This window comes from Rhipicephalus microplus, chromosome X (genome assembly GCF_043290135.1).
Source record: "Rhipicephalus microplus isolate Deutch F79 chromosome X, USDA_Rmic, whole genome shotgun sequence".
In the NCBI taxonomy this organism is placed as follows: domain Eukaryota; kingdom Metazoa; phylum Arthropoda; class Arachnida; order Ixodida; family Ixodidae; genus Rhipicephalus; species Rhipicephalus microplus.
The window spans coordinates 402,986,543-403,047,490 of record NC_134710.1 but is presented as its reverse complement, the minus strand read 5'-3'; the positions used below and the strand labels follow the sequence as shown (position 1 = coordinate 403,047,490).

At 45.2% G+C, this 60,948-nt stretch overlaps 1 protein-coding gene and 13 non-coding genes across 14 annotated transcripts; all 14 read right to left on the bottom strand.

Moving 5' to 3' along the window:
• Nucleotides 1–13,801: 13,801 nt before the first annotated feature.
• Nucleotides 13,802–13,873, bottom strand: TRNAA-CGC (transfer RNA alanine (anticodon CGC)). Its single transcript has one exon. It is a non-coding gene; the product is annotated as a tRNA-Ala (tRNA).
• An 828-nt stretch (nucleotides 13,874–14,701) lies between these two features.
• Nucleotides 14,702–14,773, bottom strand: TRNAA-CGC (transfer RNA alanine (anticodon CGC)). Its single transcript has one exon. It is a non-coding gene; the product is annotated as a tRNA-Ala (tRNA).
• Nucleotides 14,774–16,512: 1,739 nt separating this feature from the next.
• Nucleotides 16,513–16,584, bottom strand: TRNAA-CGC (transfer RNA alanine (anticodon CGC)). The gene has a single exon. It is a non-coding gene; the product is annotated as a tRNA-Ala (tRNA).
• Nucleotides 16,585–18,321: 1,737 nt separating this feature from the next.
• On the bottom strand, nucleotides 18,322–18,393 carry TRNAA-CGC (transfer RNA alanine (anticodon CGC)). The gene has a single exon. It is a non-coding gene; the product is annotated as a tRNA-Ala (tRNA).
• Nucleotides 18,394–19,222: 829 nt separating this feature from the next.
• Nucleotides 19,223–19,294, bottom strand: TRNAA-CGC (transfer RNA alanine (anticodon CGC)). Its single transcript has one exon. It is a non-coding gene; the product is annotated as a tRNA-Ala (tRNA).
• A 4,122-nt stretch (nucleotides 19,295–23,416) lies between these two features.
• Nucleotides 23,417–23,488, bottom strand: TRNAA-CGC (transfer RNA alanine (anticodon CGC)). Its single transcript has one exon. It is a non-coding gene; the product is annotated as a tRNA-Ala (tRNA).
• An 829-nt stretch (nucleotides 23,489–24,317) lies between these two features.
• Nucleotides 24,318–24,389, bottom strand: TRNAA-CGC (transfer RNA alanine (anticodon CGC)). The gene has a single exon. It is a non-coding gene; the product is annotated as a tRNA-Ala (tRNA).
• Nucleotides 24,390–27,924: 3,535 nt separating this feature from the next.
• Nucleotides 27,925–27,996, bottom strand: TRNAA-CGC (transfer RNA alanine (anticodon CGC)). Its single transcript has one exon. It is a non-coding gene; the product is annotated as a tRNA-Ala (tRNA).
• Nucleotides 27,997–35,162: 7,166 nt separating this feature from the next.
• TRNAA-CGC (transfer RNA alanine (anticodon CGC)) lies at nucleotides 35,163–35,234 on the bottom strand. Its single transcript has one exon. It is a non-coding gene; the product is annotated as a tRNA-Ala (tRNA).
• A 2,311-nt stretch (nucleotides 35,235–37,545) lies between these two features.
• Nucleotides 37,546–37,617, bottom strand: TRNAA-CGC (transfer RNA alanine (anticodon CGC)). The gene has a single exon. It is a non-coding gene; the product is annotated as a tRNA-Ala (tRNA).
• Nucleotides 37,618–46,682: 9,065 nt separating this feature from the next.
• On the bottom strand, nucleotides 46,683–47,885 carry LOC142775452 (uncharacterized). Its single transcript, XM_075876850.1, has one exon. The coding sequence runs from the start codon at nucleotides 47,883–47,885 to the stop codon at nucleotides 46,683–46,685; it is 1,203 nt and encodes a 400-aa protein (XP_075732965.1).
• Nucleotides 47,886–50,253: 2,368 nt separating this feature from the next.
• Nucleotides 50,254–50,325, bottom strand: TRNAA-CGC (transfer RNA alanine (anticodon CGC)). The gene has a single exon. It is a non-coding gene; the product is annotated as a tRNA-Ala (tRNA).
• A 1,410-nt stretch (nucleotides 50,326–51,735) lies between these two features.
• On the bottom strand, nucleotides 51,736–51,807 carry TRNAA-CGC (transfer RNA alanine (anticodon CGC)). The gene has a single exon. It is a non-coding gene; the product is annotated as a tRNA-Ala (tRNA).
• A 4,124-nt stretch (nucleotides 51,808–55,931) lies between these two features.
• Nucleotides 55,932–56,003, bottom strand: TRNAA-CGC (transfer RNA alanine (anticodon CGC)). The gene has a single exon. It is a non-coding gene; the product is annotated as a tRNA-Ala (tRNA).
• Between the last annotated feature and the right edge of the window lie 4,945 nt (nucleotides 56,004–60,948).

The window sequence follows — 60,948 nt, the reverse complement described above, 5'->3', positions numbered from 1 at the left end:
GTGGGGTTTCACGTCCTAAAACCACCATTTGATTATGAGAGACGCCGTAGTGGAGGGCTCCGGAAATTTCGACCACCTGGGGTTCTTTAACGTGCACGAAATACTGAGCACACGGGCCTACAACATTTCCGCCTCCTTCGGAAATGCAGCCGCCGCAGCCGGGAAACGAACCCGCGACGTGCGTGTCAGCAGCCGAGTACCTTAGCCACTAGACCACCGCGGAGGGGCCGCAAAAGTTCAGAGAGCTCCGGAGGCGCCACGGTTCGAACCAGGGACTTCTCACATGCGAAGCAAGCGCTCTACCTCTGAGTTGCACCCCTGTTATGTAGGGAGCACCTTTTTATGCGTTTGATGGTGCTCAACTGATTATTTTAACAACAAAATAAATTATTACTCGAAATGAACAAAATAATCTCGTCATTGCAACGTGACACAATTTTTTTGTCAACAAAGAAAGAAACATATTTCTATCATAAAAGAAAGGGCACCGATGTTTTAGTGGATTATCTCGTCGCATTTCATGATGCCGTAGTAGTACAACACAAAAAAGATAGCGCAAAAGTTCAAATTGATTGATTTGTGGGGTTTCACGTCCCAAAACCACCATATGATTATGAGAGACGCCGTAGTGGAGGGCTCCGGAAATTTTGACCACCTGGGGTTCTTTAACGTGCACCCAAATCTGAGCACACGGGCCTACAAAATTTCCGCCTCCATCGGAAATGCAGCCGCCGCAGCCGGGAAACGAACCCGCGACCTGCGAGTCAGAAGTCGAGTAGTTTCGCCACTAGACCACCACGGAGGGGCCGCAAAAGTTCAGAGAGCTCTGGGGGCGCCACGGTTCGAACCAGGGACTTCTCACATGCGAAGCATCGCTCTACCTCTGAGCTGCAGACCTGGTATGTCAGGAGCACTTATTTATGCATTTGATGGTGCTCAACAGATTATTTTAACAACAAAAAGAATTATTATTCGAAATAAACAAAATCATCTCGTCGTTGCAACGTGATACAATTTTTTGTCAACAAAGAAAGAAACATATTTCTATCATAAAAGAAAGGGCACCGATGTTTTAGTGGATTATCTCGTCGCATTTCATGGTGCCGTAGTAGTACAACACAATAAAGATAGCGCAAATGTTCAAATTGATTGATTTGTGGGGTTTCACGTCCCAAAACCACCATATGATTATGAGAGACGCCGTAGTGGAGGGCACCGGAAATTTCGACCACCTGAGGTTCTTCAACGTGCACCCAAATCTGAGCACACGGGCCTTCAACATTTCCGCCTTCATCGGAAATGCAGCCGCCGCAGCCGGGCAACGAAGCCGCGACCTGCGGGTCAGCAGCCGAGTACCTTAGCCACTAGACCACCGCGGAGGGGCCGCAAAAGTTCAGAGAGCTCTGGAGGCGCCACGGTTCGAACCAAGGACTTCTCACATGCTAAGCAAGCGCTATACCTCTGTGCTGCACCCCTGTTATGTCAGGAGCACTTATTTATGCGTTTGATGTTGCTCAACAGATTATTTTAACAACAAAATAAATTATTACTCGAAATAAACAAAATCATCTCGTCATTGCAACCGGATAAAATTTTTTTGTCAACAAAGATAGAAACACATTTCTATCATAAAGGAAACGGCACCGATGTTTTAGTAGATTATCTCGTCGCATTTCATGGTGCCCTAGTAGTACAATACAAAAAAGATAGCGCAAAAGTTCACATTGATTGATTTGTGGGATTTCACGTCCCAAAACCACCATATGATTATGAGAGACGCCGAAGTGGAGGGCTCCGGAAATTTCGACCACCTGGGGTTCTTCAACGTGCACCGAAATCTGAGCACATGGGCCTACAACATTTCCGCCTCCATCAGAAATGCAGCCGCCGAAGCCGGGCAACGAACCCGCAACCTGCGGGTGAGCAGCCGAGTACCTTAGCCACAAGACCACCGTGGAGGGGCCGCAGAATTTCAGAGAGCTCTGGAGGTGCCACGGTTCGAACCAGGGACTTCTCATATGCGAAGCAAGAACTCTACCTCTGAGCTGCACCCCTGTTATGTCAGGAGCACTTATTTATGCGTTTGGTGGTGCTCAACAGATTATTTTAACAACAAAATAAATTAGTATTCGAAATAAACAAAATCATCTCGTCATTGCAACGTGACACAATGTTTTTGTCGACAAAAAAAGAAACATAATTCTATCATAAAGGAAACGGAACCGATGTTTTAGTAGATTATCTCGTCGCATTTCCTGGTGCCCTAGTAGTACAACACAAAAAAGATAGCGCAAAAGTTCACATTGATTGATTTGTGGGATTTCACGTCCCAAAACAACCATATGAATATGAGAGACGCCATAGTAGAGGGCTCCGGAAATTTCGACCACCTGGGGTTCTTTAAAGTGCACCCAAATCTGAGCACACGGGCCTACAACATTTCCGCCTCCATCGGAAATGCACCCGCCGCTGCCGGGAAAAGAACCCGCGAACTGCAGGTCAGCAGCCGAGAACCTTACCTCTACACTAGACCACCGCGGAGGGGCCGCAAAAGTTCAGAGAGCTCTGGAGGTGCCACGGTTCGAACCAGAGACTTCTCGCATGCGAAGCAAGCGCTCTACCTCTGAGCTGCACCCCTGTTATGTCAGGAGCACTTATTTATGCGTTTGATGGTGCTCAACAGATTATTTTAACAACAAAATAAATTATTACTCGAAATAAACAAAATTATCTCGTCATTGCAACGTGATACAATTTTTTTGTCAACAAAGAAAGAAACATATTTTTATCATAAAAGAAAAGGGCAGCAACGTTATAGTAGAATCACTCGTCGCATTTTATGGTGCCGTAGTATCACAACACATAAAAAAGATAGCGATAAAGTCGAGAGCACTTTGGAGGTGCTGGGGTTCGCACCCGGGACTTCTCACATGCGAAGCAAGCGCTCTACCTCTGAGCTACACCCCCGTTATGTCAGGAGCACTAATGTATTCTATTGAAGGTGCTCAAGAAATTGTTTTAACAAAAAAATTAATTATTACTCGAAATAAACAAAATCATCTCGTCATTGCAACGCGATAAATTTTTGTCAACAAAGATAGAAACACATTTCTATCATAAAGGAAAGGGCACCGATGTTTTAGTACATTATCTCGTCGCATTTCAAGGTGCCGTAGTAGTACAACACAAAAAAGATAGCGCAAAAGTTCAAATTGATTGATTTGTTAGGTATCACGTCCCAAAACAACCATATGATTATGAGAGACGCCGTAGTGGAAAGATCCAGGAATTTCGACCACCTGGGGTTCTTCAACGTGCACCCAAATCTGAGCACACGGGCCTACAACATTTCCGCCTCCATCGGAAATGCAGCCGCCGCAGCCGGGAAAAGAACCTGCGACCTGCGGGTCAGCAGCCGAGTACCTTAGCCACTAGACCACCACGGAGGGGCCGCAAAAGTTCAGAAAGCTCTGGAGGCGCCACGGTTCGAACCAGGGACTTCTCACATGCGAAGCAAGCGCTCTACCTCTGAGCTGCACCCCTGTTATGCCAGAGCACTTATTTATGCATTTGATGGTGCTCAACAGATTATTTTAACAACAAAATAAATTATTACTTGAAATAAACAAAATCATCTCGTCATTGCAACGTGATACATTTTTTTTGTCAACAAAGAAAGAAAAATATTTCTATCCCAAGAGAAAAGGGCAGCAATGTTTTAGTAAAATCACTCGTCGCATTTCATGGTGCCGTAGTATTACAAGACGTAAAAAAGATAGCGCTAAAATCAAGAGCACTTTGGAGGTGCCAGGGTTCGAACCCAGGACTTCTCACATGCGAAGCAAGCGCTCTACCTCTGAGCTACACCCACGTTATGTCAGGAGCACTTATGTATGCTATTGATGGTGCTCAAGAAATTATTTTAACAAAAAATTAATTATTACTCGAAATAAAGAAAATCATCTCGTCATTGCAACGCGATAAATTTTTTGTCAACAAAAATAAAAACACATTTCTATCATAAAGGAAAGGACACCGATGTTTTAGTAGATTATCTCGTCGCATTTCAAGGTGCTGTAGTAGTACAACACGAAAAAGATAGCGCAAAAGTTCAAATTGATTGATTTGTGGGGTTTCACGTCCCAAAACCACCATATGATTATGAGAGACGCTGTGGTTGAGGGCTTCGAAAATTTCGACCACCTGGGGTTCTTTAACGTGCACCCAAATCTGAGCACACGGGCCTACAACATTTCCGCCTCCATCGGAAATGCAGCCGCCGCAGCCGGGAAAAGAACCCGCGACCTGCAGGTCAGCGATTACCTTAGCTTTACACTAGACCACCGCGGAGGGGCCGCAAAAGCTCAGAGAGCTCTGGAGGCGCCACGGTTCGAACCAGAGACTTCTCACATGCGAAGCAAGCGCTCTACCTCTGAGCTGCACCCGTGTTATGTCAGGAGCACTTATTTATGCGTTTGATGGTGCTCAACAGATTATTTTAACAACAAAATAAATTATTACTCGAAATAAACAAAATCATCCCGTCATTGCAACGTGATACATTTTTTTTGTCAACAAAGAAAGAAACATATTTCTATCATAAAAGAAAGGGCAGCAATGTTTAATAGAATCACTCGTCGCATTTCATGGTGCCGTAGTATTACAACACATAAAAAGATAGCGCTAAAGTCGAGAGCACTTTGGAGGTGCCGGGGTTCGAACCCGGGACTTCTCACATGCGAAGCAAGCGATCTACCTCTGAGCTACACCCCTGTTATGTCAGGAGCACTTATGTATGCTATTGATGGTGCTCAAGAAATTTTTAACAAAAAATATTTATTACTCGAAATAAACAAAATAATCTTGTCATTATAACGCGATAAATTTTTTGTCAACAAAGCTAGAAAGACATTTCTATCATAAAGGAAAGGGCACCGATGTTTTAGTAGATTATCTCGTCGCATTTCTTGGTGCCGTAGTAGTACAACACAAAAAAGATAGCGCAAAAGTTCAAATTGATTGATTTGTTAGGTTCCACGTCCCAAAACCACCATATGATTATGAGAGACGCCGTAGTGGAAAGCTCCGGAAATTTCGACCACCTGGGGTTCTTCAACGTGCACCCAAATCTGAGCACATGGGCCTACAACATTTCCGCCTCCATCGGAAATGCAGCCGCCGCAGCCGGGAAACGAACCCGCGACCTGCGGGTCAGCAGCCGAGTACCTTAGCCACTAGACCACCGCAGAGGGGCCACGAAAGTTCAGAGAGCTCTAGAGGCACCTTGGTTCGAACCAGGCACTTCTCACTTGCGAAGCAAGCGCTCTACCTCTGAGCTGCACCGCTTTTTTTTTTTTTTTTTTTTTTTATTTATTGCCTGGCATGGACATTGTACAGGGCAATCATTGCACACACATATATTACAATACAAAGAAAAAGAAAAGGAAAAAAAAAACAAGCATTGCCATCAGTCCCATTTGTACTGATGTTCTCCTCTTAAAAATACTTAAGGTTTGCCAGGGGTTCAACCCTTGACAACCATTCTGGCTCGATATCCTCTATTTTGCTACACTCAATGAATGCAGACATGCTTTGCCTGAAATAAATTACTGCTGGTTTTGCGTCCGGGTCGAAATGGTATCCGGCCATTCGTGCACGCCATATACAGTGGAGACCGGTCAACATCACTACATCGAATGGGACCCCATCATCATTTGTTACTGCGAGGTACCTTATTCCGTGTGGGTCTAGTGGAAAATCCTTCTTTATTGTCCTCTGTAATATGTCCCAAAAATGTACCCCTTCCCAACAATGCAAAAAAACATGGTCTATTGTTTCTGGTTTCTTACATATCAAGCAGTGTGACCCCCATAGTGTAAAAAAACCCCGTTCCTCTGTGAAAGTCTTTACTGATAGTGTTCCTGTGTGTAACTTGAAGAAAAAAGTTTTCACCCCTGTAGGTACCTGCATGTTTCTCACCCGCTTCAGTACGTTTTGTCCCGGTCTTCCACTGTATATGGCCCTGTACAATGGTACTGGCAAAACCATAGCACATACATCTCTGTACAATTCTTTTCTTCTAACACTTGCTAGATAATCTATCGAAAAGCGTACAGATAAAAAACGTACACTGTCTACCACTTCCTTGAGATACCCACGCAACGTCACGGGCCGGCTATCCGTAGTAACAACAAAATCTGGTAAGGCACTGCCTAACCTGAGCTGGCATACCGTACGTAAAAACGGATCCCTGACGTCACGGAAAAACAAAAATCTATTTACTACTTGTCTCACAAATAGGTGCGCCAAACCAAGACCTCCGTCCTTCACGCGCCTGAACAAGTTGGTCTGTCTGCACCTTTCCCATTTCGAGCCCCATATAAAAACTGCGAACACTCTGTGCAGCCTTTGCACGTTGATCCTTGAACAATGTAACACCTGCATCACATACCACAGTTTAGCGATAAAAAACATGTTGCACACAGTAGCCCTAGCGAAAACAGACAGGTTCATGCCTTTCCACCTGTCTGCTTTTTCCTTCGTCTCTTTTGTTTGACGCGACCAATACTCCTCGCTGCCGTTATAACATTCCAGGGGAACACCGAGGTACCTTGTCGGTGTTTCCGTCCAGTGCACATTCGCAAAAAGGTCCGGCTTTGAAGGCCACCTTCCGTGCCAAAGCCCAAGAGATTTCGCCCAGTTTACGCGGCTTCCTGTGACGCTACAAAAATGTTTCACAACACTTATCGTTTCCTCTACACTTTCTTTGTTCGTACAACACACCGCAATGTCGTCTGCATATGCCAGCAGCTTAACTTCCACTGCCGCCAAGCTGAAGCCACGAATTTTTTCATTTTCATTTATCGCTAAGCACATCGCTTCGATGTAAATACAAAACAAAAGTGGACTGAGGGGGCAGCCCTGACGCACAGAACGCATTACGTGAATGGGGGCCCCCAAAGACTTGTTAACAATTAAACGTGTTGTGCAGTTCTGGTACGCCAAGGCCACTCCCTCCTTGATGATGGAACCGACATTAATATGATCTAAGATGACAAACAAAATATCATGCGCAACACAATCAAAAGCTTTCTCCAGGTCTATCTGGAGCACAGCAACGCCAAGTGAATCTTCGTCACAACACTCTAGCACACACCGCATCTTGTGAATGTTTGAGCTAATGGTTCTGCCTTTGATTCCACAAGTTTGGTGCTCTCCAACAATTTCTTTAATGACACCTTGAAGTCGCGCTGCCAGAACCTTCATAAAAATCTTGTAGTCGACATTGGTCAGCGATATGGGCCTATACGATGTCACCAGTTTAAGTTTTTCCCCTTCGTCCGTTTTAGGAATTAATATCGTATGCGCTTTGCTGAAGGAGGGCGGCAGAGTTTTCCGTTCGTACGCCTCATTGAACAGCTCAGCTAACCCCGGGGACAGTTCTATTCTAAACGTCTTATACCATGCTGCGGTTAGGCCATCGGGTCCCGGTGACTTTCCGGGGTTCAGATGACCAATCGCGCGTTCCACTTCACCTTCCGTTATTCTGCCTTCTAAAAGCTTTTTTGTGTCGTCACTAAGCCGCGGCAAGCGCTTGAGAAACTCTTCTTTAAAACCATGTACATTCGCTTTTCGAATTGCAAAAAGTGACTGATAATACGCAACAAAGGCCCGTTCGATGCTTTCATTGTCGCTCGCGAGAGTCCCGTTGCAATAGACCTTATCGATGTGGTTTCGGCGTCCTTGCGCTTTTTCGAGACCAAGCGCCCTTTTTGTGGGCGTCTCACCCGCGGCAAGATCATTTGCGCGCGCGCGAACCCAGGCGCCTCGATAACGCTCTCTGTCATGCAGTTCTAATTTTTCCTTGACACTGCGCACCTCGTCTTTGCAAGTCCCAGGCTCCCGACTTTCTAGGGCTATCAGCTGCTGCAGTGTTTTCTTAAGACTTCTTTCTTTTATTTGCGCTTCGAATTTTAGCGTGCTCGATCTGTCAAGCGCTTTCATTTTCACCTTCTGCTTTAAACACTCCCATTTCTCTGCTACTGTTTCCGTTTTTTCCATAAGCACTTCATTAATGGTCTCGTGCACTGCTTCTAAAAATGGTTCATCTTTTAGTAACAATGCGTTCAGTTTCCATAAATCCCAGTTGAAAACCTTACGCTGTTTCTTCATGCCTATGCGACACACAACCAAACAGTGATCTGAAAACGACACTGGCTCAACCGAAAAATCGTGACACATAGGCAATACATCTAGGGATAGGTATATGCGGTCTAAACGTGCATGGCTATTGCCATGAAATCGCGTGTAGATCACTTCGCGATTTGCTGCCACACATTCATACACGTCTTCCAAGTCATTTTCGGTTATTAATTTGCCTAGCACGTCACTGCTTTTGTCACGAACGCCAGTGCTATTGACTCTATCGCGAGCCCTTAAAACACAGTTAAAATCACCTAACAAAAACACCCTCTTATTACACTTTGTCCACTGAAACAGGTTAGAAAAAAACTGAGCACGCTCTTCTACACTATTCGGTGCGTATACGCATATAACTCTGAATTCAGTGGCACCATAAACAAAGTCACAATAAACAATTCTGCCCGACTGACATGAAAAAACACTTTGCACAAGAAGGCTTTGCAATTTTTTTACAAAAAGAACACAACCCGCGGACGTTCCTATCGAGTGGCTTACGACCGCGTAATATCGGTCAGTGAAACGGCGCACCATGCTCCCGGTCTCCTCCTCTCCGTCTACCTTAGTTTCCTGGACGGCTAGGACGTCTATGTCTTGGTCTGTGAGCAACCGATAGAGCTGACTTTGCCTACGCCTAGCCGCCAACCCTCTGACGTTAAGCGTAGCTATACTGAATGGCGGAGTTAATTCCATAGTGACTTGTTCGCTAAAGGAGTAGGCCCGGAGCATGGCGCTTACCCTTCACGACCAGCCCTCGGCTAGCCGCCTCCAGGACCATCCTGCTTCCCAGCGCTGTTTTCTTTTGCCTTGTCCTCCAGTCTCCGGTCGGTAGGGACTTTCGGCTTAGGTTTGAGACTACGCCGCCTCCCTTGCGGCGCCTTCGCAGGCGGCTCCTGGCTGCTGGTGGACGACGCCCCGTCCTGCTCTACCGAGTCGTCGAGTGGACGCTTTAGCGTGGCGCTGGTCACGCACGTCTCGTCGTCGCTGTCCGCCGCCGTCTCTCCCTGACCCTCCGTTGTATCAGCTGTCCCCACTGGAACCACGTCCGTCTCGACCCGCTCAGGCTCGGCCGCTGACGGGGCGCTGGCCGGTGTAGTCGAAAGCTGGCGAGTCTCCGGAAACTTGGGTGTGTCTGCCTGCGCCGCCCCTCCAGTAGTCACAGGGACCACTGGGCTTCCGACCCCTTTGGCGGCGTCCTCTGCCTCGGCCGCGTCCATGACGTGATCAGCCATCGCCTCGTTCTTCGCTGGCCCCATTGCACTGGCGTACGTTCGAACGCAATCCGCCTCGACGTGTCCGAAGCGTTTGCACCGCGAGCAACGGGGAACCTTGCACTCTCGGCGGACGTGCCCTTTGCCTTGGCAGCGCAAGCATTGCATCGGCCGACCAGGCACAACCAGCAAGGCCAGCTCTCCATCGATCCTGATCTGGTGCGGAAGGTCTTCGACCCTGACGCCGCTTTTCAGCTTCAGGAGAGCTGTTCTCGTGGTCGAACACTTGTCGGCCATGCCCGGGACACGCCACCACTCACGGCTCACCTCCACGACCTTGCCGAAAGCCGACAGCGCCGTCCGTACTTCTTCGTCGCTCACACCGTGAAGCAGCCAGTGAATTCGTGACCGCACCTGCTGGTCCTGTGGGTCGACGACGACGCAGCGCCGCCCCTTCACCTGCAGCTCCTTCAAGGCGAGCAGGCGTTTTGTGGGAGCGGCATCATTGAATGTCACCGCCCACAAGTGGTTAACCTGGTATGCACCGAGGCTTACCACATCCGGCAGCAGGCCCGTTGGCGTCAATGCGTCCCTGAAATCTTCGACCTTGTATGGCCTCGCTCGTACATCACCGTGTAAAAACACGGTGTTGATAACAAGTCGTCCTTTTGGCATTTGCGGCAAAATAAACTGGTATTCGCTATCTCCGTTCCTGTTTCCGCGGCTAAGATTGGCCGCTGTCGCCGCTCCGCTGGAGCTCATGATCCTGCGATCCGTTCAGCACGACTGCCGGAAGCAGAATGTCTGAGCTGCACCCCTGTTATGTCAAGAGCACTTATTTATGCGTTTGATGGTGCTCAACAGATTATTTTAACAACAAAATAAATTATTACTCGAAATAAACAAAATCATCTTGTCATTGCGACGTGATACAATTTTTTTGTTAACAAAGAAAGAAACATATTTCTATCATAAAAGAAAAGGGCAGCAATGTTTTAGTAGAATCACTTGCCGAATTTCAAGCTGCCGTAGTATTACAACACATAAAAAAGATAGCGCTAAAATTAAGAGCACTTTGGAGGTGCTGGGGTTCGAACCCGGGACTTCTCACATGCGAAGCAAGCGCTCTACCTCTGAGCTACACCCTTTTCTTTCTTTATTGACCTCTGAGCTACACCCCCGTTATGTCAGGAGCACTTATGTATGCTATTGATGGTGCTCAAGAAATTATTTTAACAAAAAAATAATTATTACTCGAAATTAACAAAGTCATCTCGTCATTGCAACGCGATAAATTTTTTGTCGACAAAGATAGAAACACATTTCTATCATAAAGAAAAGGGCACCGATGTTTAAGTAGATTATCTCGTCGCATTTCAAGGTGCTGTAGTAGTACAACACGAAAAAGATAGCGCAAAAGTTCAAATTGATTGATTTGTGGGGTTTCACGTCCCAAAACCACCATATGATTATGAGAGACGCCGAAGCGGAGGGCTCCGGAAATTTCGACCACCTAGGGTTCTTTAACGTGCACCCAAATCTGAGCACACGGGCCTACAAAATTTCCGCCTCCATCGGAAATGCAGCCGCCGCAGCCGGGAAAAGAACCCGCGACCTGCGGGTCAGCAGCCGAGTACCTTAGCCACTAGACCACCACGGAGGGGCCGCAAAATTTCCGAGAGCTCTGGAGGCGCCACGGTTCGAACCAGGGACTTCGCACATGCGAAGCAAGCACTCTACCTCTGAGCTGCACCCCTGTTATGTCAGGAGCACTTATTTATGCGTTTGGTGGTGCTCAACAGATTATTTTACCAACAAAATAAATTATTACTCGAAATAAACAAAATCATCTCGTCATTGCAACGTGATACAATTTTTTTGTCGACAAAGAAACATATTTCTATCATAAAGGAAACGGCACCAATGTTTTAGTAGATTATCTCGTCGCATTTCATGGTGCCGTAGTAGTACAACACAAAAAAAGACAGCGCTAAAGTCGAGAGCACTTTGGAGGTGCTGAGGTTCGAACCCGGGACTTCTCACATGTGAAGCAAGCGCTCTACCTCTGAGCTACACCCGCATTATGCCAGGAGCACTAATGTATTCTATTGATGGTGCTCAAGAAATTATTTTAACAAAAAAATTAATTATTACTCGAAATAAAGAAAATCATCTCGTCATTGCAATGCGATAACTTTTTTGTCAACAAAGATAAAAACACATTTCTATCATAAAGGAAAGGGCACCGATGTTTTAGTAGATTATCTTGTCGCATTTCAAGGTGCTGTAGTAGTACAACACGAAAAAATAGCGCGAAAGTTCAAATTGATTGATTTGTGGGGTTTCACGTCCCAAAACCACCATATGATTATGAGAGACGCCGAAGTGGAGGGCTCCGGAAATTTCGACCACCTTGGGTTCTTTAACGTGCACCCAAATCTGAGCACACGGGCATACAACATTTCCGCCTCCATCGGAAATGCAGCCGCAGCCGCCGGGAAAAGAACCCGCGACCTGCGGGTCAGCAGCCGAGTACCTTAGCCCCTAGATCACCGCGGTTGGGCCGCAAAATTTCAGAGAGCTCTGGATTCGCCACGGTTCAAACCAGGGACTTCTCACATGCGAAGCAAGAACTCTACCTCTGAGCTGCACCCCTGTTATGTCAGGAGCACTTAATTATGCGTTTGTTGGTGCTCAACAGATTACTTTAACAACAAAATAAATTATTACTCGAAATAAACAAAATCATCTCGTCATTGCAACGTGATACAATTTTTTTGTCGACAAAGAAAGAAACATATTTCCATCATAAAGGAAGCGGCACCGATGTTTTAGTAGATTATCTCGTTGCATATCATGGTGCTGTAGTAGTACAACACAAAAAAGATAGCGCAAAAGTTCACATTGATTGATTTGTGGGGTTTCACGTCCCAAAACCACCATATGAATATGAGAGACGCCATAGTGGAGGGCTCCGGAAATTTCAACCACCTGGGGTTCTTTAAAGTGCACGCAAATCTGAGCACACGGGCCTACAACATTTCCGCCTCCATCGGAAATGCAGCCGCCGCAGCCGGGAAACGAGCCCGCGAACTGCGGGTCAGCAGCCGAGTACCTTAGCCACTAGACCACTGCGTAGGGGCCGCAAAAGTTCAGAGAGCTCTGGAGGCGCCACGGTTCGAACCAGAGACTTCTCACATGCGAAGCAAGCGCTCTACCCCTGGGCTGCACCTCTGTTATGTCAGGAGCACTTATTTATGCGTTTGATGGTGCTCAACAGATTATTTTAACAACAAAATAAATTATTACTCGAAATAAACAATATCTTCTCGTCATTTCAACGTGATACAACTTTTTCGTCAACAAAGAAAGAAACATATTTCTATCATAAAAGAAAAGGGCAGCAATGTTTTTGTAGAATCACTCATCGCATTTCACGGTGCCGTAGTATTACAACACATAAAAAGATAGCGCAAAAGTCGAGAGTACTTTGGAGGTGCTGGAGTTCGAACCCGGGACGTCTCACATGCGAACCAAGCGCTCTACTTCTGAGCTACACCCCAGTTATGTCATGAGCACTAATGTAAGCTATTGATGGTGCTCAAAAAATTATTTTAACAAAAAAATAATTATTACTCGAAATAAACAAAATCATCTCGTAATTTCAACGCAATAAATGTTTTCTCAACAAATATAGAAACACATTTATATCATGAAGGAAAGGGCACCAATGTTTTAGTAGATTATCTCGTCACATTTCATGGTGCTGTAGTAGTACAACACGAAAAAGATAGCGCAAAAGTTCAAATTGATTGATTTGTGGGGTTTCACGTCCCAAAACCACCATATGATTATGAGAGACGCCGTAGTTGAGGGCTCCGGAAATTTCGACCACCTGGGGTTCTTTAACGTGCGCCCAAATCTGAGCACACGGGCCTACAACATATCCGCCTCCATCGGAAATGCAGCCGCCGCAGCCGGGAAACGAACCCGCGACCTGCGGGTCAGCAGCCGAGTACCTTAGCCATTAGACCACCGCGGAGGGGCCGCAAAAGTTCAGAGAGCTCTGGAGGTGCCACAGTTCGAACCAGGGACTTCTCACATGCGAAGCAAGCGCTCTACCTCTGAGCTGCACCCCTGTTATGTCAGGAGCACTTATTTGTGCGTTTGATGGTGCTCAACACATTATTTTAACAATAAAATAAATTATTACTCGAAATAAACAAAATCATCTCGTCATTGCAACGTGATAAAATTTTTTTGTCGACAAAGAAAGAAACATATTTCTATCATTAAAGAAAAGGGCAGCAATGTTTTAGTAGAATCACTCGTCGCATTTCATGGTGCCGTAGTATTCCATAAAAAGGATAGCGCTAAAGTCGAGAGCACTTTGGAGGTGCCGGGGTTCGAACCCGGGACTTCTCACATGCGAAGCAAGCGCTCTACCTCTGATCTACACCCCCGTTATTTCAGGAGCACTTATGTATGCTATTGAGATTGCTCAAAAAATTATTTTAACAAAAAATAAATTATTACTCGAAATAAACAAAATCATCTCGTCATTGCAACGCGATAAATTTTTTGTCAACGAAGATAGAAACACATTTCTATCATATAGGAAAGGGCACCGATGTTTTAGTAGATTATGTCGTCACATTTCATGGTGCTTTAGTAGTACAACACGAAAAAGATAGCGCAAAAGTTCAAATTGATTGATTTGTGGGGTTTCACGTCCCAAAACCACCATATGAATATGGGAGGCGCCATAGTGGAGGGCTCCGGAAATTTCAACCACCTGGGGTTCTTTAAAGTGCACCCAAATCTGAGCACACGGGCCTACAACATTTCCGCCTCCATCGGAAATGCAGCCGCCGCAGCCGGGAAACGAACCCGCGAACTGCGGGTCAGCAGCCGAGTACCTTAGCCACTAGACCACTGCGTAGGGGCCGCAAAAGTTCAGAGAGCTCTGGAGGCGCCACGGTTCGAACCAGAGACTTCTCACATGCGAAGCAAGCGCTCTACCCCTGGGCTGCACCCCTGTTATGTCAGGAGCACTTATTTATGCGTTTGATGGTGCTCAACAGATTATTTTAACAACAAAATAAATTATTACTCGAAATAAACAAAATCATCTCGTCATGGCAACGTGATAAAATTTTTTTGTCAACAAAGAAAGAAACATATTTCTATCATAAACGAAAAGGGCAGCAATGTTTTAGTAGAATCACTCGTCGCATTTCATGGTGCCGTAGTATTCCATAAAAAGGATAGCGCTAAAGTCGAGAGCACTTTGGAGGTGCCGGGGTTCGAACCCGGGACTTCTCACATGCGAAGCAAGCGCTCTACCTCTGATCTACACCCCCGTTATTTCAGGAGCACTTATGTATGCTATTGACGGTGCTCAAAAAATTATTTTAACAAAAAATAAATTATTACTCGAAATAAACAAAATCATCTCGTCATTGCAACGCGATAAATTTTTTGTCAACGAAGATAGAAACACAATTCTATCATAAAGGAAACGGCACCGATGTTTTAGTAGATTATCTCGTCGCATTTCATGGTGCCGTAGTAGTACAACACAAAAAAGATAGCGCCAAAGTTCACATTGATTGATTTGTGGGAATTCACGTCCCAAAACCACCATATGAATATGAGAGACGCCATAGTGGAGGGCTCCGGAAATTTCGACCACCTGGGGTTCTTTAAAGTGCACCCAAATCTGAGCACACGGGCCTACAACATTTCCGCCTCCATCGGAAATGCAGCCGCCGCAGCCGGGAAACGAACCCGCGAACTGCAGGTCAGCAGCCGAGTACCTTAGCCACTAGACCACCGCGTAGGGGCCGCAAAAGTTCAGAGAGCTCTGGAGGCGCCATGGTTCGAACCAGGGACTTCTCACTTGCGAAGGAAGCGCTCTACCTCTGAGCTGCACCTCTGTTATGTCAGGAGCACTTATTTATGCGTTTGATGGTGCTCAACAGATTATTTTAACAACAAAAAAAACTATTACTCAAAATAAACAAAATCATCCCGTCATTGCAACGTGATACAATTTTTTGTCAATAAAGAAAGAAACATATTTCTATTATAAAAGAAAAGGACAGCAATCTTTTAGTAGAATCATTCGTCGCATTTGATGGTGCCGTAGTATTAGAACACATTAAAAAGATAGCGCTAAAGTCGAGAGCACTTTGGAGGTGCTGGGGTTCGAACCCGGCACTTCTCACATGCGAAGCAAGCGCTCTACCTCTGAGCTACACCCTCATTATGCCAGGAGCACTAATGTATTCTATTGATGGTGCTCAAAAAATTATTTTAACAAAAAATTATTATTACTCGCAATAAACAAAATCATCTCGTCATTGTGACGCGATAAATTTTTTGTCAAAAAAAAACAGAAACACATTTCTATCATAAAGGAAAGGGCACCGATGTTTTAGTAGATTATCTCGTCGCATTTTATGGTGCCGTAGTAGTACAACACAAAAAAGATAGCGCAAAAGTTCAAATTGATTGATTTGTGGGGTTTCACATCCCAAAACCACCATATGATTATGAGAGACGCCGTAGTGGAGGGCTACGGAAATTTCGACCACCTGAGGTTCTTTACCGTGCACCCGAATCTGAGCACACGGGCCTACAACATTTCCGCCTCCATCGGAAATGCAGCCGCGGCAGCCGGGAAAAGAACCCGCGACCTGCAGGTCAGCAGCCGAGTACCTTAGCTTTACACTAGACCACCGCGGAGGGGCCGAAAAGCTCAGAGAGCTCTGGAGGCGCCACGGTTCGAACCAGAGACTTCTCACATGCGAAGCAAGCGCTCTACCTCTGAACTGCACACCTGTTATGTCAGGAGCACTTATTTATGCGTTTGATGGTGCTCAACAGATTATTTTAACAACAAAATAAATTATTACTCGAAATAAACAAAATCATCCCGTCATTCATCGTGATACAATTTTTTTGTCAACAAAGAAAGAAACATATTTCTATCATAAAAGAAAAGGGCAGCAATGTTATAGTAGAATCACTCGTCGAATTTCATGGTGCCGTAGTATTACAACACATAAAAAGGATAGCGCTAAAGTCGAGAGCACTTTGGAGGTGCTGGGGTTCGAACCCGGGACTTCTCACATGCGAAGCAAGTGCTCTACCTCTGAGCTACACCCCCATTATGCCAGGAGCACTTATGTATGCTATTGACGGTGCTCAAAAAATTATTTTAACAAAAAATAAATTATTACTCGAAATAAACAAAATCATCTCGTCATTGCAACGCGATAAATTTTTTGTCAACGAAGATAGAAACACAATTCTATCATAAAGGAAACGGCACCGATGTTTTAGTAGATTATCTCGTCGCATTTCATGGTGCCGTAGTAGTACAACACAAAAAAGATAGCGCAAAAGTTCACATTGATTGATTTGTGGGAATTCACGTCCCAAAACCACCATATGAATATGAGAGACGCCATAGTGGAGGGCGCCGGAAATTTCGACCACCTGGGGTTCTTTAAAGTGCACCCAAATCTGAGAACACGGGCCTACAACATTTCCGCCTCCATCGGAAATGCAGCCGCCGCAGCCGGGAAACGAACCCGCGAACTGCAGGTCAGCAGCCGAGTACCTTAGCCACTAGACCACCGCGTAGGGGCCGCAAAAGTTCAGAGAGCTCTGGAGGCGCCATGGTTCGAACCAGGGACTTCTCACTTGCCAAGGAAGCGCTCTACCTCTGAGCTGCACCTCTGTTATGTCAGGAGCACTTATTTATGCGTTTGATGGTGCTCAACAGATTATTTTAACAACAAAAAAAAACTATTACTCAAAATAAACAAAATCATCCCGTCATTGCAACGTGATACAATTTTTTGTCAATAAAGAAAGAAACATATTTCTATCATAAAAGAAAAGGACAGCAATCTTTTAGTAGAATCATTCGTCGCATTTGATGGTGCCGTAGTATTAGAACACATTAAAAAGATAGCGCTTAAGTCGAGAGCACTTTGGAGGTGCTGGGGTTCGAACCCGGGACTTCTCACATGCGAAGCAAGCGCTCTACCTCTGAGCTACACCCTCATTATGCCAGGAGCACTAATGTATTCTATTGATGGTGCTCAAAAAATTATTTTAACAAAAAATAATTATTACTCGAAATAAACAAAATCATCTCGTCATTGTGACGCGATAAATTTTTTGTCAACAAAGATAGAAACACATTTCTATCATAAAGGAAAGGGCACAGATGTTTTAGTAGATTATCTCGTCGCATTTTATGGTGCCGTAGTAGTACAACACAAAAAAGATAGCGCAAAAGTTCAAATTGATTGATTTGTGGGGTTTCACATCCCAAAACCACCATATGATTATGAGAGACGCCATAGTGGAGGGCTACGGAAATTTCGACCACCTGAGGTTCTTTAACGTGCACCCAAATCTGAGCACATGGGCCTACAACATTTCCGCCTCCATCGGAAATGCAGCCGCGGCAGCCGGGAAAAGAACCCGCGAACTGCAGGTCAGCAGCCGAGTACCTTAGCTTTACACTAGACCACCGCGGAGGGGCCGAAAAGCTCAGAGAGCTCTGGAGGCGCCACGGTTCGAACCAGAGACTTCTCACATGCGAAGCAAGCGCTCTACCTCTGAGCTGCACACCTGTTATGTTAGGAGCACTTATTTATGCGTTTGATGGTGCTCAACAGATTATTTTAACAACAAAATAAATTATTACTCGAAATAAACAAAATCATCCCGTCATTCATCGTGATACAATTTTTTTGTCAACAAAGAAAGAAACATATTTCTATCATAATGAAAAGGGCAGCAATGTTATAGTAGAATCACTCGTCGCATTTCATGGTGCCGTAGTATACAACACATAAAAAGGATAGCGCTAAAGTCGAGAGCACTTTGGAGGTGCTGGGGTTCGAACCCGGGACTTCTCACATGCGAAGCAAGCGCTCTACCTCTGAGCTACACCCCCATTATGCCAGGAGCACTAATGTATTCTAATTATGGTGCTCAAGAAATTATTTTAACAAAAAAATAATTATTACTCGAAATAAAGAAAATCTACTCGTCATTGCAACGCGATAAATTTTTTGTCAACAAAGATAAAAACACATTTCTATCATAAAGGAAAGGGCACCGATGTTTTAGTAGATTATCTCGTCGCATTTCAAGGTGCTGTAGTAGTACAACACGAAAAAGATAGCGCCAAAGTTCAAATTGATTGATTTGTGGGGTTTCACGTTCCAAAACCACCATATGATTATGAGAGACGCCGAAGTGGAGGGCTCCGGAAATTTCGACCACCTGGGGTTCTTTAACGTGCACCCAAATCTGAGCACACGGGCATACAACATTTCCGCCTCCATCGGAAATGCAGCCGCCGCAGCCGGGAAACGAACCCGCGACCTGCGGGTCAGCAGCCGAGTACCTTAGCCACTAGACCACCGCGGAGGGGCCGCAAATGTTCAGAGAGCTCTCGAGGCGCCACGGTTCGAACCAGGGACATCTCACATGCGAAGCAAGCGCTCTACCTCTGAGCGGCACCCCTGTTATGTCAGGAGCACTTATTTATGCGTTTGATGGTGCTCAACAGATTATTTTAACAACAAAATAAATGATTATTTGAAATAAACAAAATCATCTCGTCATTGCAACGTGATACAATTTTTTTGTCAACAAAGAAAGAAACATATTTCTATCATAAAAGAAAAGGGCAGCAATGTTTTAGTAGAATCCCTCGTCGCATTTCAAGGTGCCGTAGTATTACAACACATAAAAAAGCGCTAAAGTCGAGAGCACTTTGGAGGTGCCGGGGTTCGAACCCGGGACTTCTCACATGCGAAGCAAGGGCTCTACCTCTGAGCTACACCCCCGTTATGTCAGGAGCCCTTATGTATGCTATTGATGGTGCTCAAGAAATAATTTTAACAAAAAAAATATTATTACTCGAAATAAACAAAATCATCTCGTCATTGCAACGCGATAAATTTTTTGTCAACAAAGATAAAAACACATTTCTATCATAAAGGAAAGGGCACCGATGTTTTAGTAGATTATCTCGTCGCATTTCAAGGTGCTGTAGTAGTACAACACGAAAAAGATAGCGCCAAAGTTCAAATTGATTGATTTGTGGGGTTTCACGTTCCAAAACCACCATATGATTATGAGAGACGCCGAAGTGGAGGGCTCCGGAAATTTCGACCACCTGGGGTTCTTTAACGTGCACCCAAATCTGAGCACACGGGCATACAACATTTCCGCCTCCATTGGAAATGCAGCCGCCGCCGCCGGGAAAAGAACCCGCGACCTGCGGGTCAGCAGCCGAGTACCTTAGCCCCTAGATCACCGCGGATGGGCCGCAAAATATCAGAGAGCTCTGGAGGCGCCACGGTTCAAACCAGGGACTTCTCACATGCGAAGCAAGAACTCTACCTCTGAGCTGCACCCCTGTTATGTCAGGAGCACCTAATTATGCGTTTGGTGGTGCTCAACAGATTATTTTAACAACAAAATAAATTATTACTCGAAATAAACAAAATCATCTCGTCATTGCAACGTGATACAATTTTTTTGTCGACAAAGAAAGAAACATATTTCCATCATAAAGGAAACGGCACCGATGTTTTAGTAGATTATCTCGTTGCATATCATGGTGCTGTAGTAGTACAACTTAAAAAAGATAGCGCAAAAGTTCACATTGATTGATTTGTGGGGTTTCACGTCCCAAAACCACCATATGATTATGAGAGACGCCATAGTGGAGGGCTCCGGAAATTTCAACCACCTGGGGTTCTTTAAAGTGCACCCAAATCTGAGCACACGGGCCTACAACATTTCCGCCTCCATCGGAAATGCAGCCGCCGCAGCCGGTACACGAACCCGCGAACTGCGGGTCAGCAGCCGAGTACCTTAGCCACTAGACCACTGCGTAGGGGCCGCAAAAGTTCAGAGAGCTCTGGAGGGCCCACGGTTCGAACCAGAGACTTCTCACATGCGAAGCAAGCGCTCTACCCCTGGGCTGCACCCCTGTTATGTCAGGAGCACTTATTTATGCGTTTGATGGTGCTCAACAGATTATTTTAACGACAAAATAAATTATTACTCGAAATAAACAAAATCATCTCGTCATTTCAACGTGATACAACTTTTTCGTCAACAAAGAAAGAAACATTATTCTATCATAAAAGAAAAGGGCAGCAATGTTTTAGTAGAATCACTCATCGCATTTCACGGTGCCGTAGTATTACAACACATAAAAAGATAGCGCAAAAGTCGAGAGCACTTTGGAGGTGTCAGGGTTCGAACCCGGGACTTCTCACATGCGAACCAAGCGCTCTACTTCTGAGCTACACCCCAGTTATGTCATGAGCACTAATGTATGCTATTGATGATGCTCAAAAAATTATTTTAACAAAAAAATAATTATTACTCGAAATAAACAAAATCATCTCGTAATTTCAACGCAATAAATGTTTTGTCAACAAACATAGAAACACATTTCTATCATAAAGGAAAGGGCACCGATGTTTTCGTAGATTATCTCGTCACATTTCATGGTGCCGTAGTAGTACAACAAGAAAAAGATAGCGCAAAAGTTCAAACTGATTGATTTGTGGGGTTTCACGTCCCAAAACCACCATATGATTATGAGAGACGCCGTAGTTGAGGGCTCCGGAAATTTCGACCACCTGGGGTTCTTTAACGTGCACCCAAATCTGAGCACATGGGCCTACAACATTTCCGCCTCCATCGGAAATGCAGCCGCCGCAGCCGGGAAACGAACCCGCGACCTGCGGGTCAGCAGCCGAGTACCTTAGCCACTAGACCACCGCGGAGGGGCCGCAAAAGTTCAGAGAGCTCTTGAGGTGCCACAGTTCGAACCAGGGACTTCTCACATGCGAAGCAAGCGCTCTACCTATGAGCTGCACCCCTGTTATGTCAGGAGCACTTATTTATGTGTTTGATGGTGCTCAACACATTATTTTAACAATAAAATAAATTATTACTCGAAATAAACAAAATCATCTCGTCATTGCAACGTGATAAAATTTTTTTGTCAACAAAGAAAGAAACATATTTCTATCATAAAAGAAAAGGGCAGCAATGTTTTAGTAGAATCACTCGTCGCATTTCATGGTGCCGTAGTATTCCATAAAAAGGATAGCGCTAAAGTCGAGAGCACTTTGGAGGTGCCAGGGTTCGAACCCGGGACTTCTCACATGCGAAGCAAGCGCTCTACCTCTGATCTACACCCCCGTTATTTCAAGAGCACTTATGTATGCTATTGATGGTGCTCAAAAAATTATTTTAACAAAAAATAAATAATTACTCGAAATAAACAAAATCATCTCGTCATTGCAACGCGATAAATTTTTTGTCAACGAAGATAGAAACACAATTCTATCATAAAGGAAACGGCACCGATGTTTTAGTAGATTATCTCGTCGCATTTCATGGTGCCGTAGTAGTACAACACAAAAAAGATAGCGCAAAAGTTCACATTGATTGATTTGTGGGAATTCACGTCCCAAAACCACCATATGAATATGAGAGACGCCATAGTGGAGGGCGCCGGAAATTTCGACCACCTGGGGTTCTTTAAAGTGCACCCAAATCTGAGCACACGGGCCTACAACATTTCCGCCTCCATCGGAAATGCAGCCGCCGCAGCCGGGAAACGAACCCGCGAACTGCAGGTCAGCAGCCGAGTACCTTAGCCACTAGACCACCGCGTAGGGGCCGCAAAAGTTCAGAGAGCTCTGGAGGGGCCATGGTTCGAACCAGGGACTTCTCACTTGCCAAGGAAGCGCTCTACCTCTGAGCTGCACCTCTGTTATGTCAGGAGCACTTATTTATGCGTTTGATGGTGCTCAACAGATTATTTTAACAACAAAAAAAAACTATTACTCAAAATAAACAAAATCATCCCGTCATTGCAACGTGATACAATTTTTTGTAAATAAAGAAAGAAACATATTTCTATCATAAAAGAAAAGGACAGCAATCTTTTAGTAGAATCATTCGTCGCATTTGATGGTGCCGTAGTATTAGAACACATTAAAAAGATAGCGCTTAAGTCGAGAGCACTTTGGAGGTGCTGGGGTTCGAACCCGGGACTTCTCACATGCGAAGCAAGCGCTCTACCTCTGAGCTACACCCTCATTATGCCAGGAGCACTAATGTATTCTATTGATGGTGCTCAAAAAATTATTTTAACAAAAATTTAATTATTACTCGAAATAAACAAAATCATCTCGTCATTGTGACGCGATAAATTTTTTGTCAACAAAGATAGAAACATATTTCTATCATAAAGGAAAGGGCATAGATGTTTTAGTAGATTATCTCGTCGCATTTTATGGTGCCGTAGTAGTACAACACAAAAAAGATAGCGCAAAAGTTCAAATTGATTGATTTGTGGGGTTTCACATCCCAAAACCACCATATGATTATGAGAGACGCCGTAGTGGAGGGCTACGGAAATTTCGACCACCTGAGGTTCTTTAACGTGCACCCAAATCTGAGCACACGGGCCTACAACATTTCCGCCTCCATCGGAAATGCAGCCGCGGCAGCCGGGAAAAGAACCCGCGACCTGCAGGTCAGCAGCCGAGTACCTTAGCTTTACACTAGACCACCGCGGAGGGGCCGAAAAGCTCAGAGAGCTCTGAAGGCGCCACGGTTCGAACCAGAGACTTCTCACATGCGAAGCAAGCGCTCTACCTCTGAGCTGCACACCTGTTATGTTAGGAGCACTTATTTATGCGTTTGATGGTGCTCAACAGATTATTTTAACAACAAAATAAATTATTACTCGAAATAAACAAAATCATCCCGTCATTCATCGTGATACAATTTTTTTGTCAACAAAGAAAGAAACATATTTCTATCATAAAAGAAAAGGGCAGCAATGTTATAGTAGAATCACTCGTCGCATTTCATGGTGCCGTAGTATACAACACATAAAAAGGATAGCGCTAAAGTCGAGAGCACTTTGGAGGTGCTGGGGTTCGAACCCGGGACTTCTCACATGCGAAGCAAGCGCTCTACCTCTGAGCTACACCCCCATTAGGCCAGGAGCACTAATGTATTCTAATTATGGTGCTCAAGAAATTATTTTAACAAAAAAATAATTATTACTCGAAATAAAGAAAATCTACTCGTCATTGCAACGCGATAAATTTTTTGTCAACAAAGATAAAAACACATTTCTATCATAAAGGAAAGGGCACCGATGTTTTAGTAGATTATCTCGTCGCATTTCAAGGTGCTGTAGTAGTACAACACGAAAAAGATAGCGCCAAAGTTCAAATTGATTGATTTGTGGGGTTTCACGTTCCAAAACCACCATATGATTATGAGAGACGCCGAAGTGGAGGGCTCCGGAAATTTCGACCACCTGGGGTTCTTTAACGTGCACCCAAATCTGAGCACACGGGCATACAACATTTCCGCCTCCATCGGAAATGCAGCCGCCGCAGCCGGGAAACGAACCCGCGACCTGCGGGTCAGCAGCCGAGTACCTTAGCCACTAGACCACCGCGGAGGGGCCGCAATTGTTCAGAGAGCTCTCGAGGCTCCACGGTTCGAACCAGGGACATCTCACATGCGAAGCAAGCGCTCTACCTCTGAGCGGCACCCCTGTTATGTCAGGAGCACTTATTTATGCGTTTGATGGTGCTCAACAGATTATTTTAACAACAAAATAAATGATTATTTGAAATAAACAAAATCATCTCGTCATTGCAACGTGATACAATTTTTTTGTCAACAAAGAAAGAAACATATTTCTATCATAAAAGAAAAGGGCAGCAATGTTTTAGTAGAATCCCTCGTCGCATTTCAAGGTGCCGTAGTATTACAACACATAAAAAAGCGCTAAAGTCGAGAGCACTTTGGAGGTGCCGGGGTTCGAACCCGGGACTTCTCACATGCGAAGCAAGCGCTCTACCTCTGAGCTACACCCCCGTTATGTCAGGAGCCCTTATGTATGCTATTGATGGTGCTCAAGAAATAATTTTAACAAAAAAAATATTATTACTCGAAATAAACAAAATCATCTCGTCATTGCAACGCGATAAATTTTTTGTCAACAAAGATAAAAACACATTTCTATCATAAAGGAAAGGGCACCGATGTTTTAGTAGATTATCTCGTCGCATTTCAAGGTGCTGTAGTAGTACAACACGAAAAAGATAGCGCCAAAGTTCAAATTGATTGATTTGTGGGGTTTCACGTTCCAAAACCACCATATGATTATGAGAGACGCCGAAGTGGAGGGCTCCGGAAATTTCGACCACCTGGGGTTCTTTAACGTGCACCCAAATATGAGCACACGGGCATACAACATTTCCGCCTCCATCGGAAATGCAGCCGCCGCCGCCGGGAAAAGAACCCGCGACCTGCGGGTCAGCAGCCGAGTACCTTAGCCCCTAGATCACCGCGGATGGGCCGCAAAATTTCAGAGAGCTCTGGAGGCGCCACGGTTCAAACCAGGGACTTCTCACATGCGAAGCAAGAACTCTACCCCTGGGCTGCACCCCTGTTATGTCAGGAGCACTTATTTATGCGTTTGATGGTGCTCAACAGATTATTTTAACAACAAAATAAATTATTACTCGAAATAAACAAAATCATCTCGTCATTGCAAAGTGATAAAATTTTTTTGTCAACAAAGAAAGAAACATATTGCTATCATAAAAGAAAAGGGCAGCAATGTTTTAGTAGAATCACTCGTCGCATTTCATGGTGCCGTAGTATTCCATAAAAAGGATAGCGCTAAAGTCGAGAGCACTTTGGAGGTGCCGGGGTTCGAACCCGGGACTTCTCTCATGCGAAGCAAGCGCTCTACCTCTGATCTACACCCCCGTTATTTCAGGAGCACTTATGTATGCTATTGACGGTGCTCAAAAAATTATTTTAACAAAAAATAAATTAATACTCGAAATAAACAAAATCATCTCGTCATTGCAACGCGATAAATTTTTTGTCAACGAAGATAGAAACACAATTCTATCATATAGGAGAGAGACCGATGTTTTAGTAGATTATCTCGTCGCATTTCATGGTGTCGTAGTAGTACAACACAAAAAAGATAGCGCAAAAGTTCACATTGATTGATTTGTGGGAATTCACGTCCCAAAACCACCATATGAATATGAGAGACGCCATAGTGGAGGGCTCCGGAAATTTCGACCACCTGGGGTTCTTTAAAGTGCACCCAAATCTAAGCACACGGGCCTACAACATTTCCGCCTCCATCGGAAATGCAGCCGCCGCAGCCGGGAAAAGAACCCGCGAACTGCAGGTCAGCAGCCGAGTACCTTAGCCACTAGACCACCGCGTAGGGGCCGCAAAAGTTCAGAGAGCTCTGGAGGCGCCATGGTTCGAACCAGGGACTTCTCACTTGCCAAGGAAGCGCTCTACCTCTGAGCTGCACCTCTGTTATGTCAGGAGCACTTATTTATGCGTTTGATGGTGCTCAACAGATTATTTTAACAAAAAAAACTATTACTCAAAATAAACAAAATCATCCCGTCATTGCAACGTGATACAATTTTTTGTCAATAAAGAAAGAAACATATTTCTATCATAAAAGAAAAGGACAGCAATCTTTTAGTAGAATCATTCGTCGCATTTGATGGTGCCGTAGTATTAGAACACATTAAAAAGATAGCGCTAAAGTCGAGAGCACTTTGGAGGTGCTGGGGTTCGAACCCGGGACTTCTCACATGCGAAGCAAGCGCTCTACATCTGAGCTACACCCTCATTATGCCGGGAGCACTAATGTATTCTATTGATGGTGCTCAAAAAATTATTTTAACAAAAAATTAATTATTACTCGAAATAAACAAAATCATCTCGTCATTGTGACGCGATAAATTTTTTGTCAACAAAGATAGAAACACATTTCTATCATAAAGGAAAGGGCACCGATGTTTTAGTAGATTATCTCGTCGCATTTTATGGTGCCGTAGTAGTACAACACAAAAAAGATAGCGCAAAAGTTCAAATTGATTGATTTGTGGGGTTTCACATCCCAAAACCACCATATGATTATGAGAGACGCCGTAGTGGAGGGCTACGGAAATTTCGACCACCTGAGGTTGTTTAACGTGCACCCAAATCTGAGCACACGGGCCTACAACATTTCCGCCTCCATCGGAAATGCAGCCGCGGCAGCCGGGAAAAGAACCCGCGACCTGCAGGTCAGCAGCCGAGTACCTTAGCTTTACACTAGACCACCGCGAAGGGGCCGAAAAGCTCAGAGAGCTCTGGAGGCGCCACGGTTCGAACCAGAGACTTCTCACATGCGAAGCAAGCGCTCTACCTCTGAGCTGCACACCTGTTATGTCAGGAGCACTTATTTATGCGTTTGATGGTGCTCAACAGATTATTTTAACAACAAAATAAATTATTACTCGAAATAAACAAAATCATCCCGTCATTCATCGTCATACAATTTTTTTGTCAACAAAGAAAGAAACATATTTCTATCATAAAAGAAAAGGGCAGCAATGTTATAGTAGAATCACTCGTCGCATTTCATGGTGCCGTAGTATACAACACATAAAAAGGATAGCGCTAAAGTCGAGAGCACTTTGGAGGTGCTGGGGTTCGAAACCGGGACTTCTCACATGCGAAGCAAGCGCTCTACCTCTGAGCTACACCCCCATTATGCCAGGAGCACTAATGTATTCTAATTATGGTGCTCAAGAAATTATTTTAACAAAAAAATAATTATTACTCGAAATAAAGAAAATCTACTCGTCATTGCAACGCGATAAATTTTTTGTCAACAAAGATAAAAACACATTTCTATCATAAAGGAAAGGGCACCGATGTTTTAGTACATTATCTCGTCGCATTTCATGGTGCCGTAGTAGTACAACACAAAAAAGATAGCGCAAAAGTTCAAATTGATTGATTTGTTAGGTTCCACGTCCCAAAACCACCATATGATTATGAGAGACGCCGTAGTGGAAAGCTCCGGAAATTTCGACCACCTGGGGTTCTTCAGCGTGCACCCAAATCTGAGCACACGGGCCTACAACATTTCCGCCTCCATCGGAAATGCAGCCGCCGCAGCCGGGAAACGAACCCGCGACCTGCGGGTCAGCAGCCGAGTACCTTAGCCACTAGACCACCGCGGAGGGGCCGCAAATGTTCAGAGAGCTCTCGAGGCGCCACGGTTCGAACCAGGGACATCTCACATGCGAAGCAAGCGCTCTACCTCTGAGCGGCACCCCTGTTATGTCAGGAGCACTTATTTATGCGTTTGATGGTGCTCAACAGATTATTTTAAGAACAAAATAAATGATTATTTGAAATAAACAAAATCATCTCGTCATTGCAACGTGATACAATTTTTTTGTCAACAAAGAAAGAAACATATTTCTATCATAAAAGAAAAGGGCAGCAATGTTTTAGTAGAATCCCTCGTCGCATTTCAAGGTGCCGTAGTATTACAACACATAAAAAAGCGCTAAAGTCGAGAGCACTTTGGAGGTGCCGGGGTTCGAACCCGGGACTTCTCACATGCGAAGCAAGCGCTCTACCTCTGAGCTACACCCCCTTTTTTTTCCTTATTGCCTGTTTTCGGCTCACATAAACAATACACATATTAACTGATAATTACACAACACAATCCAAAACATTGTAAAAACCATGGCTCAAACGATGTGGCCACGCATCTGTTAAAATGTTTTTATCGTCGATAGTAATTCGACGCGCGGCAACCATTCTGGGGGGAATTCCTCCAGCTTTTGTTCATCCACAAAATTTCTTATATACTCCTTGAAGTACTGGGTGGGTGCTCGTGCATCTACATCAAAGTGCATGGCTGCCATCCTGGATTTCCAAATGCTATGAAGAGCCATAAGCATTATCATGTCGTATGGGGCACCGTCGTCACTTTGTATATGCAAATAGCGGATGCCATATGCATTTATGGGGAAGTCTTTTTTGATCGTGCGCTGGAGCACGTCCCAAAGAAAGACAGCATCCCAGCAGTCAATGAATACATGCTCAATTGTCTCCTCCTTTCTGCATATTATGCAATGCGTGCCCCAAGGAACGTAGAACCCCTTTGCAGCCATCCAGGTTTTGACGGTCAGCGTACCGGTATGTAATTTAAAAAAGAAATTCTTAGCACCTGGCGATATTTTCATCGCCTTGACGCGCTTTAGTACAGTGTGGCCATGGCATACAATGTAAAGGGACCGATACATAGGCACTGGTAAAAACACATCACATAGGTCCTTGTACAACTTTCTTCGTCGGACTTGACTCAAATATTCAAGTGAAAACCGCACTGACAGAAACCTACAAGAAAGTACAACTTCGCGGAGAAAGCCATAAACACCACCAGGTACGCTGCAGGTTGATACAACCATGTTAGGCAAGTGTTTCCCCAGGCGAAGTTGACAGACAGTGCGAAGGAATGGGTTGTCGACGTCTCTAAAGAAACAAAATCGATTGACTACCTGTCTTAAAAACAAATGCGACAAGCCGAGTCCTCCATTTCGCACTCGAAGAAATAAATTGGTCCGACTCGATCTTTCCCAAGACGATTCCCACACAAAGACAGCGAACACACGGTGAAATTTTTGGATGTTTACCCTTGAACAATGTAAGACTTGTAAGATATACCAAATTTTACTCACTAAGAATATGTTGCAAATTGTGGCTTTAGAAAACATAGACCAATTCCAGCCATTCCACTTGTTCACTCTTTCCCGCAGGTTATCCACTTGGCTCCTCCAGTACGATTCGCTGTCCTTGTAGCATTCGAGGGGAGCACCCAAGTATTTAGCCGGTGTCGTAACAAACCTTATGCTGGCACAACTGTCTGGGGTTTCTGCCCAGTCACCGTGCCAAAAGCCAAGGCATTTTCCCCAGTTTACAGCGCTGCCACTTGCAACACAGAAGTTAGTAACGCATTTGACAGCGTCTGCTATGCTGTCAGAGTCCGCGCAAAAAATGGCAATATCGTCCGCATAAGCCAACAGTCGGACTTCAACCTCGTGCAGCCTAAACCCACGGACACAGTCATTCTCTATGACACTCAAACAAAAGGACTCTATGTACAAACAAAACAATAGTGGTGAGAGAGGACAACCCTGACGGACCGAACGCTGGACTGGGATGCGCTTCCCCACCACCTTGTTAACGATTAGCCGCGTTGAGCAGTCTCGGTACGCCATGACAACCCCCTCTTTGATTATTTTCCCTAAATTCACATAATCTAGGATGCACAGCAGAATTTCATGAGGCACCCTGTCAAAAGCTTTCTCGAGGTCGATTTGCAGCATTGCGACTCGCGCACCAATAGCGTCGCAACATTCGAGGATGCTCCGGGCTGCGTGTATATTCGTGAGGATAGTTCGACCTTTAATGCCGCACGTCTGATGCGGCCCCACGAGCTCCGTAATGACTGTTTGCAACCTTTTAGCTAGGATTTTCATGAATATCTTGTAATCTCCATTAGTGAGGCAGATTGGGCGGTAAGAATTTACTTTGCGCAGTGCAACGGGGTCTTCCGATTTTGGTATAAGAACAGTGTGAGATGATGAAAAGGACGGGGGTAATATTTTCAGCTCGAATGCCTCATTATAAACGTCAGCTAAGACTGGTGTTATTTCAAACTTGAAACACTTATAAAAGGCGGAAGTCAGACCATCAGGGCCAGGCGATTTCCCGGGATGCATACTTTCAATAGCACTGTTAACTTCCTCTTCCGAAATGGGTTCTTCCAATAATTCTTTTGCATTATTGTCAAGCTTTGGCATCAGCGGTAAAAAATCTTTTTTAAAACGATCGACATCAACTGAGCTGGCGGCGAATAAACCATGGAAGTGCTCAAAGAAAGCACGCTCGATAACATCTGCGACATCGCTGACCTCACCCTCGTGTTCAATTTCTGTTATCTGATTACGACGCGCATGCCACTTTTCTGAGCCCAACGCCCTTTTTGACGGTGCTTCTGCCGTTATCAGTCGCTCGGCTCTTGCCCGCACCATAGCACCGCGGTATCTTTCGACATCGAACCGCTCAATTTTACTTTTCAACGCGCGAATATCTTCAAGAAACATGCCGGGCATTCTACATTCTTCGAGGAGCAATTTTTCCAGGTTTCTGCGCATGAGCTTTTCTTCTGCTCCTTTTTCTCTGCTTATAGCGCTCGAGCGTTCCAATGCCTTTAATTTAACGACCTGCTTGAAGTTCTCCCATTTTTCTCTAAACGTCTTTTTACTGCGAACTTTCATTTTTTCAACTTGCGTCATTACTTCTTCCATAAATTTTTCATCACTTAGCAGATTCGAATTCAATTTCCATAGTTGCCACTCGAAGGCCCTTTTCGTTTCTTTCGTGCTAGCTACTACAAAGCTAACCAAGCAGTGGTCACTAAATGAAACGGCGTTAACACGGTATGCCTTGCAAAGCGGTACCAATTCTACACTCACGTACGCCCTATCTAGTCGGGCGTGGCTGGCTGCCTGAAAGTGGGTGTACTGCATAGTCCGGCCACCACCGAGACATTCAGCCACATCCTCCAAACCATGTTCTCTTACTATATCGCTTAAGACAGCCGTACTTGCATCCCTGTAATGTCGTTCGCTAGTTTTGTCTTTGGCTGAAAGGACGCAGTTGAAATCGCCAATAATGATTAGGAGCCTATTACAATTGGTATACTGCTTTAGTTGTTCGAAAAATATGCGTCTTTCGTCAGTGACAGTCGGTGCGTACAAGCATATTACGCGCCATTCCAATCCCGAAAACAAAAGATCACAAACAATGAGCCGACCAGACGGACATGACGTTGAGGCTTCTACTTTAGCACCCAGACTCTGTCTGACAAACAAAACGCAACCGGAAGAAGTCCCTATGGCATGGCTAACTATAACAGAATACCGCGGCAAGAATTGGCGCACCATGCCCCCAGTTTCATCGTCGCCATGGACTTTAGTCTCTTGGACTGCCAGTATGTCAAGGTCGAGGTCGCTTACTAACCGATAAAGTTGACATTGTTTTCTCCGTGAGGCCAGGCCACGCACATTTAAAGTGGCCACACGGATTGAATTTTCTATTTGCACCATTGTAAGGCTACGAAAAACCCAGGGGCATGGCGCTTACCTTACAACTGCAATTCCTTCCTGAACGCCTTGTCCCAGTACAGTCCTTAAGTTGGCGAAGGCGGCGTTTCCGCCGTCTTGCGCTCCGACGAAATGTTTGGCCGTGGCCGGATGGTAGGCCGCCGAGCGGGAGTCGTCTTGGCGGGTGGTTCGTCCAGCGAGGCAGCAGTGGTGCCCTTGTCTTTTTTCCCTTCGTCACGGGGACGCTTCCCCGTCACAGTGACACTGTCGCTTTCAATCCCAGTCATCGTTTCAGCCTCGGAGGGGGTCTCGTCTGCTGAGCCAAGACACGTGCCGCCGGTGCTGCTTGCATCCACCTTTTCACTACTTTCGCCTACGCCTTCATATGGAAGCCCGGTGTCGGGCTTACCTGGTGCTTCACACACGCCCTCTTCTTGACGGCATGACGACCCATCTTCCACAGCACAGCTCGGGTTAACTCCTGCTGTTTCTTCCGAGTCTGCTTCGTCCATGAGGTGCTCCAGTGCATCACTTTCCTGCGCTGGTCCAGTCACACTGGCATATGTCTTCGCGCAGTCGGCGTCTTCGTGGCCGAAGCGGCGACAACGACTGCAGCGGGGTACTCGGCAGTCGCGACGTATGTGACCGGTACTCTTGCACCGTAGGAACAACGGTGCACGGCCCGGAACGACAACGAGAGTCAGCTCTCCGGCAATCTTGAGCTGGTGCGGAATGTCATCCACCTTGACGTCGGAGTGCAGCTTTAGTCCCACAGACCGCGTCGTTGAGCCCTTTTCTGTGATGCCCGGTGCTCGCCACTTCTCCCGTTTCACTTCGAACACTTTCCCATAGGGAGTCAAGGCAACACGCACGTCTTCGTCGGTCACGCCGTGCAGCAACCAGTGAAGCTTCAAGCGAACCTCGCGGTTATTTGGGTCAATGAGCAAACATGGGCGATCCTTTACCTTCACATCGATGGTGGAGAGCAACTTCCGAGCAGCCTCAGCACTCGTCAGTGTCACAGCCCATACGTGGTTCATTTGATACGCCCCCAACGCCAAAACGTCGTCGAGCGCACCAAGCTTGGCCAAAGTGTCCCTGTAGTCTTCGACGCGGTAAGGCCGGGCTCTCGGATCACCATGCATGAAAACGGTATTCGCAGCGATGCGTCCGGAAGGCAGATTGGGCAAAATCACCTGATAATCGTCGGCGCTAGGCGCAAAAACCCTGTCACCGCGGCCCGGTCGGGCCGCTGATACCGCTCCGTCGGAGCCGAACATTCCGCGACCGTATCGCTCGAAAGCCGGAAGTGGAATCTCTGAGCTACACCCCCGTTATGTCAGGAGCCCTTATGTATGCTATTGATGGTGCTCAAGAAATAATTTTAACAAAAAAAATATTATTACTCGAAATAAACAAAATCATCTCGTCATTGCAACGCGATAAATTTTTTGTCAACAAAGATAAAAACACATTTCTATCATAAAGGAAAGGGCACCGATGTTTTAGTAGATTATCTCGTCGCATTTCAAGGTGCTGTAGTAGTACAACACGAAAAAAATAGCGCCAAAGTTCAAATTGATTGATTTGTGGGGTTTCACGTTCCAAAACCACCATATGATTATGAGAGACGCCGAAGTGGAGGGCTCCGGAAATTTCGACCACCTGGGGTTCTTTAACGTGCACCCAAATCTGAGCACACGGGCATACAACATTTCCGCCTCCATCGGAAATGCAGCCGCCGCCGCCGGGAAAAGAACCAGCGACCTGCGGGTCAGCAGCCGAGTACCTTAGCCCCTAGATCACCGCGGATGGGCCGCAAAATTTCAGAGAGCTCTGGAGGCGCCACGGTTCAAACCAGGGACTTCTCACATGCGAAGCAAGAACTCTACCTCTGAGCTGCACCCCTGTTATGTCAGGAGCACCTAATTATGCGTTTGGTGGTGCTCAACAGATTATTTTAACAACAAAATAAATTATTACTCGAAATAAACAAAATCATCTCGTCATTGCAACGTGATACAATTTTTTTGTCGACAAAGGAAGAAACATATTTCCATCATAAAGGAAACGGCACCGATGTTTTAGTAGATTATCTCGTTGCATATCATGGTGCTGTAGTAGTACAACACAAAAAAGATAGCGCAAAAGTTCACATTGATTGATTTGTGGGGTTTCACGTCCCAAAACCACCATATGAATATAAGAGACGCCATAGTGGAGGGCTCCGGAAGTTTCAACCACCTGGGGTTCTTTAAAGTGCACCCAAATCTGAGCACACGGGCCTACAACATTTCCGCCTCCATCGGAAATGCAGCCGCCGCAGCCGGGAAACGAACCCGCGAACTGCGGGTCAGCAGCCGAGTACCTTAGCCACTAGAACACTGCGTAGGGGCCGCAAAAGTTCAGAGAGCTCTGGAGGCGCCACGGTTCGAACCAGAGACTTCTCACATGCGAAGCAAGCGCTCTACCCCTGGGCTGCACCCCTGTTATGTCAGGAGCACTTATTTATGCGTTTGATGGTGCTCAACAGATTATTTTAACGACAAAATAAATTATTACTCGAAATAAACAAAATCATCCCGTCATTCATCGTGATACAATTTTTTTGTCAACAAAGAAAGAAACATATTTCTATCATTAAAGAAAAGGGCAGCAATGTTATAGTAGAATCACTCGTCGCATTTCATGGTGCCGTAGTATTACAACACATAAAAAGGATAGCGCTAAAGTCGAGAGCACTTTGGAGGTGCTGGGGTTCGAACCCGGGACTTCTCACATGCGAAGCAAGCGCTCTACTTCTGAGCTACACCACTGTAATGTCAGGAGCACCTAATTATGCGTTTGGTGGTGCTCAACAGATTATTTTAACAACAAAATAAATTATTACTCGAAATAAACAAAATCATCTCGTCATTGCAACGCGATAAATTTTTTGTCAACAAAGATAAAAACACATTTCTATCATAAAGGAAAGGGCACCGATGTTTTAGTACATTATCTCGTCGCATTTCATGGTGCCGTAGTAGTACAACACAAAAAAGATAGCGCAAAAGTTCAAATTGATTGATTTGTTAGGTTCCACGTCCCAAAACCACCATATGATTATGAGAGACGCCGTAGTGGAGGGCTCCGGATATTTCGACCACCTGGGGTTCTTCAGCGTGCACCCAAATCTGAGCACACGGGCCTACAACATTTCCGCCTCCATCGGAAATGCAGCCGCCGCAGCCGGGAAACGAACCCGCGACCTGCGGGTCAGCAGCCGAGTACCTTAGCCACTAGACCACCGCGGAGGGGCCGCAAATGTTCAGAGAGCTCTCGAGGCGCCACGGTTCGAACCAGGGACATCTCACATGCGAAGCAAGCGCTCTACCTCTGAGCTGCACCCCTGTTATGTCAGGAGCACTTATTTAGGCGTTTGATGGTGCTCAACAGATTATTTTAACAACAAAATAAATGATTATTTGAAATAAACAAAATCATCTCGTCATTGCAACGTGATACAATTTTTTTGTCAACAAAGAAAGAAACATATTTCTATCATAAAAGAAAAGGGCAGCAATGTTTTAGTAGAATCCCTCGTCGCATTTCAAGGTGCCATAGTATTACAACACATAAAAAAGCGCTAAAGTCGAGAGCACTTTGGAGGTGCCGGGGTTCGAACCCGGGACTTCTCACATGCGAAGCAAGCGCTCTACCTCTGAGCTACACCCCCGTTATGTCAGGAGCCCTTATGTATGCTATTGATGGTGCTCAAGAAATAATTTTAACAAAAAAAATATTATTACTCGAAATAAACAAAATCATCTCGTCATTGCAACGCGATAAATTTTTTGTCAACAAAGATAAAAACACAATTCTATCATAAAAGAAAGAGCACCGATGTTTTAGTAGATTATCTCGTCGCATTTCATATTGCCGTAGTAGTACAAGACAAAAAAGATAGCGCAAAAGTTCAAATTGATTGATTTGTGGGGTTTCACGTTCCAAAACCACCATATGATTATGAGAGACGCCGAAGTGGAGGGCTCCGGAAATTTCGACCACCTGGGGTTCTTTAACGTGCACCCAAATCTGAGCACACGGGCATACAACATTTCCGCCTCCATCGCAAATGCAGCCGCCGCCGCCGGGAAAAGAACCCGCGACCTGCGGGTCAGCAGCCGAGTACCTTAGCCCCTAGATCACCGCGGATGGGCCGCAAAATTTCAGAGAGCTCTGGAGGCGCCACGGTTCAAACCAGGGACTTCTCACAAGCGAAGCAAGAACTCTACCTCTGAGCTGCACCCCTGTTATGTCAGGAGCACCTAATTATGCGTTTGGTGGTGCTCAACAGATTATTTTAACAACAAAATAAATTATTACTCGAAATAAACAAAATCATCTCGTCATTGCAACGTGATACAATTTTTTTGTCGACAAAGAAAGAAACATATTTCCATCATAAAGGAAACGGCACCGATGTTTTAGTAGATTATCTCGTTGCATATCATGGTGCTGTAGTAGTAAAACACAAAAAAGATAGCGCAAAAGTTCACATTGATTGATTTGTGGGGTTTCACGTCCCAAAACCACCATATGAATATGAGAGACGCCATAGTGGAGGGCTCCGGAAATTTCAACCACCTGGGGTTCTTTAAAGTGCACCCAAATCTGAGCACACGGGCCTACAACATTTCCGCCTCCATCGGAAATGCAGCCGCCGCAGCCGGGAAACGAACCCGCGAACTGCGGGTCAGCAGCCGAGTACCTTAGCCACTAGACCACTGCGTAGGGGCCGCAAAAGTTCAGAGAGCTCTGGAGGCGCCACGGTTCGAACCAGAGACTTCTCACATGCGAAGCAAGCGCTCTACCCCTGGGCTGCACCCCTGTTATGTCAGGAGCACTTATTTATGCGTTTGATGGTGCTCAACAGATTATTTTAACGACAAAATAAATTATTACTCGAAATAAACAAAATCATCCAGTCATTCATCGTGATACAATTTTTTTGTCAACAAAGAAAGAAACATATTTCTATCATAAAAGAAAAGGGCAGCAATGTTATAGTAGAATCACTCGTCGCATTTCATGGTGCCGTAGTATTACAACACATAAAAAGGATAGCGCTAAAGTCGAGAGCACTTTGGAGGTGCTGGGGTTCGAACCCGGGACTTCTCACATGCGAAGCAAGCGCTCTACTTCTGAGCTACACCACTGTTATGTCAGGAGCACCTAATTATGCGTTTGGTGGTGCTCAACAGATTATTTTAACAACAAAATAAATTATTACTCGAAATAAACAAAATCATCTCGTCATTGCAACGCAATAAATGTTTTGTCAACAAACATAGAAACACATTTCTATCATAAAGGAAAGGGCACCGATGTTTTCGTAGATTATCTCGTCACATTTCATGGTGCTGTAGTAGTACAACACGAAAAACATAGCGCAAAAGTTCAAATTGATTGATTTGTGGGGTTTCACGTCCCAAAACCACCATATGATTATGAGAGACGCCGTAGTTGAGGGCTCCGGAAATTTCGACCACCTGGGGTTCTTTAACGTGCACCCAAATCTGAGCACACGGGCCTACAACATTTCCGCCTCCATCGGAAATGCAGCCGCCGCAGCCGGGAAACGAACCCGCGACCTGCGGGTCAGCAGCCGAGTACCTTAGCCACTATACCACCGCGGAGGGGCCGCAAAAGTTCAGAGAGCTCTTGAGGTGCCACAGTTCGAACCAGGGACTTCTCACATGCGAAGCAAGCGCTCTACCTCTGAGCTGCACCCCTGTTATGTCAGGAGCACTTATTTATGTCTTTGATGGTGCTCAACACATTATTTTAACAATAAAATAAATTATTACTCGAAATAAACAAAATCATCTCGTCATTGCAACGTGATAAAATTTTTTTGTCAACAAAGAAAGAAGCATATTTCTATCATAAAAGAAAAGGGCAGCAATGTTTTAGTAGAATCACTCGACGCATTTCATGGTGCCGTAGTATTCCATAAAAGGATAGCGCTAAAGTCGAGAGCACTTTGGAGGTGCCGGGGTTCGAACCCGGGACTTCTCACATGCGAAGCAAGCGCTCTACCTCTGATCTACACCCCCGTTATTTCAGGGGCACTTATGTATGCTATTGATGGTGCTCAAAAAATTATTTTAACAAAAAATAAATTATTACTCGAAATAAACAAAATCATCTCGTCATTGCAACGCGATAAATTTTTTGTCAACGAAGATAGAAACACATTTCTATCATATAGGAAAGGGCACCGATGTTTTAGTAGATTATCTCGTCACATTTCATGGTGCTTTAGTAGTACAACACGAAAAAAATAGCGCAAAAGTTCAAATTGATTGATTTGTGGGGTTTCACGTCCCAAAACCACCATATGAATATGAGAGACGCCATAGTGGAGGGCTCCGGAAATTTCAACCACCTGGGGTTCTTTGAAGTGCACCCAAATCTGAGCACACGGGCCTACAACATTTTCGCCTCCATCGGAAATGCAGCCGCCGCAGCCGGGAAACGAACCCGCGAACTGCGGGTCAGCAGCCGAGTACCTTAGCCACTAGACCACTGCGTAGGGGCCGCAAAAGTTCAGAGAGCTCTGGAGGCGCCACGGTTCGAACCAGAGACTTCTCACATGCGAAGCAAGCGCTCTACCCCTGGGCTGCACCCCTGTTATGTCAGGAGCACTTATTTATGCGTTTGATGGTGCTCAACAGATTATTTTAACAACAAAATAAATTATTACTCGTAATAAAGAAAATCATCTCGTCATTGCAACGTGATAAAATTTTTTTGTCAACAAAGAAAGAAACATATTTCTATCATAACAGAAAAGGGCAGCAATGTTTTAGTAGAATCACTCGTCGCATTTCATGGAGCCGTAGTATTCCATAAAAAGGATAGCGCTAAAGTCGAGAGCACTTTGGAGGTGCCGGGGTTCGAACCCGGGACTTCTCTCATGCGAAGCAAGCGCTCTACCTCTGATCTACACCCCCGTTATTTCAGGAGCACTTATGTATGCTATTGACGGTGCTCAAAAAATTATTTTAACAAAAAATAAATTATTACTCGAAATAAACAAAATCATCTCGTCATTGCAACGCGATAAATTTTTTGTCAACGAAGATAGAAACACAATTCTATCATATAGGAAAGAGACCGATGTTTTAGTAGATTATCTCGTCACATTTCATGGTGCTTCAGTAGTACAACACGAAAAAGATAGCGCAAAAATTCAAATTGATTGATTTGTGGGGTTTCACGTCCCAAAACCACCATATGATTATGAGAGACGCTGTAGTTGAGGGCTCCGAAAATTTCGACCACTTGGGGTTCTTTAACGTGCACCCAAATCTGAGCACACGGGCCTACAACATTTCCGCCTCCATCGCAAATGCAGCCGCCGCAGCCGGGAAACGAACCCGCGACCTGCGGGTCAGCAGCCGAGTACCTTAGCCACTAGACCACCGCGGAGGGGCCGCAAATGTTCAGAGAGCTCTCGAGGCGCCACGGTTCGAACCAGGGACATCTCACATGCGAAGCAAGCGCTCTACCTCTGAGCTGCACCCCTGTTATGTCAGGAGCACTTATTTATGCGTTTGATGGTGCTCAACAGATTATTTTAACAACAAAATAAATTATTATTTGAAATAAACAAAATCATCTCGTCATGGCAACGTGATACAATTTTTTTTGTCAACAAAGAAAGAAACATATTTTATCATAAAAGAAAAGGGCAGCAATGTTTTAGTAGAATCCCTCGTCGCATTTCAAGGTGCCGTAGTATTACAACACATAAAAAAGCGCTAAAGTCGAGAGCACTTTGGAGGTGCCGGGGTTCGAACCCGAGACTTCTCACATGCGAAGAAAGCGCTCTACCTCTGAGCTACACCCCCGTTATGTCAGGAGCCCTTATGTATGCTATTGATGGTGCTCAAGAAATAATTTTAACAAAAAAATAATTATTACTCGAAATAAACAAAATCATCTCGTCATTGCAACGCGGTAAAATTTTTGTCAACAAAGATAAAAACACATTTCTATCATAAAGGAAAGAGCACCGATGTTTTAGTAGATTATCTCGTCGCATTTCATGGTGCCGTAGTAGTACAACACAAAAAAGATAGTGCAAAAGTTCAAATTGATTGATTTGTAGGCTTTCACGTCCCAAAACCACCATATGCCTATGAGAGACGCTGTAGTGGAGGGCTCCGGAAATTTCGACCACCTGGGGTTCTTTAACGTGCACCCAAATCTGAGCACACGGGCCTACAACATTTCCGCCTCCATCGGAAATGCAGCCAACGCAGCCGGGAAACGAACCCGCGACCTGTGGGTCAGCAGCCGAGTACCTAAGCCACTAGACCACCGCGGAGGGGCCGCAAAAGTTCAGAGAGCTCTAGAGGCGCCACGGTTCGAACCAGGCACTTCTCAATTGCGAAGCAAACGCTCTACCTCTGAGCTGCACCCCTGCTATGTCAGGAGCACTTATTTATGCGTTTGAAGATGCTCAACAGATTATTTTACCAACAAAATAAATTATTACTCGAAATAAACAAAGTCATCTCGTCATTGCAACGTGATACAATTTTTTTGTCAACAAAGAAAGAAACATATTTCTATCATAAAAGAAAGGGCAGCAATGTTTTAGTAGAATCACTCGTCGCATTTCATGGTGCCGTAGTATTACAACACATAAAAAAGATAGCGCTAGAGTCAAGAGCACTTTGGAGGCGCCACGGTTCGAACCAGGGACTTCTCACATGGGAAGCAAGCGCTCTACGTCTGAGCTGCACCCCTGTTTTGTCAGGAACACTTATTTATGCGTTTGATGGTGCTCATCAGATTATTTAAACAACAAAATAAATTATTACTCGAAATAAACAAAATCATCTCGTCATTGCAACGTGATACAATTTTTTGGTCAACAAAGAAAGAAACATACTTCTATCATAAAGGAAACGGCACCGATGTTTTAGTAGATTATCTCGTCGCATTTCATGGTGCCGTAGTAGTACAACACAAAAAAGATAGCGCAAAAGTTCAAATTGATTGATTTGTGGGGTTTCACATCCCAAAACCACCATATGATTATGAGAGACGCCGTAGTGGAGGGCTACGGAAATTTCGACCACCTGAGGTTCTTTACCGTGCACCCAAATCTGAGCACACGGGCCTACAACATTTCCGCCTCCATCGGAAATGCAGCCGCGGCAGCCGGGAAAAGAACCCGCGACCTGCAGGTCAGCAGCCGAGTACCTTAGCTTTACACTAGACCACCGCGGAGGGGCCGAAAAGCTCAGAGAGCTCTGGAGGCGCCACGGTTCGAACCAGAGACTTCTCACATGCGAAGCAAGCGCTCTACCTCTGAGCTGCACACCTGTTATGTCAGGAGCACTTATTTATGCGTTTGATGGTGCTCAACAGACTATTTTAACAACAAAATAAATTATTACTCGAAATAAACAAAATCATCCCGTCATTCATCGTGATACAATTTTTTTGTCAACAAAGAAAGAAACATATTTCTATCATAAAAGAAAAGGGCAGCAATGTTATAGTAGAATCACTCGTCGCATTTCATGGTGCCGTAGTATTACAACACATAAAAAGGATAGCGCTAAAGTCGAGAGCACTTTGGAGGTGCCGGGGTTCGAACCCGGGACTTCTCACATGCGAAGCAAGCGATCTACCTCTGAGCTACACCCCTGTTATGTCAGGAGCACTTATGTATGCTATTGATGGTGCTCAAGAAATTTTTTAACAAAAAATAAGCATTACTCGAAATAAACAAAATAATCTTGTCATTACAACGCGATAAATTTTTTGTCAACAAAGCTAGAAACACATTTCTACCATAAAGGAAAGGGCACCGATGTTTTAGTAGATTATCTCGTCGCATTTCTTGGTGCCGTAGTAGTACAACACAATAAAGATAGCGCAAAAGTTCAAGTTGATTGATTTGTGGGGTTTCACGTCCCAAAACCACCATATGATTATGAGAGACGCCGATGTGGAGGGCTCCGGAAATTTCGACCCACTGGGGTTCTTCAACGTGCACCCAAATCTGAACACACGGGCCTACAACATTTCCGCCTCCATCGGAAATGCAGCCGCCGAAGCCGGGCAACGAACCCGCGACCTGCGGGTCAGCAGCCGAGTACCTTAGCCACTAGACTACCGCGGAGGGGCCGCGAAAGTTGAGAGAGCTCTAGAGGCACCTTGGTTCGAACCAGGCACTTCTCACTTGCGAAGCAAGCGCTCTACCTCTGAGCTGCACCGCTGCTACGTCAGGAGCACTTATTTATGCGTTTGATGGTGCTCAACAGATTATATTAACAACAAAACAAATTATTTCTCGAAATAAACAAAATCATCTCGTCATTGCAACGTGATACAATTTTTTTGTCAACAAAGAAAGAAACATATTTCTATCATAAAAGAAAGGGCAGCAATGTTTTAGTAGAATCACTCATCGCATTTCATGGTGCCGTAGTATTACAACACATAAAAAAGATAGCGCTACAGTCGAGAGCACTTTGGAGGTGCCGGGGTTCGAACCCGGAACTTCTCACATGCGAAGCAAGCGATCTACCTCTGAGCTACACCCCCGTTATGTCAGGAGCACTTATGTATGCTATTGATGGTGCTCAAGAAATTATTTTAACAAAAAAATAATTATTACTCGAAATAAACAAAATCATCTCGTCATTGCAACGTGATACATTTTTTTTCCTCAACAAAAAAAGAAACATTTTTTTATCATAAAAGAAAAGGGCACCGATGTTTAGTAGATTATCTCGTCACATTTCATGGTGCCGTAGTAGTACAACACATAAAAGATAGCACAAAAGTTCAAATTGATTGATTTGTGGGGTTTCACGTCCCAAAACCACCATATGATTATGAGAGACGCCGAAGTGGAGGGCTCCGGAAATTTCGACCACCTGGGGTTCTTCAACGTGCACCCAAATCTTAGCACACGAGCCTACAACATTTCCGCCTCCATCGGAAATGCAGCCGCCGAAGCCGGGCAACGAACCCGCGACCTGCGGGTCAGCAGCCGAGTACCTTAGCCACTAGACCACCGCGGAGAGCCGTAAAATTTCAGAGAGCTCTGGAGGCGCCACGGTTCGAACCACGGACTTCTCACATGCGAAGCAAGCACTCTACCTTTTAGCTGCAGCCCTGTTATGTCAGGAGCACTTATTTATGCATTTGATGGTGCTCAACAGATTATTTTAACAACAAAATAAATTATTACTCGAAATAAACAAAATCATCTCGTCATTGCAACGTGATACAATTTTTTTGTCAACAAAGAAAGAAACATATTTCTATCATAAAAGAAAAGGGCAGCAATGTTATAGTAGAATCACTCGTCGCATTTCGTGGTGCCGTAGTATTACAACACATAAAAAAGATAGAGCTAAAGTCGAGAGCACTTCGGAGGTGCTGGGGTTCGAACCCGGGACTTCTCACATGCGAAGCAAGCACTCTACCTCTGAGCTCCACCCCTTTTTTTTCTTTATTGCCTGCTTGGACGTACACATAGAAACACAAATACAGTCAGGGAACACAAATAATAATGCAAGGCACATAAGACATAGAATGGGCATTGGTAAAAGGAGACACCAAACTTTGGCTGGCGTGTAATGGTTAAAATCGTCTCATGTTCGTGAGTGGCTCGATCCTCGATACCCATTCAGGTATCGGATCTAAAGATTTATGTGCTTCCAGGAACCTGCCCACTGATTCGCGGAAGTACTCTTGTGCCGATCTTGCATCTATATCTACATGTCGTGCGGCCATGCAGGCCTTCCATATGCAGTGCAAACCCAGTAGCATAACAGCATCAAACGGGACACCTTCTTCGTTGTCCACAGTTAGGTAACGAATTCCTTGTGGGTCTAAAGAGAGGTCTTTCTTTAGCGTTCTTTGTAATATATCCCAGAAGAACACGCCTTCCCAGCATTCTAAGAAGACGTGCTCAATGGTTTCGGGCTTACTGCATAAAAAACAGTGCACTCCCCATGGTACATACATTCCTTTTTCCTGTAGCCATGTTTTTACCTCTAGTGTCCCGGTGTGCAATCTGAAGAAAAAGGACTTGGCTCCTGGAGCTACATACATATGTTTGACACGCTTCAGGACATCACTTCCAGACTTGGCACTATATATTGTGCGATACAAAGGCACGGGGAGTAGTATATCCACAAGATCTTTGTATAGCTTCCTTCGTTTCACTCCCGCCAGATATTCGCATGAGAATCGAGCACGCAAGAACTTATAAGCCATCACAACCTCCTTCAAAAAACCGAAAACCCCGCCTTCAATACATTCGGTGGATACCACAAAGTCCGGAACAAGTTTGCAAAGTTTGAGCTGTAATACAGTGCGCAAAAAGGGGTCCTTCACATCCCTAAGGAAGCAGAACCGGTTCACTATTTGCCTCAGGAATAAGTGCGACAGGCTAAGACCTCCATCACGTACACGTCGGAACAAGTTGTTGCGGCTTGTCCTCTCCCAACTCGATCCCCAAACAAAAACAGCCAGAATTCTGTGGAGCTTTTGTATGTTAATGCGTGAGCAGTGCAAAACACTCAACACATACCAAAGTTTGGTAATGAAAAACACATTACACACCGTGGTACGTGCAAACATAGACAATTCCGAGCCTTTTGTCCTCTCAGTCCTTCCACGCATTTCCGCAACTTGGTTCTGCCAGTATGGTTCACTGTCCCGGTAAAACTCTAAAGGAACGCCTAGGTATTTCGTGGGAGTGGAAATCCATTGAATGTTGGCAAAGGTACTGGGTTTCATTGTCCATACTCCATGCCAGATTCCGAGGCTCTTGCCCCAGTTAACTGCACTGCCACTAGTAACACAATAACGCTTCACAATTTCGACAGTTTTCATGATACTGGCGTGGTCCCCACAAAACACCGCGATGTCGTCCGCATAAGCGAGTAGTTTAACCTCCGCTTGCTGCATTTTAAAGCCATTGATACAGTTAGCCCGTATTACGCTGAGGCACAAGGGCTCAATATATAAAGCGAAAAGTAACGGCGATAGTGGGCACCCCTGGCGCACCGACCGCTGCACTTCGATAAGCTCTCCTACTGACTTATTTATTATCAACCTTGTCGTGCAACCCCTGTACGCCATTGCGACACCTTCCATGATAACAGATCCTACGTTCACGTACTCCATAATGGCAAATAGTATGTCGTGCGGTACCCGGTCGAATGCCTTTTCCAGATCCAACTGGAGCATTGCGACCTTCTTGCAAAATACGTCACAACACTCCAGTATGCTTCTCGCCGTATGAATGTTCGTGAAAATAGTTCGTTCCTTGATAGCGCACGTCTGGTGTGGTCCAACTATATCTTTCACTACTGTTTGCAGTCTTTTAGCCAACACTTTCATGAATATCTTATAGTCGACGTTCGCTAAGCTGATAGGGCGATATGCTGTTACCCGCTTTAATGTGTCGCGATCATCTGTTTTCGGGATAAGAACTGTGTGTGTGGACAGGAATGAAGGTGGTAGTCGTTTGCGCTCATATGCATCGTCTAAAACTGCAGCCAGTATAGGGGCTACTTCGTACTTGAACGCCTTATAAAAATCGGCTCCTAGCCCGTCGTGCCCGGGACATTTCCCACGTTTCAAATCGTCTATCGCCACCGCAATCTCATCGGCCGTAATACGGCGCTCTAACATTTCCTTTGAGCTATCGTCAATCTTTGGCATTAAAGGCATGAATTCCGTCTCAAAACCCTCTACGTCCACCGGGCAACGCGCGAACAGCTTTCTGTAGAACGCTGTGAACACGTGTTCGATGCCGCTCTGATCACATAAGATAACACCGTCTTGTACCACTTCGTGAATCTCGTTCCGGCGGGCCCACTTTTTTTCCTTTGCGAGGGCTCGTTTAGTTGGCGCCTCGCCTGTTATCGTTGCTTCTACTCTAGCTCGCACCAACGGCCCCCGAAAGCGTTCGATATCAGCCTGCTCAAGTTTTTGCTTCAGTGTGTTAATGTTGTCTTTGAACGTCCCAGGCGATAGGCTTTCTTCATAAGTTAGCATTTGCAAGCTTTGCCGCAGGTTTTCCTCGTACTTATTCTTTTCGTGCTTTAAAGCGCTGGCTCGTTCAAGTGCCTTCAATTTAGCTGTTTGCTTAAATGTTTCCCATTTCTCACATATTGTTGTGTTTGTCTGGTTCTTTACCTCTTCGAGCAGGGCTAACACTTTCTCACAGAAAACCTCATCCTCCAAAATTTTAGCATTAAGTTTCCATAATTCCCACGCAAACTTATTTCGGTTTTTCGCTTTCTTATTAACATCGAACATGACTAGACAGTGGTCACTGAATGACACGGACTGCACACAATATTCTTGCGCAAGTGCTATCAATTCAGCCGGAACATACACTCTGTCCAGTCGGGCGTGGCTGGCTGCTTGGAAATGCGTGAAGCGCACAATGCGGTCGCACTCCAAGCAGTCCGCCACGTCCTCAAGCCCGTATTCATCAATTCATTCGCGAAGCCCAGCCGTGCTGGCGTCTCTATACGCTGTACCACTTGATTTATCACGCGCTGCCAGTACACAATTGAAGTCCCCCATCAGTACCAGGTTCCTTTCGACGTTGCAGTAATTTCTGACACTCTCGAAGAAATTTCTTCGTTCGTCGAGCAAATTAGGAGCATAAAGGCATATCACTCGCCATTCAACTGAACCATAACGAAAATCACACAAAACCATGCGCCCCGCCAAATCTGACCTCACGCCCCTCACTTCACGGCCTGGGTGTTGGCGCACAAAAAGAACGCACCCCGCGGATTGCCCTATGGCGTGACTCACACCCGCGTAGTACATTGACATGAAAGGTAGCACCATACTCTTGGTCTCATCATCACTTACAATTTTGGTTTCTTGTATGGCAATGATGTCTAACTCATGTTCGATCACCAGTCTATACAACTGTCGTTGTTTTCTCCTCGCCGCAAGCCCTCGAACATTGATTGTAGCAAATCGCAAGGATTTATCTGGCAGCGCCATTTGAATAATTAATAATAGAGACCCAGAGTATGGGCTTATGCTCCTGTCTACACAAGACCTTGGGGCCCGCGACATAGGTCGGGGCTTACACAGCTAACTGCTACGTGACCGGGGGCGGTGGCGGCGGCTTCGACGTCGCCGTCAGCCTCCGATCCTGTGGGATGTTCGGACGTGGCCGCACTGTCGGTCGACGTACAGGGGTTGCTTTTGCTGGAGGTTCATCGCGACTGCTTGGGTCGGTAGATTCGCTCTCTCCCTCGGCGCCTTCGTGTGATCGCTTATTCGTCGTGGTGCCCTCCTTGGAAATGTCCATTTCCTCCACTACTTCCCTGTTGACCTCCTCTGTCACGTTGCTTTTGTCCTCCTGCGTCTGCAGTGCTTCCGAGGAATCATTTTTCACCAACAATGTATCTTCGGCTTTGAGGTTCGTCGACTTTACGTGAGCACTCTCACCTGAGATTTGCTCAGCTGGCACGCTGTCCATCGTGGCACTTTCTGCCTCCACACTCGCTGCTGCCTCGGAATCTGCTTCGTCCATTAGGAGCTCCGAAGTGTCGTCGCTTCCCACGGGCCCTGCAACACTGGCGTAGGTACGCACGCATTCCGACTCGTTGTGTCCAAAACGATGACACAACGTGCACCGTGGTACCTTACAGTCCCGACGAATGTGTCCAGTGCACTGGCAACGAAGGCATAGCGGTGCCCTTCCCGGCACCACCACAAGAGCCAGCTCTCCAGCAATCCTTATTTGATGGGGTAAATCTTCTGGCTTGACTCCCGCCTTAAGTGTCATCGTCACATTTCGCGTCGTTGACGCCTTGTCAGTCACACCACTGACCTTCCACCGTTCCTTGATAATGTCCGTCACCCTGCCATAGTTCAGGAAGGCCGCTCGCACGTCGTCGTCCGGTACGGTAGGCAGGAGCCAGTGCAGCTTCAACCGAAGCTTCTGGTTCGATGGATCAATGAGGAGGCAACGCTGGCCCTTCAATTTTACTTCCGCTTTTTCCAGCAGCCTCTTCGCACCTTCGGCACATTTGAGCGTGACGGCCCAAACGTGATTCATTTGATACGCCCCCAAGGCCGTAACCTCGGAGAGCAGTTTCAAATCACTCAGCGTATCCCTGAAGTCTTCTACACGGTAGGGCCGTGCCCTCACATCCGCGTGCACAAAAACAGTATTCAAAACCAGACGTCCTGAAGGCAGACTAGGCAGAACAACGTGATACTCGTTATCCGAGGCAGCTATCACCCTGGTTCCGCGGCCAGAAACGGCCGCTGATACCGCTCCGACGGAGCCCATTCCAAACGCGTCCGCTCGCTATCGCGGCCCGAAGTGGAATCTCTGAGCTACACCCCCGTTATGTCAGGAGCACTAATGTATGCTATTGATGGTGCTCAAAAAATTATTTTAACAAAAAATAATTATTACTCGAAATAAACAAAATCATCTCGTAATTTCAACGCAATAAATGTTTTGTCAACAAACATAGAAACACATTTCTATCATAAAGGAAAGGGCACCGATGTTTTAGTAGATTATCTCGTCACATTTCATGGTGCTTTAGTAGTACAACACGAAAAAGATAGCGCAAAAGTTCAAATTGATTGATTTGTGGGGTTTCACGTCCCAAAACCACCATATGATTATGAGAGACGCCGAAGTGGAGGGCTCCGGAAACAACGCAAACCTGGGGTTCTTTAACGTGCACCCAAATCTGAGCACACGGGCCTACAACATTTCCGCCTCCATCGCAAATGCAGCCGCCGCAGCCGGGAAACGAACCCGCGACCTGCGGGTCAGCAGCTGAGTACCTTAACCACTAGACCACCGCGGAGGGGCCGCAAAAGTTCAGAGAGCTCTGGAGGCGCCACGGTTCGAACCAGGGACTTCTCACATGCGAAGCAAGCGCTCTACCTCTGAGCTGCACCCCTGTTATGTCAGGAGCACTTACTTATGCGTTTGGTGGTGCTCAACACATTATTTTACCAACAAAATAAATTATTACTCGAAATTAACAAAATCATCTCGTCATTTCATCGTGATACAATTTTTTTGTCGACAAAGAAAGAAACATATTTCAATCATAAAGGAAACGGCACCGATGTTTTAGTAGATTATCTCGTCGCATTTCATGGTGCCGTAGTAGTACAACACAAAAAAGATGGCGCAAAAGTTCACATTGATTGATTTGTGGGATTTCACGTCCCAAAACCACCATATGAATATGAGAGACGCCATAGTGGAGGGCTCCGGAAATTTCGACCACCTGGGGTTCTTTAAAGTGCACCCAAATCTGAGCACACGGGCCTACAACATTTCCGCCTCCATCGGAAATGCAGCCGCCGCAGCCGGGAAACGAACCCGTGAACTGCGGGTCAGCAGCCGAGTACCTTAGCCACTAGACCACCGCGTAGGGGCCGCAAAAGTTCAGAAAGCTCTGGAGGCGCCACGGTTCGAACCAGGGACTTCTCACTTGCGAAGGAAGCGCTCTACCTCTGAGCTGCACCTCTGTTATGTCAGGAGCACTTATTTATGCGTTTGATGGTGCTCAACAGATTATTTTAACAACAAAAAAACTATTACTCGAAATAAACAAAATCATTCCGTCATTGCAACGTGATACAATTTTTTGTCAACACAGAAAGAAACATATTTCTATCATAAAAGAAAAGGGCAGCAATGTTATAGTAGAATCACTCGTCGCATTTCATGGTGCCGTAGTATTACAACACATAAAAAAGATAGCGCTAAAGTCGAGAGCACTTTGGAGGTGCTGGGGTTCGAACCCGGGACTTCTCACATGCGAAGCAAGCGCTCTACCTCTGAGCTACAGCCCCCCTATGCCAGGAGCACTAATGTATTCTATTAATGGTGCTCAAGAAATTATTTAACAAAAAAATTAATTATTACTCGAAATAAAGAAAATCATCTCGTCATTGCAACGCGATAAATTTTTTGTCAACAAAGATAACAACACATTTCTAACATAAAGGAAAGGGCACCGATGTTTTAGTAGATTATCTCGTCGCATTTCATGGTGCCGTAGTTGTACAACACAAAAAAGATAATGCAAAAGTTCAAATTGATTGATTTGTGGGGTTTCACGTCCCAAAACCACCATATGATTATGAGAGACGCTGTGGTTGAGGGCTTCGAAAATTTCGACCACCTGGGCTTCTTTAACGTGCACCCAAATCTGAGCACACGGGCCTACAACATTTCCGCCTCCATCGCAAATGCAGCCGCGCAGCCGGGAAACGAACCCGCGACCTGCGGGTCAGCAGTCGAGTACCTTAACCACTAGACCACCCCGGAGGGGCCGCAAAAGTTCAGAGAGCTCTGGAGGCGCCACGGTTCGAACCAAGGACTTCTCACATGCGAAGGAAGCGCTCTACCTCTGAGCTGCACCTCTGTTATGTCAGGAGCACTTATTTATGCGTTTGATGGAGCTCAACAGATTATTTTAACAACAAAAAAACTATTACTCGAAATAAACAAAATCATCCCGTCATTGCAACGTGATACAATTTTTTGTCAACAAAGAAAGAAACATATTTCTATCATAAAAGAAAAGGACAGCAATCTTTTAGTAGAATCACTCGTCGCATTTCATGGTGCCGTAGTATTAGAACACATTAAAAAGATAGCGCTAAAGTCGAGAGCACTTTGGAGGTGCTGGGGTTCGAACCCGGGACTTCTCACATGCGAAGCAAGCGCTCTACCTCTGAGCTACACCCCCATTTTGCCAGGAGCACTAATGTATTCTATTGATGGTGCTCAAAAAATTATTTTAACAAAAAAATTATTTATTACTCGAAATAAACAAAATCATCTCGTCATTGTGACGCGATAAATTTTTTGTCAACAAAGATAGAAACACATTTCTATCATAAAGGAAAGGGCACCAATGTTTTAGTAGATTATGTCGTCGCATTTCATGGTGCCGTAGTAGTACAACACAAAAAAGATAGCGCAAAAGTTCAAATTGATTGATTTGTGGGGTTTCACATCCCAAAACCACCATATGATTATAGAGACGCCGTAGTGGAGGGCTACGGAAATTTCGACCACCTGAGGTTCTTTAACGTGCACCCAAATCTGAGCACACGGGCCTACAACATTTCCGCCTCCATCGGAAATGCAGCCGCCGCAGCCGGGAAAAGAACCCGCGACCTGCAGGTCAGCAGCCGAGTACCTTAGCTTTACACTAGACCACCGCGGAGGGGCCGCAAAAGCTCAGAGAGCTCTGGAGGCGCCACGGTTCGAACCAGAGACTTCTCACATGCGAAGCAAGCGCTCTACCTCTGAGCTGCACCCCTGTTATGTCAGGAGCACTTATTTATGCGTTTGATGGTGCTCAACAGATTATTTTAACAACAAAATAAATTATTACTCGAAATAAACAAAATCATCCCGTCATGGCAACGTGATACAATTTTTTTGTCAACAAAGAAAGAAACATATTTCTATCATAAAGGAAACGGCACCGATGTTTAATAGATTATCTCGTCGCATTTCATGGTGCCGTAGTAGTACAACACAAAAAAGATAGCGCAAAAGTTCACATTGATTGATTTGTGGGATTTCACGTCCCAAAACCACCATATGAATATGAGAGAAGGCATAGTGGAGGGCTCCGGAAATTTCGACCACCTGGGGTTCTTCAACGTGCACCCAAATCTGAGCACACGGGCATAAAACATTTCCGCCTCCATCGGAAATGCAGCCGCCACAGCCGGGAAACGAACCCGCGACCTGCGGGTCAGCAGTCGAGTACCTTAGCCACTAGCCCACCGCGGAGGGGCCGCAAATGTTCAGAGAGCTCTCGATGCGCCACGGTTCGAACCAGGGACATCTCACATGCGAAGCAAGCGCTCTACCTCTGAGCTGCACCCCTGTTATGTCAGGAGCACTTATTTATGCGTTTGATGGTGCTCAACAGAATATTTTAACAACAAAATAAATTATTATTTGAAATAAACAAAATCATCTCGTCATTGCAACGTGATACAATTTTTTGTCAACAAAGAAAGAAACATATTTCTATCATAAAAGAAAAGGGCAGCAATGTTTTAGTAGAATCCCTCGTCGCATTTTAAGGTGCCGTAGTATTACAACACATAAAACAGCGCTAAAGTCGAGAGCACTTTGGAGGTGCCGGGGTTCGAACCCGGGACTTCTCACATGCGAAGCAAGCGCTCTACCACTGAGCTACACCCCCTTTATGTCAGGAGCCCTTATGTATGCTATTGATGGTGCTCAAGAAATAATTTTAACAAAAAAATAATTATTACTCGAAATAAACAAAATCATCTCGTCATTGCAACGCGATAAATTTTTTGTCAACAAAGATAAAAACACATTTCTATCATAAAGAAAAGGGCACCGATGTTTTAGTAGATTATCTCGTCGCATTTCATGGTGCCGCAGTAGTACAACACAAAAAAGATAGTGCGAAAGTTCAAATTGATTGATTTGTTAGGTTCCACGTCCCAAAACGACCATATGATTATGAGAGACGCCGTAGTGGAAAGCTCCGGAAATTTCGACCACCTGGGGTTCTTCAACGTGCACCCAAATCTGAGCACACGGGCCTACAACATTTCCGCCTCCATCGGAAATGCAGCCGCCGCAGCCGGGAAAAGAACCCGCCACCTGCAGGTCAGCAGCCGAGTACCTTAGCTTTTCACTAGACCACCGCGGAGGGGCCGCAAAAGCTCAGAGAGCTCTGGAGGCGCCACGGTTCGAACCAGAGACTTCTCACATGCGAAGCAAGCGCTCTACCTCTGAGCTGCACCCCTGTTATGTCAGGAGCACTTATTTATGCGTTTGATGGTGCTCAACAGATTATTTTAACAACAAAATAAATTAGTACTCGAAATAAACAAAATCATCCCGTCATTGCAACGTGATACAATTTTTTTCTAAACAAACAAAGAAACATAATTCTATCATAAAACAAAAGGGCAGCAATGTTATAGTAGAATCACTCGTCGCATTTCATGGTGCCGTAGTATTACAACACATAAAAAAGATAGCGCTAAAGTCGAGAGCACTTTGGAGGTGATGGGGTTCGAACCCGGGACTTCTCACATGCGAAGCAAGCGCTCTACCTCTGATCTACACCCCCATTATGCCAGGAGCACTAATGTATTCTATTAATGGTGCTCAAGAAATTTTTTTAACAAAAAAATAATTATTACTCGAAATAAACAAAATCATCTCGTCATTGCAACGCTATAAATTTTTTGTCAACAAAGATAAAAACACATTTCTATCATAAAGGAAAGGGCACCGATGTTATAGTACATTATCTCGTCGCATTTCATGGTGCCGTAGTAGTACAACACAAAAAAGATAGCGCAAAAGTTCAAATTGATTGATTTGTTAGGTTCCACGTCCCATAATCACCATATGATTATGAGAGACGCCGAAGTTGAGGGCTCTGGAAATTTGGACCACCTGGGGTTCTTTAACGTGCACCCAAATCTGAGCACATGGCCCTACAACTTTTCCGCCTCCATCGGAAATGCAGCCGTAGCAGCCGGGAAAAGAACCCGCGACCTGCGGGTCAGCAGCCGAGTACCTAAGCCATTAGACCACCTCGGAGGGGCCGCAAAAGTTCAGAGAGCTCTGGAGGCGCCACGGTTCAAACCAGAGACTTCTCACATGGGAAGCAAGCGCTCTACGTCTGAGCCGCACCCCTGGTATGCCAGGAGCACTAATGTATTCTATTGATGGTGCTCAAAAAATAATTTTAACAAAAAATTATTTATTACTCGAAATAAACAAAATCATCTCGTCATTGTGACGCGATAAATTTTTTGTCATCAAAGATAGAAACACATTTCTATCATAAAGGAAAGGGCACCAATGTTTTAGTAGATTATCTCGTCGCATTTCATGGTGCTGTAGTAGTACAACACAAAAAAGATAGCGCAAAAGTTCAAATTGATTGATTTGTGTGGTTTCACATCCCAAAACCACCATATGATTATGAGAGACGCCGTAGTGGAGGGCTACGGAAATTTCGACCACCTGGGGTTCTTTAACGTGCACCCAAATCTGAGCACACGGGCCTACAACATTTCCGCCTCCATCGGAAATGCAGCCGCGGCAGCCGGGAAAAGAACCCGCGACCTGCAGGTCAGCAGCCGAGTACCTTAGCTTTACACTAGACCACCCCGGAGGGGCCGCCAAAGCTCAGAGAGCTCTGGAGGCGCCACGGTTCGAACCAGAGACTTCTCACATGCGAAGCAAGCGCTCTACCTCTGAGCTGCACCCCTGTTATGTCAGGAGCACTTATTTATGCGTTGGATGGTGCTCAACAGATTATTTTAACAACAAAATAAATTATTACTCGAAATAAACAAAATCATCCCGTCATTGCAACGTGATACAATTTTTTTGTCAACAAAGAAAGAAAGATATTTCTATCATAAAAGAATAGGGCAGCAATGTTTTAGTAGAATCCCTCGTCGCATTTCAAGGTGCCGTAGTATTACAACACATAAAAAAGCGCTAAAGTCGAGAGCACTTTGGAGGTGCCGGGGTTCGAACCAGTGACTTCTCACTTGCGAAGCAAGCGCTCTACCTCTGAGCTACACCCCCGTTATGTCAGGAGCCCTCAAGTATGCTATTGATGGTGCTCAAGAAATAATTTTAACAAAAAAATAATTATTACTCGAAATAAACAAAATCATCTCGTCATTGCAACGCGAGAAATTTTTTGTCAACAAAGATAAAAACACATTTCCATCATAAAGGAAAGGGCACCGATGTTTTAGTAGATTATCTCGTCGCATTTCATGGTGCCGTAGTAGTACAACACAAAAAAGATACTGCAAAAGTTCAAATTATTTGATTTGTAGGCTTTCACGTCCCAAAACCACCATATGACTATGAGAGACGCTGTAGTGGAGGGCTCCGGAAATTTCGACCACCTGGGGTTCTTTAACGTGCACCCGAATCTGAGCACACGGGCGTACAACATTTCCGCCTCCATCGGAAATGCAGCCACCGCCGCCGGGAAACGAACCCGCGACCTGCGGGTCAGCAGCCGAGTTCCTTAGCCACTAGACCACCGCGGAGGGGCCACAAAAGTTCAGAGAGCTCTAGAGGCGCCACGGTTCGAACCAGGCACTTTTCAATTGCGAAGCAAGCGCTCTACCTCTGAGCTGCACCCCTGTTATGTCAGGAGCACTTATTTATGCGTTTGATGGTGCTCAACAGATTATTTTAACAACAAAATAAATTATTACTCGAAATAAACAAAATCATCCCGTCATTGCAACGTGATACAATTTTTTTCTAAACAAACAAAGAAACATATTTCTATCATAAAAGAAAAGGGCAGCAATGTTATAGTAGAATCACTCGTCGCATTTCATGGTGCCGTAGTATTACAACACATAAAAAAGATAGCGCTAAAGTCGAGAGCACTTTGGAGGTGATGGGGTTCGAACCCGGGACTTCTCACATGCGAAGCAAGCGCTCTACCTCTGAGCTACAACCCCATTATGCCAGGAGCACTAATGTATTCTATTAATGGTGCTCAAGAAATTAATTTAACAAAAAAATTAATTATTACTCGAAATAAACAAAATCATCTCGTCATTGCAACGCTATAAATTTTTTGTCAACAAAGATAAAAACACATTTCTATCATAAAGGAAAGGGCACCGATGTTATAGTACATTATCTCGTCGCATTTCATGGTGCCGTAGTAGTACAACACAAAAAAGATAGCGCAAAAGTTCAAATTGATTGATTTGTTAGGTTCCACGTCCCAAAACGACCATATGATTATGAGAGACGCCGTAGTGGAAAGCTCCGGAAATTTCGACCACCTGGGGTTCTTCAACGTGCACCCAAATCTGAGCACACGGGCCTACAACATTTCCGCCTCCATCGGAAATGCAGCCGCCGCAGCCGGCAAACGAACCCGCGACCTGCGGGTCAGCAGCCGAGTACCTTAGCCACTAGACCACCGCGGAGGGGCCGCAAATGTTCAGAGAGCTCTCGAGGCGCCACGGTTCGAACCAGGGACATCTCACATGCGAAGCAAGCGCTCTACCTCCGAGCTGCACCCCTGTTATGCCAGGAGCATTTATTTATGCGTTTGATGGTGCTCAACAGATTATTTTACCAACAAAATATATTATTATTTGAAATAAACAAAATCATCTCGTCATTGCAACGTGATACAATTTTTTGTCAACAAAGAAAGAAACATATTTCTATCATAAAAGAAAAGGGCAGCAATGTTTTAGTAGAATCCCTCTTCGCATTTCAAGGTGCCGTAGTATTACAACACATAAAAAAGCGCTAACGTCGACAGCACTTTTGAGGTGCCGGGGTTCGAACCCGGGACTTCTCACATGCGAAGCAAGCGCTCTACCTCTGAGCTACACCCCCGTTATGTCAGGACTCTTATGTATGCTATTGATGGTGCTCAAGAAATAATTTTAACAAAAAAATAATTATTACTCGAAATAAACAAAATCATCTCGTCATTGCAACGCGATAAATTTTTTGTCAACACAGATAAAAACACATTTCTATGATAAAGGAAAGGGCACCGATGTTTTAGTAGATTATCTCGTCGCATTTCATGGTGCCGTAGTAGTACAACACAAAAAAGATAGTGCAAAAGTACAAATTGATTGATTTGTAGGCTTTCACGTCCCAAAACCACCCTATGACTATGAGAGACGCTGTAGTGGAGGGCTCCGGAAATTTCGACCACCTGGGGTTCTTTACCGTGCACCCAAATCTGAGCACACGGGCCTACAACATTTCCGCCTCCATCGGAAATGCAGCCACCGCAGCCGGGAAACGAACCCGCAACCTGCGGGTCAGCAGCCGAGTACCTCAGCCACTTGACCACCGCGGAGGGGCCGCAAAAGTTCAGAGAGCTCTAGAGGCGCCACGGTTCGAACCAGGCACTTCTCAATTGCGATGCAAACGCTCTACCTTTGAGCTGCACCCCTGCTATGTCAGGAGCACTTATTTATGCGTTTGAAGATGCTCAACAGTTATTTTAACAACAAAATAAATTATTACTCGAAATAAACAAAATCATCTCGTAATTGCAACATGATACAATTTTTTTGTCAACAAAGAAAGAAACATATTTCTATCATAAAAGAAAGGGCAGCAATGTTTTAGTAGAATCACTCGTCGCATTTCATGGTGCCGTAGTATTACAACACATAAAAAGATAGCGCTAAAGTCGAGAGCACTTTGGAGGTGCCGGGGTTTGAACCCGGGACTTCTCACATGCGAAGCAAGCGATCTACCTCTGAGCTACACCCCTGTTATGTCAGGAGCACTTATGTATGCTATTGATGGTTCTCAAGAAATTTTTAACAACAAAATAAATTATTACTCGAAATAAACAAAATCATCTTGTCATTGCAACGCGATAAAGTTTTTGTCAACAAAGATAGAAACACATTTCTATCATATAGGAAAGGGCACCGATGTTTTAGTAGATTATCTCGTCGCATTTCATGGGGCCGTAGTAGTACAACATAAAAAAGATAGCACAAATGTTCAAACTGATTGTTTTGTGGGGTTTCACGTCCCATAATCACCATATGATTATGAGAGACGCCGAAGTTGAGGGCTCTGGAAATTTCGACCACCTGGGGTTCTTTAACGTGCACCCAAATCTGAGCACATGGCCCTACAACTTTTCCGCCTCCATCGGAAATGCAGCCGTAGCAGCCGGGAAAAGAACCCGCGACCTGCGGATCAGCAGCCGAGTACCTAAGCCACTAGACCACCTCGGAGGGGCCGCAAAAGTTCAGAGAGCTCTGGAGGCGCCACGGTTCGAACCAGAGACTTCTCACATGGGAAGCAAGCGCTCTACGTCTGAGCCGCACCCCTGGTATGCCAGGAGCACTAATGTATTCTATTGATGGTGCTCAAAAAATAATTTTAACAAAAAAATTATTTATTACTCGAAATAAACAAAATCATCTCGTCATTGTGACGCGATAAATTTTTTGTCATCAAAGATAGAAACACATTTCTATCATAAAGGAAAGGGCACCAATGTTTTAGTAGATTATCTCGTCGCATTTCATGGTGCTGTAGTAGTACAACACAAAAAAGATAGCGCAAAAGTTCAAATTGATTGATTTGTGTGGTTTCACATCCCAAAACCACCATATGATTATGAGAGACGCCGTAGTGGAGGGCTACGGAAATTTCGACCACCTGGGGTTCTTTAACGTGCACCCAAATCTGAGCACACGGGCCTACAACATTTCCGCCTCCATCGGAAATGCAGCCGCGGCAGCCGGGAAAAGAACCCGCGACCTGCAGGTCAGCAGCCGAGTACCTTAGCTTTACACTAGACCACCCCGGAGGGGCCGCAAAAGCTCAGAGAGCTCTGGAGGCGCCACGGTTCGAACCAGAGACTTCTCACATGCGAAGCAAGCGCTCTACCTCTGAGCTGCACCCCTGTTATGACAGGAGCACTTATTTATGCGTTGGATGGTGCTCAACAGATTATTTTAACAACAAAATAAATTATTACTCGAAATAAACAAAATCATCCCGTCATTGCAACGTGATACAATTTTTTTGTCAACAAAGAAGGAAAGATATTTCTATCATAAAAGAATAGGGCAGCAATGTTTTAGTAGAATCCCTCGTCGCATTTCAAGGTGCCGTAGTATTACAACACATAAAAAAGCGCTAAAGTCGAGAGCACTTTGAAGGTGCCGGGGTTCGAACCAGTGACTTCTCACTTGCGAAGCAAGCGCTCTACCTCTGAGCTACACCCCCGTTATGTCAGGAGCCCTCAAGTATGCTATTGATGGTGCTCAAGAAATAATTTTAACAAAAAAATAATTATTACTCGAAATAAACAAAATCATCTCGTCATTGCAACGCGAGAAATTTTTTGTCAACAAAGATAAAAACACATTTCTATCATAAAGGAAAGGGCACCGATGTTTTAGTAGATTATCTCGTCGCATTTCATGGTGCCGTAGTAGTACAACACAAAAAAGATACTGCAAAAGTTCAAATTATTTGATTTGTAGGCTTTCACGTCCCAAAACCACCATATGACTATGAGAGACGCTGTAGTGGAGGGCTCCGGAAATTTCGACCACCTGGGGTTCTTTAACGTGCACCCAAATCTGAGCACACGGGCGTACAACATTTCCGCCTCCATCGGAAATGCAGCCACCGCCGCCGGGAAACGAACCCGCGACCTGCGGGTCAGCAGCCGAGTTCCTTAGCTACTAGACCACCGCGGAGGGGCCACAAAAGTTCAGAGAGCTCTAGAGGCGCCACGGTTCGAACCAGGCACTTTTCAATTGCGAAGCAAACGCTCTACCTCTGAGCTGCACCCTGCTTTTTTTTTTTTTTTTTTTTTATTGCCTGGCATGGACATTGTGCAGGGCAATCATTGCACACACATATATTACAATACAAAGAAAAAGAAAAAGAAAAAAAAAAACAAGCATTGCCATCAGTCCCATTTGTACTGATGTTGTCCTCTTAAAAATACTTAAGGTTTGCCAGGGGTTCAACCCTTGACAACCATTCTGGCTCGATATCCTCTATTTTGCTACACTCAATGAATGCAGACATGCTTTGCCTGAAATAAATTACTGCTGGTTTTGCGTCCGGGTCGAAATGGTATCCGGCCATTCGTGCACGCCATATACAGTGGAGACCGGTCAACATCACTACATCGAATGGGACCCCATCATCATTTGTTACTGCGAGGTACCTTATTCCGTGTGGGTCTAGTGGAAAATCCTTCTTTATTGTCCTCTGTAATATGTCCCAAAAATGTACCCCTTCCCAACAATGCAAAAAAACATGGTCTATTGTTTCTGGTTTCTTACATATCAAGCAGTGTGACCCCCATAGTGTAAAAAAACCCCGTTCCTCTGTGAAAGTCTTTACTGATAGTGTTCCTGTGTGTAACTTGAAGAAAAAAGTTTTCACCCCTGTAGGTACCTGCATGTTTCTCACCCGCTTCAGTACGTTTTGTCCCGGTCTTCCACTGTATATGGCCCTGTACAATGGTACTGGCAAAACCATAGCACATACATCTCTGTACAATTCTTTTCTTCTAACACTTGCTAGATAATCTATCGAAAAGCGTACAGATAAAAAACGTACACTGTCTACCACTTCCTTGAGATACCCACGCAACGTCACGGGCCGGCTATCCGTAGTAACAACAAAATCTGGTAAGGCACTGCCTAACCTGAGCTGGCATACCGTACGTAAAAACGGATCCCTGACGTCACGGAAAAACAAAAATCTATTTACTACTTGTCTCACAAATAGGTGCGCCAAACCAAGACCTCCGTCCTTCACGCGCCTGAACAAGTTGGTCCGTCTGCACCTTTCCCATTTCGAGCCCCATATAAAAATTGCGAACACTCTGTGCAGCCTTTGCACGTTGATCCTTGAACAATGTAACACCTGCATCACATACCACAGTTTAGCGATAAAAAACATGTTGCACACAGTAGCCCTAGCGAAAACAGACAGGTTCATGCCTTTCCACCTGTCTGCTTTTTCCTTCGTCTCTTTTGTTTGACGCGACCAATACTCCTCGCTGCCGTTATAACATTCCAGGGGAACCCCGAGGTACCTTGTCGGTGTTTCCGTCCAGTGCACATTCGCAAAAAGGTCCGGCTTTGAAGGCCACCTTCCGTGCCAAAGCCCAAGAGATTTCGCCCAGTTTACGCGGCTTCCTGTGACGCTACAAAAATGTTTCACAACACTTATCGTTTCCTCTACACTTTCTTTGTTCGTACAACACACCGCAATGTCGTCTGCATATGCCAGCAGCTTAACTTCCACTGCCGCCAAGCTGAAGCCACGAATTTTTCCATTTTCATTTATCGCTAAGCACATCGCTTCGATGTAAATACAAAACAAAAGTGGACTGAGGGGGCAGCCCTGACGCACAGAACGCATTACGTGAATGGGGGCCCCCAAAGACTTGTTAACAATTAAACGTGTTGTGCAGTTCTGGTACGCCAAGGCCACTCCCTCCTTGATGATGGAACCGACATTAATATGATCTAAGATGACAAACAAAATATCATGCGCAACACAATCAAAAGCTTTCTCCAGGTCTATCTGGAGCACAGCAACGCCAAGTGAATCTTCGTCACAACACTCTAGCACACACCGCATCTTGTGAATGTTTGAGCTAATGGTTCTGCCTTTGATTCCACAAGTTTGGTGCTCTCCAACAATTTCTTTAATGACACCTTGAAGTCGCGCTGCCAGAACCTTCATAAAAATCTTGTAGTCGACATTGGTCAGCGATATGGGCCTATACGATGTCACCAGTTTAAGTTTTTCCCCT

Coding starts and splice junctions, on each gene's coding strand:
- LOC142775452 (XM_075876850.1), bottom strand. CDS start 47,885: ATGGGCTCCGTCGGAGCGGTATCAGCGGCCGTTTCTGGCCGCGGAACC.